This window comes from Kryptolebias marmoratus, linkage group LG4, assembly GCF_001649575.2.
Source record: "Kryptolebias marmoratus isolate JLee-2015 linkage group LG4, ASM164957v2, whole genome shotgun sequence".
NCBI lineage: Eukaryota > Metazoa > Chordata > Actinopteri > Cyprinodontiformes > Rivulidae > Kryptolebias > Kryptolebias marmoratus.
In genome coordinates, this window is record NC_051433.1 from 7,025,410 (window position 1) to 7,096,462 (window position 71,053).

Genomic DNA, 71,053 nt, shown 5'->3' on the forward strand with positions numbered 1-71,053 from the left:
ACTTTAAAAATCTGTGTAGTTAATGACTTCTAACTCTTAATAAACCAAGCAATGAAAATAAAGGTGTTTTTCCAAACTGGTTTTGGTCTCAGGTCTTGTGGTTCAGTAATGTGGGACTTGCATCTTCAACATAGTCAGTGAGCTCATATTACACAGATTTACAGTGTGATGTTTACTTTGTGAGAAAATGAGGACTGAGTGTGAAGCTGTTGTGATGTTGCAGATAATATACAGTAGTGTGACTGTTCTAAAAATACACTTTAGATCATTTGTTCGGGTGCTGATTTTTGTTGATTCACATAGTTCTTACTTTGATTTTGTATTTCCCATACATTTAGTCTCAATTAGTCTCAATCAGTTAACTGAAGCTTAAAAAAAGTGTCACACTGTGATTGACAGCCTATTAGCGAGTTGCTAGAGTGTGTGCAGGTGGGACTTTGGTATTGAGGACACAGCTCTGTGTTCCAAGTGTGCGTAAGCCGGCTCCAAAAATACCTGGCAACACTTTAAATAAAAATAATAAATACATTTTTTAAAGAATGGAAAACTGACATTTTGGAACCAGTTTTGGACAATGTCAGTGGCTTCAAATGATGAAATGAGCTTAACGTACATATAGTTTCACCTCAACACTGGAACACGATTTGAACTCCTGTTTGGTTCATTTTTATGCACAGTTGCAACATGGGTAGTTAAAAGGCCATTTTCTTCTGCCACTAACCAGCCTGAAGGTCGGGTACGGCAGTCTTGGGCATGTTTGTCCAGTGAATAACAAACACTGTGCAAATTTTTGTTGTGCAAGCTTCTCTGTGTTCTCTCATGCATGGCCTCCTTTGAATGCCCAGCCACAGGCAGGCTGACAGGACCGCAGTGCATGATGACATTCACACAGAGCTTATGTTTATAATGATAAGATAACGGCGGCAGGCCAATGAGTTGATGTGGCCATGGGGGGTACACTGTGTCTTAGGGGTCAAAACTGAAGCTTCCCTTCAAAGCTCAGGTCAAAGTGTGTAGGAGTATCAATCAACATGTTGATTTGAACATGACAACAACAATTATCTAACACATTTACATAAAAATACTGGCAGTTTTGAGTTTTTTATTGCTTTTATTTGTTGATTTTTATGAGGCAAACCTTAATGGTGAATATCGCCTGCAATAAAAAGTTTTTCTTTCACAGAGATTCTGATCAATTTTCTTTTTTTCCTCATGATTTAGATGTAAAACTTCGCTGAATGGGTCATTATGTTAAAAAAGATTTGACGCAAAGCCTCACCAGTAATAAACATGACATTGTTTCATAGTAAACATTGACCCAGTCAAATACTGGTTGCACTCTAACTGTTACAATTACACCGGTTAACCTATTGGGTCAGTGTGCGCAAAAAAAGTAGGTCAGCACATACTGTATGAGTGTCTTCAGCCGTCTCTTAGATCACTCTGCCTCCTGTATCTCTTTGTACTCTTAAGGCACTTTATCCAGCTGAAGAAATTCATTAGGAGCAATCAGACAACGATAAAGCTGGTCTCAGCCTGTTTATGACACACTTACCTTTTCAAACGATCTCTCATGCATCCCGATGAGCAAGGGAAGGAACAAAAACACATTTCAAGTTGATAAAGTCTGTTAGTTACAACTTTAAAAAAAAATAAAAGAACTAAATGTTGAAAATAGAAATAAAAGCCCTCACTTATCTTTGTGCTTTTATCTAAAGAATTCTTTTAGTTCAATACGTCTCTCTGTCAGGTCAGAAAGTATTTGAACTTTTTCTTGGATTTACAACAAGTTACTTTCTTGGCTCTTCTGTCTTTTGGGGCATGCTGCAGCAGTGGCTCTGTAGTCCAGAAAAGACGGTAATGTCTATTTTTAGAGGCCTGTTTAACAGTGAAATGGATTTGTTACACTACTTAAAGGAAAAGTGAACCAAAGGACTTTTCGTTGCTTAAAAGTTCTAAAAAAGCTTTTAATTTTTTGGTTATCTGTTGTAATCATAATAAGTTTATATAAGAATCATATATTTTGTAACCCTTTCAAAGAATAAACTTTTCATACATTTGTCGTTTGTTTATAAATGTAACGTTTTTTTTTATTTCAGTCTTGCATTTTGTCAAAGACCTTTGAAAGACACAAAGCAGTCTGTTGCAATCAGTATTTGTCATTTTGTGATCACCCTGTTGATTTAATTATAATAGAGTAAATTTGCAAAGATTAGGATGCAAATACCAACGCATTAGGATCGTCAATGTAAGGAAACGCATCCATTTTCACAAAGGCCTTGCCTTAAATCATTTTTATAAAGAACTTGAACAATTTATTATGTTTGATGAGTGGATTTATGTATTATGAGAAAACCTTTATTAATGAGAATACAACTCTGATGAGGAAATGGAGAGGGAATAAAAGATAAATACCAAAATGAAAAAGTAAATGAAAGGTTAAGGCTGTTTAAACTTGTTTTTACCCTTACAGAAAAATCACATCAACTTCACATGTGCAAACTATATGTTTTCACATAGTGACTCATGTCAAACACGTGTTATACGAATTTAATCACATAAACTTTCCTTTGTGAAAACATTAAATTAACATGCGAAACAATTTTCTTTCTGAATTTAGAACATTTTCAAGATAGTCATGTGACCATGTGAAAAAATTATAAGTTTATGTTTTTTTCTATAAGGATAAGTAAATTATTTCATCTTATTGTTGGCTTTATATTACTTTTACAGCAGAAAATACAATGTATAGGATGATCCAAGGGATACGTCTTACGAATTGGCATTGTGTTAATAAATATTTTATAATTTCTTTGTATTTCTTATAAGGAAAACCAACAGGAAGACTGCTTGCTCTCCTTTTCTATACATGGGATTTTCCAGGAACTCCGGCTTCCTCCCATTGTCAAAAAATATCACACACGCTAGGTTAATTGGTAATTCTACATCGATCTTTGGAGGAGTAAGCGTAGTTGTTTGCCTTGCTTGTCCTTATGATGTTTGTCCCCTGGTGACCTGTCCAGGCGGTGTATCCCGCCACTCACCCATTGAGAAAAAACAGATAAAGAAAATAAAACAGTGTGTAAAATGATTTTAAAAAGCAATAAAACCGGAAGGCACAATGTGACCTGGGTTTGGATCATAAAAATAACATACAAAAAAAGCAAAATGAGGAAAATAATGTTTTTTTCCACAAATGTGTTTACTTCATACATGATGACAGCATGTTTGAAAAATGTGAGGCATGTTTACCATTGTGTTGCATGACCTCCTCCTTTATCAACACTCTGTATGTATTCGGGAACTGACGAGAGCTAATGACGTAGTTTTGAAAGCCAAGTGGTTAACCATTCTTGTTTGATAAGGATTTCAGCTGATCAACAACGTGCAGCATCCTCTGTTACACGTTCAGCCCCTGACAGATCTGGACTCTAACCATGAAGTTGATGTCATATGTAAAGAATGCGGTGTGGCAATGCCTTGATGATATGATCTTTCTTGAATAAAACAAAGAAAAGGCAACATGCCTCATCATGCCTCCAGTAAGGCTGAAAAATACTAACAGCACACTAAATACCTCTTTTGTTTTTACTCTAAAAACAACCTCAGGTCAGTTTAGACGAGCCCAGGCCAAGAGAGGCAGTGATTTTTCTGAGTTTAGTGTGTTTTTATGGTGGTGCTTTAACTTACTTTAATGTACTACTTTAACTTTAACATAGATCAGAGAATATGACAAAAACGATTCTCTGACATTGTTTAAAGAAGTGGGAGGTTTTGAGTCCATGCCGTAACAAAACTCAGTCAAAGGCAAAGCAATAGAGTTTTCATTTGTATTTAGCATTAGCAAAATATATCATGGATCACAAAACAACTTAACTTCTGGAGTCAACCCAGTTCAAGATGGCCACACATCTTCTAAGTGGTAACAGATCACGCAAGACGATTGTACATAGTTTTATTTTCAAGGTTTGGCCAAAACAGCTGCGACTCCATCATTTTTCAACATTAGATTATCTTCATTTGAAACTGGCGTGAAAGGGGGTGGGTGATATGCAATTTTCAAAGGATATTAGGTTTTTCATTTTGAACAGCAGTTCCATGATATTATATGAAATGCTTATCTGTGAGTGTAGTGTTTGGATTCTGAGAAACTTCTTTCTTTCTTCTTAAGAAACTTCTGCCTGTCTTTACTTCCTGTGGATTCATCCTTTCGAGAAGACTTCATCACGTAATTAACTTCTTTAGAATTAGTCAAATTAGTAGCGAGACATTCCACAAGTTGTGATGAGTAAATTTCCCAGAATATTGTCGCCTTTGTCCCACTTTTAAAACTTTTACTGTTGTTGACATCAAATACAAAGTGAGCATGCATTTTTTAAAAGTTTCCTACTTTTATCATGTGTTGTTTTTGCACACATTTTCAGTTAAGTATGTGGTTTAAATGATTTGCACTCTGTTTTTATTGACATTTTTAAAAGCGCCCAAACTTATTTTGAAACTTTTGGAAACAATCCTATTTTACTGTGGACTGTTTTCCCGGAACATTTTGTTCTTTGGATCAAAGAGCTCTGACAAGGGTATGCTCTCAGTGACCTCTGCATCTCCGAATCCCCCGCAGAAATTCAGCTTAGTCACCTCTGCTGCAACAGATCCTCATCAAAAAGGATTGATATGATTACAGACAAACGCAAACAAACCAGGCTTTTAAACCACATGTGGGAAACGTTTTACATTTTTTGATTTTTTTTTTGTTGTTGTTGTTGTTATTCACTAATATTTGATGAGCAAACCTCATTTTTGGCTTAATTCTCCCCCAGTTTGATTTAATAATTTTGCTTAATTCTGTCAGAAATGACAGACATGGGCATCCAAGACAATCCTGACAAAGATTAAAAGCTTGGCTCATACTCCACAGGGTTGAACATCAACAGCAGCCTCGGTCTATAGGAGGAGGTCAACAGGTTCATGGAAATCTCCTTTCTTGCAATCTCCTTCCATGCAGCTCCAGTCTGTTAACAAAATGACCTACTTTTCTACTCAGAGCCGATAACCCATTCTCTTTTTTGATGAAAGCCAATTTTACCAGTGATCATCGATTTAAAACGTACTGGCTTAAGATACATTAGAATCTGTGAAGTGAAAGGCACTATGAGAAAGAGGTGTTTAAATCTGAGAACAGCTGTCTTCGTGCTCTGTTTCAAAACACGTGAGAGTTTCATTCCTTCACAGCCAGTCAGTGTAGCACAGGGCACAGAGGGAGGAGAATATAGTGGTGAGGGGGGGATACAGCTTGAATTATTTCACCGTTGCTCTGTGAAAAACATTTTCAATCTTAGTGGAAGGGTGGGCTTTGAGAAGGGGCCGCCTCACATTCTAGGTCAGTGGCGTTACGTGACAGCTCAGTCCACTGTAACTGTACATTGTGTTTACATCTACACAATGGATCCCGGCTAATCTCCTCTTTTGTGGCCTCTGTATTATTTTGTTCTGGGAACACAGAGGTCCTGTGCGGCGCACATGAATATGTGTTTGCGTTTTCGTCAGTGAATGTACATCTTTGTGTTGCATGCATGACTGTGTTTTTCCTTTGCTTGTGCCTGGACCCCTGCGAACAGAGGAGCCTCAGCTTTAAACCCAATCACTGAACTCACTGACCTGTCAGTCAGTGTGGAAACGAACAGCTCTGAGTCATAAGATTTGCCTGCCCTGCATGTTGACGAGTCCACGGTTGCTTGGGGAACATTTTGTCTCGGCTCGTCACTTATCTCACTGCCTGCTGATGTTCTGAATACCAAGCCTTCAGTTATTTCACTGTAAGAAAGAGTTCAAATTGACTCTCACTTTAATCAATATGATATCTGAAAAAAACTGAGTGGTCAGTGGGTACAAATCAAGATTACAATAGGAGGTTCACAATACATTCATGATTCTACCAGTAACCAAAAGAACGCAATATTGGAAAGACCACATGTCACTCGATGCGATTGACTTGAAATTTGACAGAAAAATACATCACAATTTGTTTTGCAAAAAGCACCACCATAATAAATGTGCTATTTATTTTATTTGTATAAATAGTGAATATGATACACAGCCTTATGTAAACCATTTTGAGTGCTGAACATGGTATGCACAAGGTTGTGTACAAATGTACTGTACCATCAGCACTTCCTACACTGATTTACAGCCTCGTGGAATAAAACAAAACATGAGTTAAATTAAATAATAAAAGAAAAAACAGAAAAAAAATTAAATCAATATTCACATCAGATTTAAATACCAAAGATGTTTAAATATCAAATCAGATTACTATAATTATTAAAATAACTGGAATATGTACTGTGTGTTTTAAACTATATGAAAATTAAACTACTAGCATTCCTTGAAGAAATGCATATTACCTACTACCTTTAATGCTAAAGTTTTAAACAAACATCTCCCATAATATGTTAGCATTAATAGTATGTGTTGTGGATTACTCTGATCTACTAACACAACAGTTTTTACCTCAACGTCTGTAAAAACTAAGTTATCATCATTTTTGTGTTGGCTTTCAATTAGCTGTGGCAGCCATCTTATTATAAATTAATCAGTTGTATATGCCTGTCTAATGTTTACTTTCTGAGAGTTTCATTAAAATGGTGGTGGTTCTTGAGATATTTTGCTAAATGAACAGGCAGAGAATTACATTATCAACCATCTTTCATGACAGCAGGCTGGCTGAAGTATATGGAAGCCTTCCACCTCCAGTCAATTAAGGCCCCACAGTTCCAGCTGTCTTCTGCAGCTCTTTTTTAGTACGAGAATTGCAAAACAATTGCTTAAAAACTGTAGAAAAAAACTTGTCCAAATTATTGCAGTAGGTGTACAAGTTGTTAGAGATTATGGGAAGTAAGATACCTATAAATGGATGGATTGGTGGAGAGATATAATTTGAATCAAGTTTGAAGCAAGTTTGATTTTGGATTATGTTTTGTTGTGTGTCATTTATCTGCAGTACATCTGCATGATTAATTGGCATACAGCCAGTCCTGGGAGGAGCATGCAGCCCACCTCCTGCAGGTGCTGAATTGAACCAGAAGCTGGACATTAACTCTAAACAGCATGCTATAGCCTGCAGAAGTGAAGTACTTGAACTTTATTAAGATGGATGCTACTGATCCAAGAGATTGAGTGACTTCACTGTCCTGCATACCCCAGAGAAGTCCAATGTGCCAGCTGACAGTTTGCATGGGTATCAGAAGATTTCAGTAATGTTCATGTAGAACATGCTGATGTCATCCAGGACATGTTAAATCCAAAAAGGGTTAAAAACAAAAAATAACTGGTCTTCTAGTCTGTAGCTGAAGACATTTTGCTTCTCATCTGAGGAACTTTATCAATTCAAAAAGCAGAGAGTGTGGAGTTCAAGCTTTTTCTTTTACATCCCAGCTTTAAAAGCTTGAAAAAATATTTTTGAGGTGATCATTCTCATTTATCATAACAGTTGATATTTTCTGCAATACTATAACTTAAATATAATATTGATATTGTTTAAATTTAAAAAGCGGATGTTAACTGTAAAAGTATTTTATATGTATGTATGCAGTGTCCACATACTCACTTCTTTTACAGCCAGGGTGGAAATTTACCCCAGGCTACAAACTCAAACTAGGAATATCGATTTCAAACATGAACTAGCTTGTTTTGCTGACTTCTGAAATTGCTGTGTGTTTTGTATCTAAACCTTAAAAAAAATTTACTCACAATACACGCCTAATGCTTTTCAAATATTGGGTGGGATGGTGGTGTTACCATTCTGTATAAGTCATTAGTCCAATGCAGGGCGAATGCTGAGAAACACAATACAAACATCCATGCACTCACACTTGAGTGCACGATACACTTGAGGTCAATTTATAATCTTTAATTAACTTAAGTTGCAGGTTTTTGAACTGTGGGAGGAAACTGAGGTACTCAAAAGAAAAAAAAAACCTGGCGTAAATAAGGAGAACATGCCAATTCCACAGAGAAAGGCTGTTTTTCATGTACTTTATGTATTTCCATACAAATTTTGCATGAAAATAAATCATACTAATTATAGAGTGTTGGCTAGGCTTAGCTTCAAGCCTGAAGCTGGTCTAGAATGGAGAAGTATATCATCTCCTTACCTCCACTGGCCTGGGTGGACACCTTGGACACACCCGTTCTCCCTAGGCCAAACATACGGCCTCAGTGACCTCTCCAGCAACTGGCAGTATTCCTGTAAGTCAATGTGGCTGCAGCTCTGGTAGAAGCCATTACTGTTTACCAACTCAGCACCATTAATCCATCTATCCATCTATCCATTTTTTTTTTACCTGCCTCTCCTTTCTGGGTCGCGGGGAGCTGGTGCCTGTCTCCACCTATCACTGTGAGAGAGATGGGGACACCCTGGACAGGTCGCAAGTCCATCACAGGGCCACAAAGAGACAAACCTCTCACTCACACCTCGGGCCAATTTTAGAGTTACCAATTAACCTAACATGCAAGTTTTTGGTCGGTGGGAGAAAACTGGTGTACCTGAAATAAACCTATAAGTTGCAGGCGATCCTGCAACCTTCTTGCTGGGAGGTGACAGCTCTAATCACTGCGCCGCAAATTCAGAGAGTACTTGCAAATGGACACTTTTATGCCATTTATTGTTGTCATTCTCAGGCACATCCTCAGAATAATACAAGATGACATGTTATAAAAAAAATCTTAAAGTATGTTAAAACACTGGTTAAGCTTTCAGAACTGTGGCTCTTTCATGGCTGTCAAACAGCTTTTCAATATTTTTCTTTAAAGGATATTAGGACAGGTCCATGACTTTAAGACAAAAAAAAGATACAACCCACTCCCAACAAACTAAAACATGTATTTTAATGTATTTTTGTATGTAATGTATTTTATAGGACTACAGTGCATTGAACTCAAATTAGCCAATGATGCAAAATTGCTGTATATATCACAACTAGCCAACTGTTCTGCCTTCAGAGTAATACGTCTTACCTGAATGCATACATCTATAGACCTTGCACTATTTATTGAAACTACAGAGTAAGACTGACATAAAAACAGATTAATTCCTGGTGGACTGCAGAGTCAAGTTACACATCTTTTATTGTTAGGATTGAATAATCTTACTGAAGAAGTGCATTGTAAATTCATTTTGATAAAGAGCTGCATTGCAGATGTTAAAAGGCTGCATGTTTAAAAGGAATTCATACTTTTCACATCTGTGCAACAGTGAGGCCTGCATGGCATAAATCCTGTCGTCACTACTAGTTTGCGAGGATCCCCCAGGATCCCTCTGAGGCACAAACAAACATTTGTGGACACTGTGCTTCCTGAGTAGTCTGAGCCTGAAACAGTCTACCATTTAGTGAAAACACACCAAACTAAGCATGCAATGAACAGAAGAACTACATGGAGGCTGTAATTGTGTACTCATTTATGGTACTTCAAAAATATTTGGTACATTCACTCGTCATCACCCTCTGATTTTTTTAATGGGCAAAAGGTGAAGTACAACCTGGACACTATTATGGGACAAACACAGAGTCAACTAGATAATCAACAAGACATATTTCCACTCACACACCCAAGGGTTATTTAGAAACTCTAATTAACCTAACTTGCCTGTTTTTGTACTGTGAGAAGTAATCAAAGTACAGTACTCAGGGAAAACTCATGCTAGCACAGAGTTTTGACCTAAAATTATAATGTCTGTTGTACGAGCATTAGCAATGTCTCAGTTACAAAAGTCATGTTGCCAAACATGATCTGAATTTGTCATTTAAAGGGGTTACTATTGTAAGAGGATAGATTTTTTACCTGGCAGTTTTACAAACTTTGGTTTCAGGTAGTTAGGATTACTGGACAAACACTACAATATCTTATAGCTTTTCATTGTACTTAAGTAAGTTCCAGGGCAGTAATGTGATCAAAATATCCAATACCTACAGTGTTCATTTGAGGTTTCACATGAGTTGTATGACCTTTATATGATCTTAATTTGTATTCCTGCCACCATCTTGACACAAACTCCCTCCAAAAAGAGATCCTTTATCTCAATGGGACCTTTCTTGGGAAATAAAGGTTGAATATAAAATGTAGCATTGGTCAGATATTTTTAATATGCAGCTGCTACTTGAAGAGCTCTTTTCTAAGAGGCCCACATTGTCCATACCTATCCTTTCAAAGGACTTCAATGACTAGCAAAAAAGGTAAAAAGATATTTAAAGATATGCAGAAGTTCTTTAACAAGAAAACCGGCAATCACTTCTAAAAAGCACATCAGTCGCTGATATTTAATGTTTTGATACTGCAGGAATCAAACTCTCAACAGGTCTCCATATTCAGTTTGAACCATGACCATGGATGGCACCACTGTTTTGACAACTGTGTTGATAAAAGATTGTGACTGTCTTCTCAGAGTGACAGTTTATATATTCACTCTCCATCATCAGGCAATAGTGTTTATTTTTGTTTAATATTAAATACAAGGCCTTGTGATGGATTGGTGATCAGTGACCATGAGAGATAGGCACCAGCTCCCTGTCACCCTGTCTCATTTACTGACACAACAGATTGCAGAAAGAATGAATAAAGTCGTATAAAGCTTAATTTGCAAACTGGTATCCTAAATTTCTTTCCTGATAGCAGCAAGTCAAACTCTGCATTGAGAACATGTCTCGTATCACTCAAATTTTATCTGCCTCCCTACCTTTCATATGAAAACTAAAAGTAGCTATGTTACACTGAGAGGTGTGGTGTGGAAGAAAAACTCCTCAAAGTTGGCTGTAGCATAAACAAAGGTGGTTTATTAGGCCTCCTTCAGCACAGCATGGTTCACAGACAAGACAAAATGACATCTCAAGCTTTCTCCTCTCCCCCTTGGCTCAGCCAGCAGTCCTCTTATATACTGTTGTCCCCACCTTCTCAATTAACTGCCCAGCCAATCAAAGTCCGGCAAACATGGGCCTTTCTATAAAAGAGCTGGGTTTGAGGCGGGCCTCCTCTTTGGTAGGTTCCAAGATGGCCGCTACAAGGACACACCCAAAAGGTAACAAACATTTCACAAACAAAAGGATCACATACACACATTCTAGAACTGAAATGTTACAGAAAATATTATTGCTTCTTAACAGTTCTGTCTCACCATAATTTTCAAAAGTATAAATCAATTTACAAGATTTTAACCATATTCAAATTTTATTTACCAAACACAAAGCAATATAAACATAAAAAGTACACTCACTCATGTATTAGCCTCTCCCAGAACCTTTAAATGGTGTTCTGTACACTGGGGACACATTTGGCAGCACACCTTGGAGAAGAGAAGGCAGGTGAGTATGCAGGTGACAAGTAAGCACACCACTAACATTCATTTTGACACTGTTACACTCATTGCACTATCAGAAGTTACACAAACAACATTTGCAAACCAGACAGTGGACTTTTGTTTCCACAATGTAACTTTTTTTTGTTCCTTTCCACAGCCAGCTACCAATCAATCCAATGTGGAGCAGCTGCGCGGGGTCTGGATAGCCAAGGTACATGCTAATTTTTACAAAGTTCAATAAATTTTCAATAAATAATTAAGACATCTTGTGTGCAGATGTGCATTCGTTTTTGTGCAGATCTATGCATACCTTTTAAAGCGCAGAGTGCCAGTTAAAGTGCAAAGGTGCTCAGATACAGTGCTGTACAGATTGATAGATTTTCTGTAATGAAAGCCTCTTTGTTACGAGAAATGCATGAAAAGATTGATCACATTTATCTGTCTGTAATGGAAACTGAACCTATATGCTTAGCTCAGAACAAAAACAGAAAATGGGTGGAAAACGGCGTGCAGAGCTCTGTCTAACACAAAAAATAGGATCTGTGTGTCAATCTTTTTATAAAAACTTTAAAACTTAAAAAAAAGAAAGAATGTGCAGTGTCTAGTCAAAATATGTTTATCATGTCTTTTTACTCCAACAGTAGTGGGTGTATGCCGTTTTTAAATGTAATTTTTTTTTTCACTTGAATCTCAAACTCCAAAGTGAAGTGAAAAAAAAGCTTTGATGAATGATGGGTTTGAATATGTAATGAAGATAAGAGGGTGACAATACTGAAATAAACCATTATTGTGACATTAAAATTAGCACTGCCAGGGTTTCATAATGGTGTTTTGCACATTTTGAGGCATTTCATGCTGAACTAATGCCAACTGTATTCTTTCCTGCTGAAGCTAAAAGCTTGTTGTTAGCGGGGGTTTATCTGTGTGTAAGGGGAGTTAAGTAATTGTCAGTAATTGATATCTTTTGACAGACGCAGGCTGTTTCCCCCTTGTTTTCCAGTCTAGCTGTTTTTTTGTTTTGCGTTTTTCTTTTCCCTTCTCTAAGAGTACTATTGATCTTCTCATCACAGTGCATTTCCCAACGTTCTGAACAAGTTTGCTTGCGATCCAGGCAGTGACTAATTTGTGCATAATGTTGGAACACAAAAGGAAATGAGAGATGAATTGCTGAAGCTGCCTTAAAACTGTGTAGTACGATAACCAGCAGCATGCTTGCAGTCTGAGAGGAAAAGAACACTGTGTGCATTTGTAGATGCGTGGGTGGTTTTGTTTTTTCCCCTCCTCTCTCTTGTTCTTTGGGAGGGTGTATGGGGAGTAAATGTGTGCTCGCTCACCCAAAAAGCTAAAAAACAGAGTTCCAAGCTTGTTCTGATGCCTCCTGAGTGTGTGAACACACACTTTTACAGGGTAGCAGCATGAAGCTCCCAGCATGAAGTGGTATTTGTATTGTGTTTGTGGGTGCAGTTGTGTTTAATGAGGACTGATTAGATTTCTTGAAAGTGAGAACAATTAGTGTGATCCTCACTTTGAGACATGTTGACAACGATCTGTTTTAGGGATAAAACAGGATTTTAAAGTCCAGATTGGGATCAAGTTACTGCTTGGATTAAAAAAAAAAAACTCATGGAAGAGTGGTGGTTTCTCATAAGGTTTTTCAGAATAAAATGTAGCTTATCAAACAACAGAAAATCACAATTTATTTTATGTAGATGGCAGATTTTGAAGTTGAATCAGTTTTTTCTTGTCAAAAAGTTGCAAAACCTCTAATTTGTCTTAATTTTATCACCAATATTTTTGGACAAAAGTCTGATCTGGAAACCTGGATTTAAAAGGAAACTTCTCTGATAAAAGCAAAGGTTTTAGAACAGAAATTGTCCCAGAATAACAACTTAGAGCTCTCTCTTTAATTGGAATAAATTTGCAAAGTGTGAAGCTGTGTTTTAAGATGCTCCTCTCCCTTCACCCCCTTCCCAAAGTAAATTATCAATAAAGCAAACACGCAAGCAGCAATCAGTCAAATATTTGTCCGGTGCACAAGTGTGGCAGTCGTGTTTGCTTTGCCAAAGTTTCGGTTAATCGCAGGTCGCTGTGAAACACGGTTCAAGCGAACCGCGTCACCTCCGCTGTGACTCGTGTGTTTATTTTCAAAGGGAGGGGCGGTGAGGGCATTTCCACGGTCTATCAGGGGTCATACGATCCTCTCAACGTGGATCCATAAATGAATGGTGGGCTCGACAGCCACACCATGAAGGACCGGTCCCTGATTGGTTCGGTGCTGGCAGGAATAAACACTCTCAGGGTATATAATGCAGTAAAGTGTGACAGTTCCAAGAAACAAGAGCACTCTCTTAGAAAAAAAAATACAAACTCCCAAAACTAATAAAGAGCCGCTGTTAAACATTAGGTTTTTACTTCAAAGAGCCAGAGCTGAGGATGAGGGCGCAGATCCAAAAAGTGCCTCAGATCGTTGAGCTGCTGAAGAAGAAGACGGTGGGGCTGCAGCACTTCAAGCCAACATCCTCTGTGTGCGTCCTGGAGCAAAAGGATGCTGTGGAGGCTGCGCCGTGCCCCCACGCCGCCTCTAGGGCGCACAGTTTGGACTCGATGCCGGGACCCACCAACTGGCCCCTGGTCGGCAGTCTGGTTGAGCTCCTGCGCAAAGGAGGGCTGACGAGACAACACGAAGCACTGGTAGGGCGCTTAGGACTCGTTTCACGCAGAAATGCTTTATTTTTCAATGTGATTCGTCGTGAACGGAACATTTTTGACGATTTCTTCCTTTTTTTCAGGTTGATTATCACAAGAAATTCGGCAAGATTTTCCGGATGAAGCTGGGTTCTTTTGAGTCGGTGCACATTGGCGCTCCTTGCTTGCTGGAGGCGCTCTACAGGAAGGAGAGCAATTACCCCCAGAGGCTAGAGATCAAACCCTGGAAAGCATACAGAGACCTGAGGAACGAGGCGTACGGACTCCTCATTCTGTGAGTAGGCTTTCCATCTCTCCTCTGCGGTTTCCTGAAAGTGTCCAGACTAACCAGGACGCCGCTTGGGGCGCAAACAGAAAAGTTTTTGGTAAAAAAAAAAAAGCGTCTGAATGTGAATTTAACGCTGTTTGCAGGGAGGGGAAAGACTGGCAGAGAGTCAGGAGCGCGTTTCAGCAGAAACTCATGAAGCCAACAGAAGTGGTGAAGCTTGATGGTAAAATAAATCAGGTGAGGGTCTGAGACCTGCAGAACATATGTTACTCCTTTTCAGCGTCGTTTCCGAGCAGAGACTGACTCTTGTCGGTTTCTGAACACAGGTCCTGGTGGACATGGTGGACAGAATTGGGAAAGTAAATGTTGATGGGAAGATTGATGATCTGTACTTCGAGCTGAATAAATGGTCGTTTGAGAGTGAGTACAGCCATCCTTTTTGTTCCACTTTCAGACTTTTGCTTTCTAATAATTGTTTAATCGTTTGGTCAAGAAGAACAGCAGATGGAAAATTAAACTTCTGATTAATCCATTTTTATAGTTTTGTTTTAGTCTAAATTTCCCATTTTATGTGAGCTGATATGAAATTAGAAAACTGAAAATCCTCAACAATGAGAATCTGACTTTACAGTAATTATTTTCCTCTAAAATGACTGACAATCTTTAGTTTCTTGTTTTTTTTATCAGGTTTAATAATCTGCAGTGATGCTTATTTTGTGATTGTTTTTGACCTAGAATGTAAATCTATCCTGCTAAATTCACGATAATCAAAACTCTGTCCAAATTAAATGTCTTAAGTTCAAATATATGTATAAAGTGCTAAATCCTTGCTCCTTTTTTTTGTCCCTCAGCCATTTGTCTCGTACTGTATGGCAAGAGGTTCGGTCTGCTGCAGGAGAAAGTCAACGAGGAAGCCATGAGCTTCATCACAGCTGTGAAAACAGTGAGTGTCATTCTTCTGTGTGAAGTCTGAAAATAAGATACTCGCGATGATCTGTGAGAAATCAAAGCTGATTTTCTCCTGGGGAGTCGTTAAACATCCCAGTTCATCAGGTTCACACTAGTCAGCTGAAGAAGTCCAGTGGCTAACTAAAAAAATAATAATAAATATTGTTTTAAGGAATATCTAAAGGGATAAGGGTTGAATTTTAACTTTGTGAGGGTGACTGTAAGTCTAACTCCTGGATCTGTGCATTTAATTGTTTTCTGCAGATGATGAGCACATTTGGTATGATGATGGTCACTCCAGTGGAGCTCCACAAGAGATTCAACACCAAAACATGGCAGGACCACACTGCAGCATGGGATCGCATTTTCAGCACAGGTACAAACACACAACAATTTTTTTGTTTGCTTTGTGACGTAAATAAGCCCACACAACCCCTACCATCGTTTCGCAAGGCTCTGGTACAGTTTTTCTCTACTCTTCCGTGACGCGCAAACCAGTTTGAGGTCACTTCCAGTCAGATGATAGATAGGAAAATAAGAGCGTGGGTGGGGAGTTCAATTTGAACCGGCTGCCTTCATGTTTTGTGGACTTGGCACTCGGGGTAAATAATAGTTCAGAGTTGTAGTAAACTGCCTGACCCGAGGTGGAGAAATATGCCAACGATTTCTACTAGTAGGAGTTTAAGGGACAAAGGTACTGAGGAAGATGATGCTGAATACAACCGCTCAAAAAGATGCAGAAACAGACTTTTGTTTTTTTGCCGTTTTTTAAAAAAAAGACAAATATTTGGAGCAAACATATGAACCAAAATAAACAAGGATATTTTTTTTCTTTTAAATGAATTTCATATTCCATCAATTGAGACTTGTTTGTGTAATGTGATTTAAATGCTTCCTAACCCTTCACCTGGCTGAGATCAGACGGGTGTGGAAGGACAATTTGGACGTATTACTAGTATTTGGCAGTCTTTACAGACAGACTTGTGTATTTAAATTATGTCCATCACACTGAATGATGAAGAAATAGATGGAAAATTTTACAAAATGTCTTGAATTTTTCCACTCTAATAAGAAAATCTTGTTTTTAGACTAAAACTAAGCTTATGATTTCAATTTATTCTGTTTTCTAATGATGTGAACCCAAAAAAGCAGCACACTGCTACAGCAATTACCCAGAATTTGCCTTTAATTTGTGCCAATTTCAGTCAGCATGAGACTTAACAGAGCTCCGGTACCAAATAATCTTTGTTGTATCACAGAAACTTGGCGTATGTATTTCTGTATCCATCCATTCACTGTCCCAGTAAAGTGGAACGGTGATTATGAGCTTCTGATGACTGAAAGAAGGTTCAACATGTTGGCTACTATTGCGTGTGTAAACAGAGATATGCAAATCTGTCTGTTCACACATTGACTGCTTTGTCTTCCCTCAGCCAAAGTCTACATTGACAAGAAGCTGAAGAGGAATGCCATCAGAGATCCTGATGATTTAATCGGCGAAATCCTTCACCAGAGCTCCCTCTCGAAAAAGGAGTTGTACGCAGCCATCACCGAGCTGCAGATCGGAGGAGTTGAGACGGTGAGTCAGTTTGTATTGATACACACACCTGTACATTCATTATTACTCAGGAGTCTGGGTTTTTAGGTTTTACATTGTCCATAACCAGTTTAGTATAAATATGAAACAAGTATGGAGTCATTCAGAACGTCCCAAAATGATACACATATTTCAAAAACAATACAGCCACACTGCATAACTTAGTTATTTAATTTACACTTCTTCCCACCACTACTTGGCACAGCTTAGCTAAGTGACAAAAAGGCTAACTTTGTCCAAAGTGAACCCAGGAACCCTAAAATGAGTTTGATAATGTCCTCTGACTATAACTGCTTTATTTATTTTTGGAGGTTTATGCTGTTATTAGCAGCAGGTTTTGCACAGACAGTTCAGATGTATCCATCCACAAAAGCAAAGAGAAAATACTGGAATTGTCGTTTAAACATTGTTTTTAACCCAGCCTTTTGCTCATTTAACTATTTCCAAAATAGAAATCATTAGTTGCAGTGTTTAACTTTATTATTAGGAGCTTTAGGTGAGGGGTTTTAACTTTTCACCCATTTTTTTTTTCAAAGTGATCAAAGGAAAAAAACAGCTGTTGTTGTTACTGTACTTTAAAAGTGGAAAACAAATGTGTGTATGTAACCAAGGAGCCATTGAGAAAGCCCAAACATTCCTCAGCTCCTCTCAGGAACCCCCCTGAGGAATGCACTTGGAGTAGCTGCCTCACTAAGTGACGTCTCCGCTCTGCCTCCCTGCTTATGTTTTTGTTTTGTTTTGTTTTTTCCCCCCGTCTTGCCGTGTGCGCAGACCGCCAACAGCATGCTGTGGGTTATTTTCAACTTGTCTCGTAACCCTGGTGCTCAGAAGAAGCTGCTGCAGGAAATCAGAGAGGTGGTGCCTTCCGGCCAGAACCCCTGCGGAGAGCACATCAAGAACATGCCCTACCTCAAGGCCTGCCTCAAGGAGTCCATGAGGTACAGTACAACACCGGCATGAACAGTTATGAGCAAGGGTGAGATTACGAAACATAAACCAGATGGATGGAAAATCCCAGTGGATAAAAAAAAACAGAAAATGTTCATACATCATTGCTGCTTCACACGTACCCCACATGCCACTCTGCTGTAAAGATAATGGCTGCAGAAAGTCATGTAAGCTAAAAAAACTGAGCAGAAATAATACAACACTAAGGGTTTTTTTCAGTAAGAGAGGCAGGAATGACATTCTTTAGCATCTTGAATGTATAAGACGCACAAACTACTTTTCTAATAATCAGTTTGAAAATGATCACAGCTGTACATGAGACACAGGTGTATCAGAGCTGAGTCAAACATCATGATTCCCACCAGCAGTGCAGACATTAAGAGGGGGAAAACACATACATGTGACTGCCTGGAAAACAAGCTTCAGACAATATGATGGCATGACTTCAAACATGCAGTGGTCCCAGCTTAAAATTCCCCGTGTGGTCACGTTTGAATTGCTTCCTTGCCCCTGTCTGGTACGCTTTCTCCCATCCTCTCGTGCAGTCATGAGAGCCACCATGCATGTTATTTAAGGCAAGCACCACATCACAGGGAATGTAACGGACTTCTGACTGGAGATTATCTCACCACCTCTCAGCGCTGTGCATGTCTGGCTCCTGTTAAACAGCTTAGACATCTTTGATATGCTGCAAGTCATATTCTCATGCATGTTTTCTTTTTTTTTGTGATTCGTACAGATTGTCACCGTCAGTTCCATTCACCAGCAGAACTCTGGACAAAGACACTGTGTTGGGAGATTATACCATTCCCAAAGGGGTAAGTGGCTTACTTCTTAGTACACCTGACATTAGGAGATTAAGTTCTTGTGTAAATTTACATTTGACTGATGTCTGAAACGTGCCAAAGTCCTGCTCAGACACTGTACATTATCCGAACGTGGCGACACTAATAGCATGAGTCAGTCTAGTAAAGGTCTTTACTGGACTTTAAACTCATAAACTGCAGCGTTTTATTCTCAACATATTGACAATACTGCTTCTAAAATAAATAAACAAAAACACTTTTTTTTTTTTTTTTTTTCCCATTTACAGACGGTGTTAATGATCAACAGCCATGCACTGGGATCCAATGAGGAGTATTTTGATGACGGGAAACATTTCAGACCCGAGCGCTGGCTGCGGGAGAACAGCACCATCAATCCCTTCGCCCACGTTCCGTTTGGTATTGGGAAGAGAATGTGCATCGGCCGGCGGCTGGCAGAGCTGCAGCTGCAGCTGGCCATGTGCTGGGTACGATCTCCATCGATCACATAAATCCACGAAGGGTTAGTTTATTCAGATTTTGAGGCATCATGTGAAGCTCATTTTTTTTTGTTTTTCCTTTCTTGCAGTTGGTCCGAGACTATGAAATTGTGGCCACCGATAATGAACCGCTTGATGTGATTCATTCAGGGCTTTTGGTTCCCAGCAGAGAACTGCCAGTAGCTTTCATCAGAAGATGAGGTAAGAAGATGGATTTTTGTTGCTCTCTGCCTGCAAAAAAAATGTAATATATTTGGCTTAATGGTAAATATGAAGCATTTTGAAGTAGCCAGTTAGCTTAGCCAAGCATAAAGACTAGAAGTTATAGAAAAACATTTGTTTTTGTGATGTCATTAAATGGAAAAGATAAAAAATGGAGGTGGTCATCAGTTCTGAAACTTGAAGTCAGCAAGGTGGTGCAATACTTCTAATGACCACTAGATGGCTTCAAAACATCCCTGGCTCCATTTTGGCCTCTTTATCTAAATATAGTAACTTGAAGCTTCAAAAAGTCAACTTATCTGTGCTTCAAAACCTTTTTCTTCATGTTTCTATGCATTTGTTTTGCAAAGGAGTAATCTATACATGATAGGTTAGATAATAAGGTGTGGGTAGTTAAATTGTTTTTTTTTTTTTTTTTGTATGTATCAAAAGGGACAACTTTCAGTCTTATTCAAATATTTCAGAAACATCCAAACATTTTATTGTACTGAATTGTGTTTTTATCCTCTGTCAGAAGAACATAAGCTGTGTGCAAAGACTTTAATTTTTGTTTTTTTAATTTTCCTTCCCTGCAGGGCTTCATATTCAACACTTGTGGACGTAGAGACAGAACTATCATACCTCTGTTGCCACGGTCCCGGTGGTCCAGTGACTCCCTGAATTGCTGCTCTGTACATAAGACTGAAAGACTGAAATAATTATAATTGTGCCTTAAATACCTCACACTTATTTAAAACTAATATGTATACCTGTTGATGACTGAACAAAACCCCAGTTGTTATGTACAAATTGAATGTTGTACCAAGGCAGCTGCACTAAAATTTATATAATGTCATGTAGATTTAAATATTGATTACCTTATGTTGTTTCATGTTTGTGTAAATAAGTGAGTCTAGCATAATGTATGTGTATTTTTTCATTGTGTATATAAAGTATTAATATAACTGTTAATGTACATTGTATTGTGAAGATAAATATTTTATCCACTTAAATAAATTAATAAATGTATAAAAACTTTATATTTCTTGAACTTTTTATTTGGTCTTGAGGATTTTGATCATACTTTTCCAATCCTTGCACACAAGAAACAATATTAGATTAAAATAATTAATCAATTTAGGATTAAAAGTTCTTTTAAAAAACTCATTAGAACAAAGATATTCTAAATTAAATGTTTGTTCAAACAACAAGAGCAGCCAATATCATTTCCAAGCCTTTTTAGATGTGATGAATATGAATTTAAAATAAAGACCTGATTTTTGTATCTGCATGTGTTGAAAGCTCACAGTATGTGAAATTTAGTTTAATCTAAAGGGCATAGGAGCATCAAAACACAACATATTAAATGAGTTTTTAATTGTTTGGGTTTTTTATATGAAGTAATGCTCATTTAAAAGAACTACATTTTTTAAAAAAGAGCAATTTAAGACTGATTTGGTCTCTAACTGTGATCTAAATGATTATCAGAACACTGCAAAGGGGTTTCTTAGCCACACTGTGGTAAGATTAAAACTTTATTTTTATGAATTTGTTTAGTTTTTTAAGGCAGAACTTCTCACTGTATCTGAATTTCCTCCTGTCTTAAACCTTAAAGTGCTTGGCTATATAGAGTCAGTCTAAATGAGCTCACCTAATCGTTAAATCTCATAAACATGTTAAACAATCTGATCTGCTGTTACTGAACCTCTGAGTTAAAAGGTGTCCGTGTGTTGAGAAAGTGAGCTGTTAGTTCAGGAGCTTAAACATCATGGTTATTAGATCTGAAAAGCTCAGCTAAATGATAAAAACAACAATGAAAGGGGAAAAAAAAGAAACAAAGAGTGAACAAGAATGCAGATAAGCCTTGGATTTTAAAGGTTAAGCACTCAAATAATGTTAAGAATTAGGAAATAAAAAACAAGTACGCTCAAGCAAAGCACAGCCGCCAAACACGTGAGGGTCACAAAGTCCTGAAGGAGAAAAATAACATTTATTTATAATCACCGGCTTCACTCACGAATAACATGTCACAATCCTAACTAAAGCAAGATAATAGTAAAGAATATATTCTGCTCTGCAACTTCTTATATTTAACATTTAATTTGTCAAAACTTAGAGTATAATGTCTTTCTTTAAATCAGTACTTATTTTGTTAGCATTTTGCAAAAACCTACATATAAAAGGGAATAAATCATAGTCTTGGCTTGTAGATTTTATGCTAAAATTTTGGATTTTTGGTTCTTTCGTTTTGTTTTCTGCCTCCTTTACACTCCTGCATCAAACCAGCACCATTTCAGCTGTTTCTTCAAATGTTTATGACTTTTCTCACCAAATTTCAGGCAGGGTATCATTCAAATGACTATGTGGGTGTCAAACAAATAAAGTTTTTAAAAGTTTTCACAAATACGCTTAAATAAAAAGGCCATAAAATAAATATGAAACCATTACATCACATTTAACCTACTTGGCTTAATTTTGGTAATATCACTGCTGTATTTTAACACTGGATCTCTCTTTAGCATTGACCTATATACGGTGTATGTATGATAACCTAAATAAAAAATGTTGTCTTCTATTTAGACTCGGTGGTCAAGTTTAATCTGCAGGATAAGTGATCCTCTTGTAAACATAGTTAAAAACCAGTGTTGGTGGATGGACCTGATTATCTTACAGTTATCAGAATTTTTCTGGGGGGCAACAGTAGCACACAAGTTCACACCTTTATCAATAGAACTGAGTGGACTCGCTTGACTCCCATGTGATGCTCTCACACATGACCTCCAGGTTAAACAGCAGTCAAGTTCAAGAGGCCTCAGAGGGCACAAGGACCGATAAAAGAGAAAATATTTACAATATGAATAAGCAAAGATGACAGCAGACAGCATGAAGACATGAGATTTTAGGGTTTTCCAGGTCAGCCGGGTTGCATGTCGTAATCTGCTGCAGGCCTGGAAAAAAACTTGAGAAGGTGAAGCTCTTCTCACCTAGCTTGGAGTGTCTTGGAGGCCTGCATCTACTTAGGAAATAAAACACAGTTGACAACAGAATACTTGATTTACTGTGAAACATTAGGCTGCATTCATGAATGTAAGTCCTAACGCTTGGCGAGGATTTTCCTGAAAGTCTTCCTGAGTGCTAATATCAGCTGTTGAAGAATGAAAGCTGGTGCAGTGCCCTCTGAGCCATCGGGGATTTCAGGTGCCCAGATTCAGCTTTTGGCCTCGCTCTTTAGGCAAAGAAATTCCTCAAATCCTTTAATCGTGTTACACAGAGTTTGAACTTTTCTTTGAACATGTTTTAAAACTTTTTTATTGTTTTCCGTAATGCATTTGTTAATGAGCAAAAAAAAAAATTCTTTGGCTAGTTTTTCTCCTCAAACTCTTTTGTTGATATTAATGGTGATGTTGCAACAAGTCCAGTCATGTGCAGTAAGTGTAAACAGCATACTTTAATGGTTTCAATTTACTTTGCCTTTTTTAATATTTTTAATAGACAAAGTCTCTTATCTGCTTAGCTAAAAAGCCACATATTTTCTTAAGAAAAGAAATCTGTTTTAAAAAGGGAAATTATTTATTTTGTCATGATTTTTCTTACAAAATATAGATGAAACATTATTTAAAAAATATATTAAACTTGAAAAATAGATGTGTGGACTGTGTTACCACAATGTTAGTTCAGGTTCTGCATGCATGGTAGAAAGTAAAATTGATTCAAATCCGTAAAATAGTCTTAAAGCAGCGAAACCCACTGATCTCTGCAGCTGTGCAATACTGCCACCCAGTGGGCAAAAGCTGCAAGCATTAAGATTTCATCTTTGAAACAGGTTTTTCTTTTCTTTTTTTTTTTTTTTTTGTTTAACTCAACTTTCTCAAACTTTAAGCAGCGGCTCACCTTTTAGTGTTTTAAATGCAACTTTAAAAACAGAAATATGTGTAAAATAGTTCTCGTGAAAGTATTTCCTTCAGTTGTATTTATATGTTTTTAAAAAAGCATTATGCAGCTGAACACAAGAAGAGATCGGGCCTGTTTGCACGCGCGCATACCATCCCACCCACACACACACTTGCGCGCAAACAGGCAGGTCCGCACCTTCAGTCTTGTCATCATCATCATCATCATCATCATCGTCCCCGCTGACAGGAAGCGCTCGCTCTTTCTCAGCAGATGCTTTATCTAAGCGGCCGCTTTGTGTTTTATTCGAGTTGATCGCGGCTGTAACTCGGTCCCTTTGGTTTGGTTCCGTTCGTTGCGCACAACTTTATCAAAGTGCGCGACCTGGGAAGATTCACGGAGCTCTTCTGCTCGGGGGCAAGTCGGAACAGTGAGAGTCAGAGATGAGTTCTGGAGGTCTGGGCCTCACCGAGGGGCTGGGGCAGGACATCAGCCAGCAGGAGTTGGACTTCACCGACCTGTTTTTAGATCCAGGTGAGCGCGCGCGCACACACACACACACACACACACACAACATGGTTTTATTTTAATATCTTTAAAATAACATAGCCTTGGATGTTTTTTTTTTTTTCATGAAGCTTCGTAAGCCAACAATATGGCAGTATATAGTCTTTTTATGATTGTTCCTTCATACATTTATTATTGAAATTATTACTTAAATATAGCCAAAGTGGTCTCCTTTATTAGTTAAGAGTTAAAGTTTTGTTGCGCAAAACACTTAATTTCGGAGTAAAACTTCGTCAAGACTTGTTTTAAATGAAAAAAATGTAATGATTTAGGAAGCACAGATCTGGAGATACATTTTTTTTATCATAACAGCCAAACATTAGCTGTTGGTTTAACATGTCAGTTATAAATCATTTTTTCTCCCATATCTCAGACATGATGATTGACAAATGAATCTAATTCTGATTCAGATACTTTTACATCTGTGGGATGTGGATACGTGGTATTTATACTGAGAAAATGCAATATATGAATATATGTGTGTGTGTGTGGTCGTGTGTGCCTGTCTTGGATGTCTTGTTTTAAATGATTTCTTTCTTTGCTACTAGATGATGCAGGTGTCCTTCTTCCCAGCGACAGCCATCCTCCTCTGCTGGTGGTGGATCATCACTCTGCTTACATCTCCACCTCAGGCCAGCCAGCATCCAGCCAAGACACCTTGGTTCACAGCCTCTCCACAGAACCAACAGGAGCTGTGTTTGACTGCCAGGTGCTGACCTCAGGAGCAGGTAACATACCCGCTCCCAGCCCCAGGATTGAGATCACGCCATCAGGTGATTCTTTTAGCTCTCGGACTCTGGAGCTGAGCCCCGGCACCAAAGCTCTAGGAGCCTACAGGGAGTGTGTCAGCCCTGCCAGCAGTAACTCCTCCACAGGCTGGCCAGCCGAGGCCTGCTCTCCCCTGACCTCACCCTGTGTCTCACCGCCAAATGGAGGCAACTATGGCAACTCCTTGCCTGGGTTGGACCTGTGCCCGGGCCTGCAGAGCATCCACACTTCTTCCGCCCACTCCACTCCAGGACCCTCGCCTCGCAACAGCATCACCGACGAGACCTTCCTCCAGCCTCATCATCAACGCTCCACCTCACCACTTCCCCACCAGCGTTCCCGCTCCACCTCACCGCAAGGAAAGCGCTCTTTTGACCAGGCCCAGTCTTGTCAGGGCGGCACTCCGGTCAAGCAGCGCTCCCGGAGCCCCAGCCCCATTCCATCACCCCACGAGCAGCAGAGGTCCTGCTGCCTTCACCAGAACCAGGCTCAAGCTGAGTTTCAGCCCCAAACTCAGACGACACAACAGGGTCTGGCGGAGATGCTGAGCGGCCTCAGCTCCAACCTCTCTGGAACAGTCCACCCAGCAGTGGTGAGAGGCACACTTGCTCAGGCTCAGAGGCAGGACTGTGCATATAGAGACGAGTATGACTGGGCTGCTGTTGAGCATGAGAGGTTGAACAGGTCTGGACCTGAGGTCAAATCTGAGACCTTTTACATTGTCCCAAATGTGGCCAACTGGCCTCCCACTCAACCAGTTCATCATACTGGAAGGGCCACACTCAGGTGCTTTGTTTGTCTTATCTCCTCGCTTATAAAATCACACAAATAATGAGCTTAACTACACACATAAACGACCTATGTTGCAAGATTAGCAAACTATTATCATTTCATTCAATTTCTGTTTCCACCTTTCTCTTAGTGGTCTCTCTGTAACTCCACTTCCCTCCTTGGAGTGGGCATTGTCTAGTCAGTGCGGCCAGTATGAGCTACTGATCCAGCAACAGCCCAGGTCCCATCACAGAGCTCACTACGAGACCGAGGGCAGCCGAGGAGCTGTCAAGACACCTAATGGAGGGCATCCAGAAGTCCAGGTGTGTCAAAATATATGTAAATACAAGACAAGAAAGAAAAATAAACTAAATCAAACTGCAAAGGGTCCCAGGGGAGAAATAAAAGAATCAAAAAGGAGAGCATGAGGTTGTAAATGTAGGGTGATATTTCCTGGTTGATGTTGTGGTGATGTAACATCCATGCAAATGAAGCAAGAGCCTCGTACTGTAGCAGTATCATCACAATGTCACCCAGCAGCAATAACAATTAGGCCATTTGTTGTGCTGTAATAAATATAGTATAGTGTACATCAAGAATGCCAACCTAACATACAAATGTTGACAAATGGTCATCTTTATTTACTGCTTTAGAGTTACAAATGAATACCTTACTGTTGTTTTTTATTACAGTGCTACACAAATGAAATATGCAAATTAGGATTCTTGTTCTGCCAGTTTGATAAGTTGTGAAACCATCACCTCGGAGATTTAACGTGCCTCGAACATTAGTCCTCAAAACCAGTCTTGCAGAGTGAAAACATGCATGTTAAGAGTTTTGTTGCCTTCCATAGCTTCTTGGGTACCAAGGCACGGCTCCACTGGGGCTGCAGGTCTTCATCGGGACGGCAGACGAGAGGCTCCTGAAACCCCACGCCTTCTACCAGGTCCACCGCATCACCGGGAAGACTGTCACCACACCCAGCATGGAGAGGATGATCAATGGGACGAAAGTGTTGGAGATCCCTCTGGAGCCAAAGAACCACATGAGGGTTGTGTGAGTAAAACCATGAGACACTTTTATAAAAAAAAAAAAATCTGAAATGCTCAACAAGAGGTGTGCACGCATCAGTGCAAGTTTGTTTGGCTGTGACCTCATTCTTACTAGGCAAATCTGCAAACACCCATCTGTGCTGTTTTTGCAGTTCTCCGAGTCACAGATGAACAGATATGATAACCTGAGTGGTCCAATCTGTTTTTTTGTTTAATCTTCTTACTATATTTTAAAAATGTGATATTTTTGAGTTCAGCCAGGGGACCATGGCTGCCTATGAGGACCCCCAATTTTTTTTTAACTTTCAACTCCCAAAAGGCTGCAGTTACTGCTGACGGAAACATGAAATGCATCATTTCCTGTGTTGGAGAGGGTTTTTTTTTTTTTTTTCCAAGAAATACCTATCAGACTCTGTGTGTTTACAGCAGCAGAAACGTTTGATGAGTCACTAACAAAAAAAGTAATTTATTGACGTGAACCTTTTGACTGAACAAAACTAGGTCAAAAACATCTTTAATATCCCCCGGGGGTAAATGATAGCAGCGGACTAACAAGTTTAAAAGGTGGCACTAAAATTAAATAAAACCATTAAAAATAATTATGAGAAAAATTTATGGCGGCTAACATGTGACAGAGTGGGATTCTGTATGATCAGAAAGGGAAAAAAAATGATTTGGATCATTTGGGACACCAGAACCCTTTTTTAATGGATGTTTATTTTCCATCACTGCGCAGAATTGACTCCGTTGGAATCCTGAAGCTGAGAAATGCAGACATCGAACTGAGGAATGGGGAGACGGACATTGGACGCAAAAACACGCGTGTCCGTTTGGTGTTTCGTGTCCACATTCCTGAGCCTGGAGGTCATCTGGTGTCACTCCAAGTGGCCTCTCATCCCATTGAATGCTGTAAGAAATGAGTTAACAATTCTTTAAACAGAGTCATGCTTACATTTAGTGTCACTTGCATTGCTTAAATGGTATAATATCTTGTTGACACTAAATGTTCGGCTGAACAAGCTTTAGATACACATTGCTGTAAAGCTAGTTTTACTGAGTCCGCTTTCAAGAAATCAAAGTCTTTTCTTGATTTATTTTTACAATTTTAAAGAAAATGATCTGCATCTTAATCCAAAATTTGAAGGGTTTTGTTTGGCTTCGCCCCACCTCCTAATTAAGTCTCACAGAATATGAATGGGCAGTGTTTGCATAATTTTGCAGAGAGACAGACTAAGAAAAATACTCTAATGTGTATCCATAATTTACCTGCACAAAGGTTCTTCCCCTGCTAGAGACAGAAACGCAGCAATCCAAATGCTCGAAACACGTTGCCAGTAGATGGATCACTTGGATTGCTTGTACAGATGTGTTTTCATGTTTCCACAGCTCAGCGCTCAGCTCAGGAGCTGCCTGCAGTCGAGAGGCAGGACCTGGACCGATGCTCTGTGCTTGGCGGTCAGCAGATGGTCCTGACTGGACAGAATTTCACATCAGACTCCAAGGTGATATTCTCAGAGAAGACACAAGGTGAGAACTGCTTAAAGTCTGTAAAAGTTCCTACTTCTGTTTAACTCCAGGGGTCCTGATGATGAGCAACAACACATGATAAGATTTAGCATTAAAGAAGTGTTTGATGTATTTTAGACAAATCAGTTGATCCATCTTGATTTCAAACAGATTTCTACAGGAATAAAAAAGAAAAAAACAAACCTGCTGATTGTCAAATGGCTGTTAAAGATAATTTCCAAAGTTTTTACTTTATCCCCGTAGATCAGCTCCCAACCTTTTAGTCAAATTAAGCAAGTTTGCACCTCAGTCCTCTTTTTGTTCGCGCTGCTTATTTACTCAGTCACAATGGCTGGGTGGGACTGGATTTTAATATCATTTGCAAATTTTGAATTCCAAATCCCAAAATGACCATGTTTGAACAACTATTTAATTATCTTCTTCTAGAATTCTACAAAAGCATGAACCTTTCGTGTGCGTTTTGTAATTACCCGTGACTTTTGTGTAGATAAATTTAGATAATTTTTTTTTGCTGTGGTTGAAATATTCTAATAATAATTTGTGGCCTTCCATTTGCTTGCTGGAAGGTGCCCACTAACACCTTTGGTAGTTTTTATTTTTAGATTATTTGCATATCACCTGGGAAACATCAACTAAGTGACGCACATCTTCCTGCAGCCCACACTTTCAGCTTTGACAAAACAAACCACAATTTTAACTATTACCTTTTTGCTGGAAGTGACAACTTTTATTTATTTCTAAGTGGAAATGTCTCACCTCGTTGGGGCTCTTTCTGCCCACGCGAAGCTGTTGGATTAGTTAGTTGGGTAGCTATAGCTGGTAGCTCGTAAAGCCTCTCTGTTGCTCGGCGTGGGGTTATGTGCAACAGGATGTGGTTAGACAGACTGATAAAGATTCAAACCTAAAGCAGCGACTTTGTTGTTTTTTTTTAATTCATTGCGTGGGCTGAACAGAGCAGCAGCGGGTTAAAACTGAGATGGGAGTGTGCTAAAACAGACATAAAAGCAACTGCTTTCCACTGTGAAAAAATGTGCTCATGTACTGTCTATTCTGATGTGATGCTGCTTAAAATCCACCTTTTCTTACTCAAAAGACCTTCTTTGTTGAGATTACTTTTTCTTTTTTTAGAAATGTTACATGAGTGCAGTTTGCAGCTGTTAGCTTATCTTACTTCAAGATTGTAAACAAATATAAATGGCTAAACTCTGGAACAAAAAGGGCGGGAACAAAATTTATCAAACTTGTACCTTAAAAAGAAAGGAAATGGTTTGCCATATGTCCACATCATGTTCCTAATTAAAAAGAAAACCAGTACTAACATGTTATTATTAATATTTAGACATTTTAAGTAGGTCTTTTTTTACAAAGATAAGCTGTTACTCATGCTAAGCTACAGCAACATTATTCTTGCACATCTCTGGGAATTTAAATGATGTGTCCATAGAATTAAAAAAAATGCTGATGAATTTGTTTTCCATTTTGAAATGCTTTTAAAATAGTTTGGAACTTTTCCACCAACCTGTGTTCACTGTGTCCTCCCTGCTTTTAGATGGTCAGCAAATCTGGGAGGTCGAGGCCAGCGTGGACAGAGACAAAACCCAAGCTGTAAGTCACATTCACCCGGATTGTTTTGATGTTTGTAAGTGCATCTATCCCATGTTATATCTTTTCATGTATTTGTATGTTTTAAACTAATGCCCTGTGTAAACCGTGTAGAGTAAACTATGGCGTCACCATTCTCGAAACAGAAAGTAAAACTTGGGTCACAGGTTTGCTGACACAGTCTTTTAAATGAAATGTGAATTTTACTCTGTGACAACGTAAAGGTAAGAAGTTAATAGTCTTTTTTTATTATTCTGTGCCGCTAGAATATGCTGTTTGTTGAAGTCCCTCCTTATCGAGACCGAAACATTTGCCAACCGGCTAAAGTCAACTTCTACGTCATCAATGGGAAGAAGAAACGCAGCCAGCCTCAGCATTTTATCTACACTCCTGTGATAGGTGTGTATCTATTGGTGTTTTTAGTTCTCACATTACTAGGAAAACAGCTTTACTTGAATGTTTGACAAATGGGAAGATGTGCAGAAAGCCAACCTTAGCCAATCCGTAGTCACAGGAAGGGTCATTGGTGCGAAGGTGCCCTCACAAAGCTCTGTATGCATTTCTTGTATCAGGGATTTTGATGTCTCGTTTTCAGCCTAAAATACAAGCAGAAATCAACACAAAGCTAACCATAACACGGTTTTGATGTTGCTTAAAAAGAGGCAAATACAGGAAATTGCAACAATTTAGACTGATTAAATCTGTTTGCACAAGTTTTCCACCCCATAGTAGATTAACGCAGATAACATATAGAAGCTTCTTGCTCCATGTTCTAATTAGTGAACAGCTTTTAGCTGCAAACAACAGCCATAACACAAGTTTTGTTTTGAGAACAAGTATCCTGTGTTAATTTCTCTCTATATAAGGGAAAATAAATTATTGTTTTTATTATTGTTCTCAACACCCACGTGTAGTACTCATATCCAGTATACCTGCATACTCCAGCACAGTCCTAAGCATCACACTAAATAAGAAATAATATAGGTTTGTATCTGTTTTCATATAGGTAGATTAAAGAAAATGTTATGACTAACTGAATTCTCTTAATATTAGCAAGATCTTGAAAGAGTTAGCCATTGAGATCTATCAAAATTTATATGCATTCAGTGAGATAGTTTATCATCTTCTGAATAATTTGGCTCCTAGTTTAGTTCTTTTCAATCTATTTATTGCATATTTTGCAAACTGTACTTGTTATCTTCATACAAATAGAAACAAGCCAACATGAGCATTTTACATAAATCACATTTCTTAACTTGCTGCTTTAAGTTTTGCATCTTGGGATAAAATTATATTTGTGCAAGTCCTGTCAGAGTCTGAAGATGTAATGCCAGTATGACCAAGATATTTGGACATTTTTACATTTGCTGTTAGGGAATGAAGAGTAAAGTTATTATGGAGGTTACTGAGACATAGTGACTAAAGCCATTACTGTATAACCACTTATTTTTGCAGTGTACTTGGACTTCTGGTGGCCCTTTAAGCAACCACAGATTTTAAAATTCACCACAGTTTTCGTCAACACTGACTTTAGTTTCCCCCTAGATGTTGCATTATGCAAACATGAGCAAAGCCCACTGTGGTTAATGTGTTATCACAGCTATAGTCTCTTAGTCATGTCATCAGTACTTTGATGACAGCAATATATTGTTTTCACTCTTTCTAAAGTGTTCAAAAATCTCTGTTTCTCTAGCCATTAAAGCGGAGCCTTTGGATGATTATCAGTTGAATTTGTACGGTTGCTCAGATAATCAGCCCCTATCTGGCATGTCAATGAAGTCCCTTTACCATCACCTGGAGCAGGAGATCAACCCTCAAGCCTTGAATGTTTCACCAGCACTGTACCATCTGACAACTGTAGACTCCCGAGGCCACATGTTAACCCCTGAATCTTTCGAAGAGCCAGCCTATTACCAGTCCAGAGCTGGAGCTCTGATCAACAGCCCGATGATGTACCACTCTGCCAATCAGCTTTACAGCAACTCCAGCGCCGCCCTGCTGTCCCATTCTGCCCCCACTCCCAGCCAGTGTGTAAATGCCAGAACCCTCATGGCCAAACTGGGTGAAGGTCCACAGGTTGGCGATTCTTTTGAGGCCTGTTTGATGTCAAGGCATCAGGCTTTGGTGCAGACATCACTGCCTCTGGGAAGATCGCCACCTTCAAGATACATCCAAATGAAGACAGGAAGTCAGATGGAGCCATGTGGGCAACCTCTTCCCCAAATGGGATCCGTTAAAGGAAACCACGAAGAAAAAGGTCCAGAGGGGATAACAGTCAAGCAAGAGAACCTCAGCTACACCTACCTGGAGGATGGTGAGTATTAATCAGTACTTTTACTGTATATCACTGTCTTCCAGCCACACTTTCTGCCTCCATTCCTCCTCAATCCATTTAAATAAGTCACAATTTTGAAGGAACCAGAGAACAGGGATCTTCCTACTGGAAAATAAATATTTATTTGTGTCACAAAGGTTACACAAAGATGCAATATTGCGCTAAAAACTTAATATATACTCACTGGATTCTTCACAGTTACACAGATTTGTTACGTTGATTTCAGCATGAGAGAAAGTTTCCATTTTCAGAATACTGAAACTGAATAATACGTCTCTAATCACCACAAGGAAGTCACAAACTGGTGGAAAGTTATAAATGTATGAGAGAGAAGCGTGTTTGAGATTACTTGGATTGCACTGGAGTGTTTTGTTTTTTGCCTGCCAACAAATAAGTTCATGACATCGGGGGCGAGCGTGGCCCAGCTGTAGAGTGATCATCCTTCATTTAGCTTCCAACGGGAAGATGGTTGGTCTGCAGCCATGTGGACAGATATGTTCTGCAAAAACAAGCGGTGTGTGTTTCAGTAAGACAGTAACAAACAGTTTTATTAGTTTATTTTTCAATGTACTGTCTTCTTTCACTGCGATCCACAATGGTTACACTCTCTCAGCTTTTATTTTTTGTTTGTTTAAAAAAGCCAACAAGCTGGGTGTTAAAACAGAGTTAGCAAAAAAAATTATAATACTATAGCAAAGACAAACCTGGCTGCTGCTAAAAGGTGCATTGCACCTGTCAAAATCCTTAAGCAGCCATTTAATGACCAGGTTGTTGAGGTTGTGGACAAACAGAAATATTTTGGCATCTCTGACAATAAACTCAGAGATTTGATTTTATTACTGATGCTCCCTTCAAGAAAGCTTTCCAGCACATGTTTTTATTTCAAGCTTTTGGTTTTATATCAGCCTGATGTTTATGAGAACATTTTACTGTTGTTTTTATCAAATCAGACTTCACTGTTTCATTTGCCAAAAGATGAGCCGGCTCAGAGGACGGCGTTTGTGAGGGGGTCTCCAGAACGTCTCGCAACATTCATGAGCGTTCTCAGGTTTCTTGCTTCAGTCTCAGAGGCGTGTAGTCTTCGTGTTTGAGTTTTGAACATGTTCAAAGGTTTTCTCTCAAAACAGCCACTGAGTGGGCGCGGGTGTCTTGAACACTTCTTGATTTTGTCGTGGGCGCCCCCAAACCATCTCCATTTTGTAAGAGCGGCCTTTTAGCTCACCTCTGACAGGAAACATGCCCAGCTCTAAAAAAACAACACACCAATGAAAAAACTGGTCCAGATCTGCTTGTCTTCATTGCTAAAGTGTACTTCAGTGGATAAAATCATAATTGTGGGGACAGCAGCCGAGGTGGATACGATGTGAGCAGAGGAGGTGAATGAGACAATGTGCGCGGCTTAGAATACAGTTCTGCAAGCTCCACACGCAAAAAAAAAAAGGGATTTTTAAATATTGGCCACAGAAAATGGGGCTACAAGGCTCATTAGTCATTTGTAGCAACCACTAAGAAGTCAGTGAGACTGCAACAGAAAATGTACGTGTTTCCTTGCAAGTTTGAGACACGTTTGACTCTCCAACTTACCTCCGACTGTTTCAGCCCCATGAGATGTTACCTTATCTGTGAAATAAATTGCTGGCATGTCTTCTAATGATCAGCCAAATCTTTAAAATCTGAGATTCTTAATTAAGGGGACGCTTGCCCTTGGCTGACCCCAGGGCATCCATTAAGCCTTAGATTCTTAAGGCTAAAATGGAAAATTATAAAATCTCAGAACATATGCCCTTCCTGTCATCAGGCTTTTAAACAACTCGAGATGGATTTGTAAATTCCTTTGTTCATTGTTTTATTTTATTGTTTGTTGATACTGGTGTGGATTGTTTTAGACTATCACTGCCAATAAATTCATATAAGATAGGCAAAATGTATTAAATTAGGACTTTTTTCTTTGTAAAGAGTAAAGAGCGACATTTATTTTAAATTGACGACGCTAACAGTGGGTCTAACATCAGTAACTCAGAATCTTCCAGTGGATTTCTAAACTAGTCATAGACAATATTAATTAGGTTACAAATAAAGAAAAAAAAAGAGAAACCATGCTGCTAAAATAAATTAAATTAAATTTTAAAAAACTGCGTATCTGAAAAGAAACTCTGCCGTCTGGGGGATGGGTGTTTGTGGTCCAGTTTGCAAAGCACATTGCAACTGTATGCTTGCAAATCCTGCCTTGTGGTTTTCTGGTGGGCCTTTCTATCCACTTTCCTGTCTGTTTCGGTCTCACTCTCACTCTTTCTCAGACACACACACTTTCTGACGCTTTATGAGTGCAGCCAGTGCTCGCTGAGGTAAATCTAATACAGTTCGCCTGAAACTTCTGATGAGAAAGCCTCACCATGAAAAAAAAACACCACCATGAAGTGAGAAAACAAATGATTCACCGTTTTCGCTGTGAGAGAAAGTTTCTGTTTACACCTCTGTAATGGTGGAAAGAAACAGGAAGTGAAGTGGATAGGCAAATATATTCAGATACACGTGTAGTTTAAAAAAAAAAACTTTATTCTGGTCTCATAAAAAGCATGGGTGATAACAAAGTAATAAAAAAATACTGATGAGTATCATAAACAAGCAAGGGTAAATATACTACTGTACTGGACGTTCTGTGTCCTTATCTGTAAAGTTTAGTGGATGTTACAGAGTTCATATTTCAGAAACAACAGAAAATACTTTTTAATGGTAAACTACAATTATCTGATGGATGTTTTTGTAACTTCAGATCATTTTCGGCGGGATTTCTGTTTGAAGTTAGATCGTTATGGCGGACGGGGGGCAGGTCCTGGTAACAGAGGTCATAAAGGCAAAACCACAAACCTCAACATCCCCTGTTCAGGTCTAGTGTTGGACCTTTGTTTCATTCCCCACCTTTCTCCCGTCATTTCCTACCATGTTGATGCCTTTCAGCCTTTAAATAGAATCAAAACATGCCTGGACTTGGGCGTCTCCTGCTGGTTGTGTCAAGTAAATCATTCTCGTCTGATCGAATAGTTTGTTTGTTATTTACACCAAGAAACTGTGACATAAATCATATTAAACATTTAAAGATGTTATCTTTGTTAATCCTTCTATGAAATATGCTTCTCTTTTTGCTTGAGAGGTTGTTTTTTTTGTATAAATTAAAATGTTTTATCTATTTCCTCAATGTTTTTCAGTGAATGACATCATAAGAAGAGACATGAGAGGCCACAACGAAAACTGATCCTGCAGCAGGACTGAGGACCGACACTTTAAAATGTTAAGCAGTGAGTTTATTCTGAAAACAAGAAGCATGATGGCTGACATTTAAGGCAATCATTAGAAGCTGGTTTATTATGGACTTATACTCACTTTATTTCAAGAAGGTACTGTGTTTCTGTCGGACTGTGGGGAGGATGGTAGCTCACTGACCTGAGATGTGTCGTTTTAAATAAGAATTTAAAAAATGTATCAGCTTTCGGATGGCTTTACATACAGTCAAGCATTTTTAAACTTTACAAAGATAGTTTGTCATATCCTATGCTCTCTCTATCGTTTATGTCTTTAATTATTTTGGCTTTTTTGGGTTTTTTTTTTGTTTGTTTATATATAACTGTACAATCGCTCCTATCAGCATGTAGAAAAATATTTTTTTTAATCAAATAAATTCTGTTTATAATATTCTGAGTGTGAGCTGTGAGTATGTAAAGTTGGACTGAAGAAAAAATCCTTTTTTAACACATTTTTGAGGACGAAATCTGCTCTGGCATTAGGCATTTCATATTTAGGAAAACAGCAAAACATTTAAGCTGCAGTGGAAACTGTTTCCTTCAGGGATAAATAAAGCATCCATTATTCATTAATTAATTTTACACTGTGTTCAATTATATTCAAGCAGGTATGGCACTTTTTATTCAGGACAAATGAGCAATAGATGATCCCATTCAGGGTTCGAGGGATCGACACAGAGACAAGATAAACAACCATGCATCCTCGATTTTGTGTTAAATTAAAATCACCAATAAACTTGAGAAAACAGCATAACATAAGGCTCATTTTCTGTTACTTGTGTGTAATCAAAAAGTGATTAAAGGAATCGTATATTGTTTTGCTAGAATTATTTCATAGTTACGGGAATACGAATGTTTGAGATACACTCACCTATTTTTTGTTAAACATTCAAAATTGAAGTTGATATTTATCTTTGGCAAAGCACAATTTAATGTATTTAATTTATAATTAAAAACAGAGTTTCAAGCATCATTCTATTTAATAAAACTATATCTAAAATAAATATATTTTCCTCTAAAATTTGATGTAATAATAAATCTGAACTCTTGATTGGTGTTTATTATACTTCAGAATAATGTTAAATCCTTCCTCCCAGCAGCTGTTATAGTCAATAATCATCAACGCTCCCAACAAACTTAATGTTTACTTTTCTGCTGTCACTTGCAAAATTTTTACATTTCTTGCAAATAGTGTGTTGCTTTTTTTTCTTGCGAAATAGACATGCACGTTTTTCTTTACTATACAGTCTCTTATTCATATTTTGTTTTCAGTTTCTATATTTTTTATTTTTGTGTGACTTTGCATTCCTTGATTTGCCTGTCACTTTGCTGCCAGATGGGCAGTAAAGGTTATTTCTATTTTTATTTCCACATTTTGGTAGCTTGGTGAAGCTAATTTTCTGTGTTCATTCTCTTTGAGACAAACAGATGGATTTAAAAAGAAAAACTCGGTTTCATAATTCTTTCAGTAGTTGGAGTTATTGTCCTAAAAAAGTAAATTCTTGCTAGTTCAATGGTGAGCGCTAGGGGGCGACATTTTCGAACCAATCTTCACCCGGACCGGAAGTAGATCACACGACTCTGGAGCTACTTCCGGTTAAATGTATTTTGTTTTTTGTTTTTTTCCCCGTTTGTGAACTAAACAAGTATTACACCCGTTTGTTTGTGATTTTTACCCCTTTGGTTTTGACGACAGAAACGACCGAAGCTGCTTCTCCTCTTCTGGTGAGTTTTGCGACCGTAAATTAGATTTAAAAGGTTCATCTCGGTAGATCTGCCCCGTGGCTACATCATTATTCTGGCTATAAATGTCTCTGTAGCTCCACTACATAAGATGTGTAGTCATAAATGTACGATAAATGTCGCGTTTTCTTATTATCTGGGTTGCCTAAAAGAAGAACAGGTCGTCAAATCCCCGGATATTTTGGTGTTAGTTGTCTGTAATGTTGCTTTTTGTTGCACAGGAAGTCCGCTGAGGGAACAGACCAAACAAAGCAGCAGCATCATGTCTGCAGAGCTGGACCTGTCTCCACCTGAAGTCCCCGAGCCCACCTTACTGGAGAGCATACTGAAATACGGTTTGTTTCTTGGCGCCATTTTCCAGCTCATCTGCATCCTGGCTATCATCTTCCCCACATCTAAGAGCCACGAACAGGTATGTGGGAAACACGAGGAGGAAGAGGAGCAGGGTTACTTTTGAACAGTCAGAAAATGTCTACTTCCTGTCATCTTACCATAAACTCCTCCTTGGACCTTTTGGAAAAAAATTACATGGTAATAAAAAATGTAAATGTTTTTGGAGAAGACCACCAAGCCCCAAAATCATTCACTTAAGGTAATTTATTTAAAGCTTTGTAAGCAAAAGAAAGCAATTATTTCACCCGACCACATGTGTTATGTCTATCTGCTTTCTTTTCTGTTCATTATTAAAAATAGATTCAGATAAATCATTAAAAATAATACTTTCTATTTGATGCATTTCTAATTTAATGATAGATAAATGGTACAGATATAGATAAACTGTACATATGTAGCATCTTTCCAGCCAACAAGTGCTTTCCAACCCAATCTGTGCCCTTATGTACTCATCCTCACCCATTCATACAACACTTTACTACATCTCTATAAAGCTGTTCTGAATATATCATTATGTAGAGTCATTTCAGTGCTTTAGATTGCATTTATACACTGATTGGGCACATCAGAGGAAATTAGGCGTTCAGTGTTTTGCCCAGGGGCACATTGGTGGAATCAAACTTCCAGCTATCTCGTTGGAGGACGACTACTCTAACCACTGATCAACTTCTGCATGATCCCATTGTTTTTCAATAAAAGTTGACCAAGGTGCTTCACAATCCAGTCAAATGAAAAAGTGTGACAACAAGACAAGAACAAATAAATTCAGAAAAGCTCAAATACAATACAGAAACATTTTAAAATCTTCAGACCTATTCAGATCTCAAACGCCAAGGAGTAAAGATGGGTCTTGAGCACAGATTTAAAAGATTCAATAGTCTCAGTGGTTCATATATGAGGATGTAGACTGTTCCACAGTTTTAGAGCAGTAACTGCAAAAACCCGATCACCTCTGGATGTTAATTTGGATCTTGGATTATCTTAGAGAAACCGTTTGGTTTCTCTCCTATAAACCACACCAAAATATAGATCTTGCTTTAATGCGAATCAATGCTGTGCTTCACAAATAACATTTGAGCTGCACAAAATAATGAGGAGAAGTTAAGTTGATATCGTCTAATATTTCTGATAGTCGTGTCTTGAGTTTCCTCAGGGTGCTCGTGTAAACCATTAGGACTCACGTTATCAGTTGAAGCTGTCAAAACATTTGATGAATGGTTGAAAAGAGTCGGGCAACACAAAGCAGTTTACAATTCTGTCAGCCAGACGCTCAGCTGTGGTAATTACGAGCCTGGGTGTATTCAAAGAAAACGTCAGTTTGTTTCTAAAATATCTTAGAGGTTTTTATGAAGTGGGCTTGATTGATGCTCAGTTATTGTTGTTATTTTTGCGATATGAGGTCGAGTTGTACGTTTGGAAAACTGCCAAAGGAAAAACACGCAGGAGGGGATTCTAATCAGACGCATCAACCTCTTCGTCTGCTTCTTTTGGATCCTGAAGGAGGGAAAACTTTTTCCCTGAGGACTCTTTGTTTTGTCAGATACTCATCTGTCATAATGCTTGTCAATGTTTTTTTTAATTAATTTGTCAATATGAGACTGTTTTATATTAAAATATGTAGATTTAATAGAAACACAGTTTAGGTAAGTAAATATAAAGCTACTAAAACAGAGTTAAACAGTCTTACTGTTATAGTTTAACCATACTGACACTGTCAGAGACCTAAGAGCAATAAATCCTCTAATTCAATGATTCCCAAAGTTGGGGTCGGGACCCCAATCTGGGTCACCCAACATCAAGTAGGGGGCCTTAGATAATCTCCAGATATCAAGTTACAATTAAAAGCCTGGTTATTGTGATATATTTCCACCATAATTGTTACAGAGAATTGAAATACAAGTCATTTAATGATTTAAAAAAAATAGCAAAATGGATTTAAAGACTGTCTGTGTTGTCATTATGTCTTTATTTTTTAGGACCATTAGCACTTTTGGATATTTAAACAGCCAACAGATGGGGTCACACACCTTTGTCATTGTTATTTTATGGTTGGAAGCTGAAACGTTTGGGAACTACTGCTCTAATTAATCTGTTTTTAGGTTATCAGATTCCCTGATTACTTCCCGCACAACGTTGCTAGTTTATTTTTTACACAGCTTGCAGTAACTCACAGTAATAGTGCTGACAGGAAGAAACATGACAGTTTGTTTTGTTTTTTTGGTGCATGTGGGGTATTTCATTCACCTATTTGATAAAAATAAACTCACGCAGACACCAGGAAAACTGATGACGTTTATTATTTACCACAAACAACAGTTTGTACTTCGTGTGCATCAGAAATCTGTTTGATGAAGTTATTCCTGTAACAGGACCTTATTCAGCAGATGAGTTGTCTTCGAATGGTCCTCATGTGCTCATGCTTTGCAATGATTTATTTTCACACAACAAGTCGATAACTGCAGATTTCCTGTTGAGTTGGAGAACTTGAATGTTTCTGGCGTTTGGTCCACAGGAGGAGAAGGAGACCACCGAAGGCAGGACCGCCGAACTGATGAAGAAACCCAAAGGATCAGCGCCTCAGATTCGTCAGAAACCAAAGAAGGAGAGCAAAAAGAAGCGATAGAGGCGTCATCATTTCAGCATTAAAAACATTTCAGTCACAACTACAGGTGAAGAAACGTTATTCCAACACTACATTTGTCTAACTTCAGTGTGTCCCTCAGCTGCGTTACGTTCATCCAAATAATAATAACACATATTTGATTGTTTTTCACTAATTTTCTTTTATAATTAAATGCTGTTAATTGAAATGTGTGGATTTCAACAGAAAAATAAAAAGTGTTATCCATCTTGGCAAGTTTTATTTATGACTATAAATGTGAAGAGTCAGAATTCATTTTGTCTTATTTTCAAAGCCAGTTTTCATTCAGCTGAGGTTTAATTAACAAATATTTTTACTTATAAATACTTTCCTGTTTGTTTGTTTGTTCTAAAGACTACATTTTTGGTTTAGATTTTGAGTTTTGCATTTTCGTAAAGGTGTCAGAAATGTTGAGGATGTCAAAGAGACTTGATGACTGAAATGCTCTGTATTAACATTCAGAAAAGGGGAAAATTAAAAACAGGTTAATTCTGCTAAAGTTGACTTTTTTAGTAGGGGGAACAGATTATTTCAGGCAGCTAAAATATTTTGTTTCCCCCTCCTAACTTTGGCAAATAAAGAGCAAATGTTATCAAAATCACAGGATTTATTGTTGATGATGAAAGGATTAAACACAGTTAAAGACTTGCAGGTAAATTAATTTGTTTCCATTTTATGTAGGGGGAACAGATTATTTCAGGCAGCTGAAATATCCATTCTCTTCTCTCCTCCCCCCCCCCATAACTTTGGCAAATAAAAAGCAACTGTTTCCAAATTCAGAAACATTATGTGTGATAGCATACTAGACATTTCCTTCATCCAGTAATCTGTCATATTTTACATTAGACCTGGATTTGCCAAAAAAGTCTACACTCTGATCTTTTCAGGAAGTCTTTTTTTTGTGCCCTGCTATCAGCTAACTTCGCTCCTCTTGTATCAGAAATGAAAAATTACAAATGCACACTACGTGTTGGGAACCTGTGTTTGTTGACTGACTTTAATTTGTCAGGCTTAAGAGACAAAAGTTGAAAAAAGATCGATTCTCTTCGCGTTTAAAAAAACACAAAACAGCGTAAAAAGACCTCCACACAAGACCTCGTTTATTTATTTATTTTATTTTGATAGCTGCCGATTAAACTTAAAGTTACAACATTGACATGGTTATATGAGTAGTTTTTACCGAGAAATCGATCAGAAGCGCCGTGAAAATGCTCAGATCCGCCGGATCCACCTCTCTGGCTGCAATGCGCGCTCCCGACACAGGGGGAACAGAATTTCACGGGGAAACAGAATTTCGCACAAGACCAGGACGGTTTAATGTGAACGCACCGCTCACTGTACAAAAAAAAGTGTGTTGCTAAGCAACCGATTGACTTTAGCGGCGTTCAAGCTCACCGCATTCTCGGTGAAAGCGAAGATTCAACTGCTGAACTTGTGCGTCCTGTACTACAGTTTAAATATAAATATATATTATTATAATTGTTTTGGGAAATAAAAACTATTCTGAGTTGTGCAGAATCAACTATCGGCCGCTCAGCTCTGCGGTTTTATTTTATCAACAGAGTCGAGTTGCGCAGTTTGTCGCGAATTCTCCCGGCGGTATCGCTGCGTCCTAAAGATCGTAAATCCTTTTTTTTTTTTTNGGCTCGTTGTCTCGTCATTCCTCCGCTCCTGCCCGGTCTGCGCTGCGCTGCGGTCGGCTCCCCCAGCTGAGCAGTCAGGCGCTCGGCCGGCCCACCGCACCGGCAGCTGTGCCGCCTTCCTCCCGAAAAGCCAGTGCCCGTTATGACCTCCTCCTCCTCCTTCTCCTCCTCCTCCTCCTCTTCCTCCTCCTTCCGTGATTCTGCTGAAATTCGCTAAATGGGATTCGTGGCTGGCCCGAGGTTTCCACAGCAACTGCCCGTCGGCTTCCATTATTTTTCTAATGAGGACAGCCATCTGAGGACGCATCTGACTGGGCTCCTCGCTGCGCGTCTCAGATCCTCGGGTTGAATCACAAGACGCGTCAAAGGTGAGTTGATCGCAGCTGGTAGCACTGTTTGGGCATTTTTATCACACTGATATATGTATTTATTAGCCAGCAACCATCCTTTAACGCTGCTCGAGCTGTGATACCCCCCACACAGACGCTTTCATTGTTGTGGTGGGGGGGCTACAACATATGGCCGGTGCCATTCAGTCCGCGCCGGGGGCTCGGTCCTGCACGACTTACTACGCCCCGCAGAAAAGCAAAGAGCTTCGCCACGACGGCAGCCGCCCGGAGACGCTCCAGCAGAGCCACTTTGCGCAGGAAAACGAAGCCAACAACCCCGTCGAAATCCAAAATGGAGCTGTAAGCAGCACCTGTTTTGATTCATCAGATCAGGCCACAAACGGGCTGCTGTCACCGGAGCGCCTTGTTGTTGTTTTTGTTGTTGTTTTTTCTAATCCATTCACGAATCCAGCATTACGCACCCGATTTGGATCCGTCTGACGCAGACTGGTTGTGGATGTTTTTATTCGTTTATTTATTTATTTTGAATTTCTCCCCCAGCTAAGGTCCCTGTTTGACAGCTGCTCCTCCCGAGGGCAGCACCCACCCCACCCCGTGTTTCTTTGAAAGCAGCTCTGCTGACAACTGGTGTTTAATCCCGTGGAAGCAGAATTTTAATTATGTGGCTAATTTGTTTACAGTTACCTTTATTTATTTATTTATTTATTTATTTATTTATTTATTTGTGATTTTTTTGGCTGTTTAGTTCCAGCTAATTTTCCGGAAGAAAATGGTTTCTGGCTTCCTGTGAATACTTGAATCCTCTGAAAGCTCAATAAATTGGACTTTATTAGTTGCCAGTATGCCTGTGTGCTCTGACAAACCTTTAAGCATCAAAAAATGGTCACAATAATCATTTAAAAGGTGTTTTACAAACAGAAAGAGTGCAGAATGTGGATCAAAACACCATACTGTGCCAGGGGTCATTAAAAATTATGTTAATTGGCTCCAATAAGATTAGTTTTTCATTTTTATTAATCAATCAGCTGTTTTCTTATTTGATGATGTGGTCAGTAAATACTGAAAACAGTACATATTCCTGAAGTTTAAAGCTGCTTTTTAGTTTCCTTTTTATGTTTTGTCCAAATAGTCTGAAATCCAAACATTTTCTAAACAGAAAAAAAGAAGAAATGAAAAGTTAGATTTGCCCCCATTAAGAAAATTTATTGCAAAATATTGAATGAAACATAAAAAAAGGATATCCTGATCCATGAAGCGGTGCAGTCTGAAAAAGTTTACTGCAGGAGTTTCTCAGATCCATTGAAATGCGGGTCCGCACCATGTAAATAAATCACTCGGCAGAATCCACCAAAAACACGTGGAAGCTTGAGCTGTGTGATTCGACCGACGTACGGCTGGCAATAATCTGTGTAGGTAAACAAATATGGTGGAGTCGGGCGTTTAGGTGGAGTTATAGGAGCGGATGTGCTGCTAAACCTGAAGGAAAAAAGAAAGAACTCTGGGATGAAGCAGGGTGGCAAGAAACGTGGAGCTTGGCAATCAAACACAACCGACTTTTGCAAAACCTCTGCTAGTCCGATAGGTTTATCGTTTCAACCTAACCTATCTTTTTATGCTTTACTCAAAAGATCTGGGTGTAAATATGTGCCAATGAACCAGAATTGTCGGACGTCGCCATCCCAAACGGCTTTTCTCTGATCGTCACCATCGTTGATCTCCTTTCAGTCACTTCGGCTGTTTCCGTCAGTAAACAAACGCACGGTAGTCGGGATCCGACCACAAATTTTGAATTTAAGGACACATGAGCCATAGATTTAAGAAAAAATATTGAGCAGATTGTGTTCATATTGTACTTCCCCGTTCATCAGACTTAACTGTTTGATTTTAATTCCTAAATGTTCCAATAATTGTCAAACAAGCTTCTTTCCTCTCTTATCTACCAGGACGTAGGCAAGTTGGCTTTTTATTTTTAACAACAAGAACAAATATACATAAACACACCCTTTTATTAAGTAGGTAATGTCAATCTCAGCCCATGAATGTGGGGGATATTGATGATATTACAGTGAGAATATGTAAATGACCTGCAGCACCGCTGACATGAAACGGCCATCATGTTCTGTAAAATTAATCATGCTGAAGCAGCCGTTCCTCATGGCCTGGATCACTGGCTGCCAGAGCTTTCAGTCAGGGATGGGCGGAAGTATGTTTTATTTTTTTATCAGCTGAGTGCCCCAGTCTTTCCCTCTTCCTCCTTCACTTTATCCTCTTGTCTTTCCTGTGTGTGTGTGTGTGTGTGTGTGTGTGTGTGTGTGTCAGCAGAGAGATGAGAGGCCTGAAAACATCCAGGCTCGCAGTCTCCAAACCACATTGGGTCAATAATGTAAAGGCCTAGAAGGAAAGACAAAGTGTGATTCTGGCAGCCATTGAGCTAAAATGGGATTAGACTTGATGGGCATGTTAATGGATGTTGTTTTTGTCCCACTTGGGCTACAGATGCGTTGTTTTCTGCGTGTATGTGGATGGCATCATCTCATGTCATTGTGCATCTTAAAGCAGCACAGGACAGAGATTCTAATGTGCACATTTCCTCTCGTTTTGATCTTTGGGAGCCATCATTGACCCCTCCCCGCCTCCTCTTCCTAGCCTCCATTCCCAGAGGGCAGACTGTAATTTCCCCCATTGAACTGAAACATTAGCTGGAGCTCCTTCTGTCTCTGCAGCTCAGTGGCAACTGGTACCGTCTGCCGTGACTCACTGAGGTTTGTCGTGGCCAAATGTGCAGATACTGTTGGATCGGACAGAATGTTGTGTTTCTGTAACTTATGGAAGGTCAGAGGGAACCTTACTGAAAAACTGTCGTCAAATATAAGTTGCACCTAAAATCTGCAGTCTGTGAAGTTTGGAGACTTGTTGGTGGAAATGAAACAAAATGCTGAGATGATGCTCAGATTAGAGATTAATTTAAATTTGCAGTCATCTCCTGCATATTTTCTCTTTCTGCACATTTTACCACCATGTCACCAAATGAACTTGCAGTAGCTGGGTTTTTATTCAATCCATATATAAGTTTATAGCAAACTTATAAAACGTCACATCACATAAAAAAACATATTAGCCTAGTTTCCTAGCCTAGTCATTAGTTGGAAAGCCAACTAATGACTCAGAGGAGCAAATATGTTTCCTGAAACCACTGTTTTTATTCCACACTTTGGAGGGGAAAGTGCATTGTGGGTATTCACTTGATTGCAATTTGCACTTTATGTCTAGATGCCAATAAATTATATGCTTCAGACTTTTATACCTGCAGAACTTTGAAAAATAAACCATCACCTCTCTGGTATGATCCAGTTTAGACATATTGTTATCTTACGATAACATTAAACGATCGTTATTGTTTTGCTTCTCCAGTCTCTTGTTGTGAATAGGTTTGTTCCTGCAGCCCTAAACTCAGATAAACCTTCAGCAATCTTTTCTCTAATAAATCAGGAATCTTCCCAACTAATTTCAGTTCCTTCATTGCCTTTCACTTTGTTGTGTTTCCTGCTCATAGCTCCTTTTTCTTCTCATTTGAACCTCACAGTGACCACCATAGTACCGCGTTACTTTAGGACTATAAATATCTGCAGGAAGTGCATGATAATCACTTTAAAGGGACTCGAGCAGTTGCCCTGCTCTTTTACACTGGAATCATATTAGGACATTTAGACAAGAGGAAGAGGTATGGGGATTTTTTTTAAACTTTATTGTACATGCCATTATTTAAATATTTTTAAATCAGCTTTTATAAAATCTAAAAGTCAGTTCATGTACAAACGCCAGGAGTCACTGGTTTGATGTCTTTATCCACCTTCTCTACTTAATGTGTTGCAACTTGTCTGCTTCCTTAGCCTGCATTCCTTTCGAGGATCTGGGCTCTCTTCTTTGACTTTCTTCACCACATTATTACTCTTCTTCACGCTCAGTATTCAGTTCACGTGCAGAAGTGGGTCATAAAGTTCATAAGACCCTGTAAGCTTTGAGCCAGTGAGGAAGGCACGGGGCACTGATCAGTGTACAGTCAAGGGCTGTGGAACTCCACTATGGTTCTGCCATGAAAACAGAAGATCATATTTTAATTTAAAGAAGTAAATTAATCAAAGATATAACATTCAGGAGAAGGCACTTTAATTTGCATGCGTGCATTAAGTAGGAATATGTTCAGTGAGCTTTACATTTTAGTCAGAAGATGTAAGAGGAAAGGTTTGAGGCAAGCAAAGCAACAGGAGTTTGTGCTGTAAAGAGGTTTTATATTGTATCCACGTTTGTTACCGTGCGCGCACACCATGCTCCTTTTTCATCTCCCTCCTTGCTTCCTTCCTCCCATCCTGCCCTCCTGCTGCTCAGGTGCCTGTTCTTCTAGCAGCCCAATCAGAGCGACACAGTCTGGTTCTCCCATGGTCCTCTGCACTCCGGTTATATATGGAAAAACTCACAAACCTTTCCTCACTATTTGTTCTTTATTATTTTTGCCATCTTTTTTCATTTGTTTTAGGCTTTTTTGTGTAACGTTACATGGTCTTGTGTTTTGTTTTGTTGGGTTTTTTTTTTGTTGTTTTTTGCTGCTGTTTTACCCGTTTACTGGTTTTTATCTCCAAGTCATTTTCGTCACACTCCTCCATTTTTCTCACTGCAATGTTAGAACAAGTGACACATTTATTGTTATCAAGTAGGGCTGCACAATATAAAAAAACTTGCGATGGGCGATGTTATTGTTTAATATTGCGACAATGATATCGATTTTCATGAACCCACATTTCCCTCACTCCTCACTTTCTCTTCAGACATCACTATGCTCTAAGGCCAGTGTGTTGGATTGACCAAAAACATTTGCATTCAGACCATAAAGGCACTGTTCTTGAAATAAAATGGCCAGTGAGGAAAAATCATGATTTATTGCAATCTGTCAAGCACTGCAATTTTAATATTAATATTGTGCTCACTAATCTTGCATTGATGGTGAATATGAGTTATATCGTGCAGCTTTATTATCAAGCCTTTCCAGCACCTTATTAGGAAACGATGTGAGTCTCTCCTACAGAGACAGCTCTGTTGTTTAGACATGCAGACTGTGAGACCAACAACCGCACTCTGATGATTGTAGGAGAGAATCAGAGTAACGCTCTGTGCTCCGTGCACCGCCTTCTGAGGTCCTTTACTTCTGCTCATCAGGGTGAAAATAATACTAATAACACTGCCATGGCAGCATTTAACCTCAATGTTCTGATTTTAAAACCTCTCTCACATGCGCGTCATACTTTATTACTCAGAAAAGAAACGTATCCAAATTCATTGCAGCATTTTTTGATTGCTTCCAGCCAGATACTCTTTAAAGACTGATAGAGCATCAAAACATCACTGAAAATGCCATTTTCTTCTTAAATGATCATTTGAATGCTCATGGTGTTGTTTTGCCCCCCATTATAGATAAAAGGAGTCGCAGTCATGTGGCCAGGAGAAGTGATAATACCATTTAGACAAAGTGTACAGGATGAAATATTGGTGCAGACTGCAGTTTACAGTTAAATATTTGTCTACATGTTTTATCCATTACCTAAAACAAAGCAATCAGTAAAGTGGAACATATTTATAAGTTTTAATTTAATGAACAGTGTCCTTACTAACTTCTGTCACCTTCTGTACCTTTCATCTCTCTGTGGTTTTCTTTGATTTTTGTTGTTTTCTGGAAGAAAATCTTCAAAAATATATGCTTGCTTGTTTCCAGCTTTGACTCGTTCAGTACATCTGCATCCAGTCTCCAGTATGCTCTCTGTAATAATTAAACGGGAGTTTTTGGGTTGTTATTTTTTTTTTTTTAAACGGTGACTCATATTTTATGTTGGCTGCGCAGAGGCTTTTAAAAGCAAGTCATTTATTTCAAAGCTGAGATTTGTTTATAGTTTTGATTATTAAAAAGTTTCCTTACAGCCTAGTGGAAGGTCTTGTTGGCTGTTATGTACAAATGTAAACAGTGTCTTAAGTCTGTCTAGCGATCCGTTAGATGTGAGTTATCATGCATTTCTTTGCAGAGAATGTACCTGTTTCCTATATTCTTTAATATTATTTTCTTGTATTCAGGACATTTTCAGGATCCAGCCTTTTGGCAGAGAGACACCAGCCATAGGTGTAAGAACTAAGTAACCTAGTATTAAGTCCAAATCAGTCTTTTTCTACTTTCTCAGCTCTCCACATGGGGTCTTTATATTTCCCTGTGTGCATATTTCCCTGACATGTCCTAAAGAGGATTCTGTGCTTGGATTGACCTCCTAGGTGTGCCGTAAGTGCCTCTATTACAGTTAAAATTCATCCAAGATTTTAATGCCTAGAAGAACTTTAATCATGGTTCACTTTAGGTCATTCACATGGACACATTAACCTAAAATGTACCAATTACTTTCTGGGAAACGTTGAATCAAAGCTTACACGACTGTATGTGCGCTCAGAAATTGCCAATTCCCGTGCACATTCACGCACTCTCAGATGCTTATTCGCCCACTTGTCCTCACAGTGGGATCCTGCCATGTCTTCGAGAATTCCCATACCTGTGTAATTATGTTATGCTCACACATCACACTTTAAACACCCACTAAGCCTCAGCTGTCCGGGCAGCACATAACAACCACCTACACGTTCTTTTTTAAGCCACAGCCGGTTCCTTCCTCCATGTCTGTTAATAACCCTGCTCTGTCCTGTCTGTCAGACACTGTGTGTTGGAAACACTCACAGGGCTGCATGCATGTGTTGGAAAAAGGATGTGAAACACAACTGCGTTCGGGTGTTAGTGTGCAGTTGAGCCTTGATTCCCAGAGGCCAGGGAACAACTGCTAATACACATGATCACACACACGCACACACACCGATGCACGCACACACACACACCTACACACCCGCACACAGTCTGTCTGGAACTGAGAGTGCTCCTATTCACAAAGGAACAAGGTTATTCCATGTGTATGTGACTGTCTTGTTTCAGCTGGCCTGAAATAGCTGGTCTCACTGTGAGTCACTCCAGAGGGCCTGAAGGGGAGGAACAGACTTGGTGTGTGAACAAGGCACTCCAACTTTCTGTGGGTGCACTTGACTGCATGAGCTTGTTTGTCTTTGTACTCTTGATGACAGCACCCTCTTGACTGGTTGCATTTATCAGGACGTAACAGATGTATTTGACACGTTCACGCCCTTGCCAGCTTTAATTCTCTGCCTCGGTACAAAAACCCGTTGCTCTTTTTGTTTACAGCTTTGTTTACCTGGTTGATGCGTATTGATTCAGACCAGATTTAATCAGAATGGAATAACCTTGAATTCTGTGTATGTGTCCTGCTGTAAATGTCCTCATGCTAACCGGTTCTAAATGAATCAAATACAGCTCCAGGGACACTCTATGCTGATTAGAGGAGATAGAAAAAAAAATTATAATCAATGTGTATACAAATCTGTCTGGATTTTTTGTTAGAAAAGGATGAAGTCGGTTTATGTTCTTGTATAAATGCCTTTTGAATTTGTGTTTATTTAAATTAGTAGCTGTACAAAACATTCAAGATATTTGAATTTTACTGTTTATAATATTTGGTGCAGGATAGATATAAACTGTAACATCTTTGTAGCAACTTTGGACCTTAAGTGTCACAGTCCTGCTCATCTTTGGCTCTTGTCCCAGGTCTGCACATGGGGGCGGGCAAGAGCAAGCCCAAGGAGCCAGGCCAGCGCTCCATGAGCCTGGATGGTACCATTGGCACAGGCTCAGATAGCGGACACTTCCACCACCTGGGCCCCGCTCAGCAGACCCAAACCCCCAACCGAAGCCCTGCTGTTGGAACAGGCAGGCGGGGGCATCCAGGGCAGCACCATCTCGCCCCAACAAATACACCAGAACTGGCTCTCTTCGGAGGGGTGGACCACACAGGAACTGTCACGTCACCCCAGAGAGGACCACTGTCGGGTAAGAAACAAGACGAAGCCCAGAGAACTGTAAAGCTCAACTAGGTGCAATAAAAAGGAATTACACTATGCTATTTTTAATTTCTTGTGCTTTTCATACCAGGACATCATATTTAGATATCTTAAAAGTTCAGCTGAAGTCAGACTGTGCAGTAATCAAACAAATTAAAAAAAGAGAGTTGCATCCCATTATCTGCATGCCTCAGTTAGTTTGATAAATGCTGAAGTTTTTGACAATAAAATTAGAAAAAGACTAAACAAGGATAACTTATTCAGAAGGCTTTTCAAAGTAAAGTGTCTTATCTGTAACGAAAGAACATGACGCTATGGCATAGGTTTGTAAAGTTTTGTCTGTACAAACCACAGAATTATGCTTTGGATGGTGAAGCTCACAGTGGGGATGTTTGGTCATGATGCACAGCTTCATGTTTGGACGAAGTAAAGTACAACGTGTCAGAACAAACACCCCGTATCAAACTGGGAAGCGCACTGAAGGACGGGTGATAAATTGGACTTGCTCTGCAACCAAAGTATCTGAGCACACAGAAAGCATTTTGTCACCAAAGTATACTGAAGTATTCTCAAGGGAAATGTGAGGCAGTTTGTCTAACAGCTGAATCTCAGCTCAGACTGGGACGTGCAACAGGACCGCTCCGAAACTATCAAATTTACAACAGAAGGGCTGAAAAAAAGAAAAGAACAAAGGCGTCTGAACAGCTGAGACAAAGTCAGGATCTCAGCCTGATTGAAATACTGTGGTGGAGCAAGAAGAGAGCTGTGCATAAACAAATATTTGTTAACCTCCACGAAGTGAAGTAACACTGCAACGACCTGTGTACTAATACTCCTTGAATTACGTGAGACACTGAAAAACTGTTAAGCTCATACGAAGAGAATCGATTGGTTATTGCAGATGAAGGTCACTGACCACTGACCTGTGGTTGTTTACCCAGATTTTAAGATCATGCAACGACAAGTTTATTTCTTTTTGTCTTGATAGGAAAGCTCATAGAACTGAGAGAGGGTATGCTTAGTTTTTAACTGTGTCAGTTTATAAGTAACATCCAGATAAAAACTACCACCTGCTATAATTAGTGAGCAGGCAGTTTCTTTCCTACCAAATGCAATGTATGGAACTACTAGTGTTAAAAAAAAAGCTGATAAACTGAATTTTTAAGCTCTGCTGACCGATTTTGACTCAATAGTCTGCTTATAGGCTTGTTTTCTGTTTAAGGTCACAAATGTTACGAGAAAAAAATAAATAGCAATTCACAGTTAGGCAGGATTACGCAGGAGAAAAAGGAAAAAGCTGTTTCTTCATCAAATACTCAGGCTTAACACGTTCTTTTTTGACACTGTCGCCCAGTGTGCAGCAGTGTCCACGTTGTATTGGATGTTTAAGCTGTCTAGACAAGCCAGATGGTTGGGTTAATGTTGCTCCGTGCAGGGAGCAGAACATTTCTCCTAACTGCTACCTCCTGTCATGCATTTAATGAGCCAATCAGTTATTGGCTTGGGAGTTCCCTGGTTTGGATAACAACTTTGTTAAAACGAAGAAATCTACAAAGAAAAAAGGAAAAACCACTGAAGTGACGACTGGTCAAAGGTCGTTTGAATGTCAGTGTATTTCATTAGGTTCTGAACAATGCATTCAAGTCTATGCTATGGAAGTTAGAAGGAAGCACCTTTAATTTGTTTGCAGCGTCTGTAATTACGGTTATGACTAAATGGATGTCTATCTCTGTGTGTTTTTCTTGCAGTAGGTGTCACTACATTTGTGGCGCTGTATGACTATGAGTCACGGACAGCATCTGATCTGACTTTTAGGAAAGGTGACCGGCTGCAGATTGTGAACAACACGTAAGAATTATTCATCATCGATCTATTTCCTTTCTATCTTTTTTTTTTTAACTGATGCAACAAATTTGCAAATGACCAAATAATCAGATGTCCTCATGGCTAAAGGTTATATGCCCATTTCCAATTCAGCTCAAGTCAGTTTATGTATATAGCACCAATTCACAACAATCGTCATCTCAGGTTTATATACAAAAGAAAACAGTGATTTCATTTCTTATTATAATGTAATAAATTCACCTACAGTACATTATGAAATGCCAATCTATCCAACAAAGCCAGCAGATTGTGTTGAATCTTCACTTTGTCACAATCCCCCCATCCTGTCCAAGCACAAGTTAACATGATTTTCTAGACTTAAATAAAAGTCTGGGATATGTTTCAGTCAGAATACAACAAGATTAAAATACCAAAGCCGTATCATTTAGCTTGTCTTTATACTATTCTTGTCTTTATCTAATTTCAGGGGGCGTAGTGAGACAGTTGACGCATCTCCCTTTCTTTCGCAGATTTCAAAGATTTTATTTTTGTCTGTATACACACAAATTCTACTAACCTAATATTAAAAACTGACAGTAATAAGTCCAGCGGTCTAGTCTAGATAGAAAAGACTTGACACAATACTGACAGAGCTTTATTAGCTAATTTCTCTTTCAAGTTAGGTGACATTTTAGCTTCTCTGATCATTTTCAGTTAATAAAAATATAAAAGCAACATCAAAAAAATGTTTAAACTTGCCTTTTTGAAGTACAATGAATATTTTTTTATTCAAAACTGGAAGATTAAAAAAAATGAGAAGGCTGAATTTCTTTAACTCTGAGCTTCATAGGTGACATACCGCACTTTAACTCTGTGAATTTCAACTTCTCACTTGATTAAAAACAAATTTAAACTTACAAAGGTACAGAGAAAGTGACAGATGTGTTCATTCAGAGCTTTTATGAAGTGATTTCAGACACCCAAATATACACTATCAAGCACAGAGCGTGTGCATTTTTTAAGCCCACGTAATTAACATTTATTTTTGAATGAACACAAACAAACAGTGAGAGTTTGGCACTCGTAACTGTTTAGCAGTCCCTCCCATCTGTTTACTAAACCAGAGGAGAACAGCACTTTGCTAATGCATTCTGCTTCCTTTTGGGCAGCTGCCATCAGAAGCTTTAATACATTTCAAAAGAACAAATCGCACTGACGTGTAGGCTTGCTTTATTGTTTTTTCTAAACACAGATAACACTCAAGAAAATGTGTTTTTCTGCACGTATTGAAGACTGTCTGAGTTGATGTGACATTTATATCGAATGAGAAGAGCTCACGTTAAAGTTTAGAGAGGAAAAAAAGTCACATGCAGGTGTTAAAATTGAGATCTATGATGTTTACTTTATTTTTTTCCTTGTGTACTCTTTCCATAACTTCCTGCCATAAGTCTGCTCTGCTGTTTTATTGTCTGGCACTGCATAGCGGGGCTGTAAAAATGAAAAAGAAACGCTTCACTATGTGTGCAGTCAGGGTGTAACAGCATCCCAAACTACTGCTCTGTGCATTAACCATCTCTATACATTTTAAATAATGGCTCTAAAGCCATTAAGACTATTTTCCAGAACATTTGTTGACATTTTAGTTATTTATTTGAAGGAAATACCTGCTCTTCTGCTCTGCACAGGTATTTTTGTCCTTGGATGACATTAAACAGCCCCAGTGTTCAGTCCCACAGCATATCCAGCTCGTCTGCTCTGTCTGTGCTGTGCTGCTCGCCTTGTTGTGTCTCCTTGCCGTGTTTTGATGTGTCTGCTGTGTCTGTTATCTCTCCCTTTCTCTTCCTTTCTCATGCTTCATGGTTTCTCCTAGGAAAAAGTACAGCTTCAGGTCAGTAATATTTAATGCCATATAAAACCCCATGCAACCCTTTGTTCTGTCCCTTTGCTGATGCATGGATTTATCTGACCAAGCTCAAAGGGAAACTGCAAAAACAGTTTAGATCAAATTCATTTAGAATAATTTGGTGCTTTTCACTTAGTAAATGATGTATGCCTTGTTTAAAAATAGAAAGTGAGGCAGTGCAGGCAGAATAAAAGGTGACTTCTATCTGTTCTTTCTGCTATGTTGGGGTTTTTTTCTCAATAAGTTGATTTGTTCTCTTTTCCTTGTTTGAGGCCATTATGGATTGGAGTTGCACTTGCTGTTTTACTTCAGAAATGAATCTGATTAATATTCTGGTTATTTTCTTTTTATTGAGGCCTAAATCTATGGAAGAACCAAAAGCAGCATAAACAGTTTGTACGCTACCAAAGAAAAAAAAAAAGACAAAATATTACTTTTAACACATGCATGATGTTTTGCTGTTCCTTAAAATAATGATAAATAACATCTATATCTGTAAATGGTTCTGCTTCTTTTGCAAAAAACTATTTTAGAGTCCACTTGGGGAGAGTAAATCCTGATTAATTTTACGTAAAAGGAACACCTGGAATGCAGATTAAAGACTTATATTACAGTTGATTGTTTCCGAATGATTTACATGCTGTGACTATCACTCACATGTCACTACATTACACAGTTTTCAGTAGAAGACAGTGATAAAATTACTCAAGTTATTGCCTAATCAGGACTGGTGCTAAAAAAAAAAAATGTCAAAATGGTTTGAACATGTTGCATGCTTTGGTATGACAGTTCTACCCATGATCTCTAACTCTAAACTGCATGAATGGATAAAAAAAGAAAAGGAAGTCACACACACACACACCCATGCACACAATGAGAAATATGTCAACATTTTATACACTCACTAAGAAAAATGTGTTTTTGTTTTAAAGAGTTAAGGTTTGAAGTGTTCATACAATCCCAGTTAAAGTTACTTTTCTGCTGTAGCAGAGAGGTGGAAGGAAACAGATTCCTAAATGTTTGTAAAATACTTTATATTAATCACAGATCGGGTGTTATTAACTGGTGTTTACGCAGGCAAACAGCAGGCTTCTATAAAATAAAAAAATTTGTAGTGGGTTAATAAGGGACAAAAAATTACTGTAGTAGGAGTCATTTTTAAAGGAATATTTTATTTTAATGCTTCTCTAAAGTGTTTATTTAAAATCAAATACGATATTTTTACTTAGCTGACTGGTTTATTCTTTTCTGGTTTAGTTATCCCTTATGTTAACTTTCTGGCTCTGTGTTTTGTCTCCTTCCTTCACAGAGAGGGGGACTGGTGGCTCGCTCGCTCGCTAACAACGGGAGAAAGTGGTTACATCCCCAGCAACTACGTGGCTCCGTCCGACTCCATCCAAGCAGAAGAGTATATTATCCTTTTTCCATATTCCTGTGAATCTCAGGGGTTTTTCTGTGCCGAGCCTGAGTGTAGCTCTTCTGTTCTGTATGCGTTCTGACACGTGCTCATTGTTAAAAAGCAGGGATTACTGACTGACTGCTTCTTTTATACATACACATTTTTAGCTTCTGCTTTTTTTTTTAGCAGCTCAGCTGGAGTTTGTCTCTGATCTTCCTCTCTGTCGCCCACTTCTGCAGGTGGTATTTCGGGAAGATCACTCGTCGTGACTCGGAAAGGCTCCTTCTGAATCTGCAGAACAGGCGAGGAACCTTCCTGGTGAGGGAGAGTGAGACCACAAAAGGTGAGAAAACAGGCGTACTTTATGTATTCTTTCAAAAGGCTGCAGTCCTTATTAGGAGCTGTCATCAGGGCCTTTTTCTTCTGTTCCTGTTCATGCTGGTATATAAAATTAGCAGCTTTTTAAATATTCTATCCATTTCAGGTCGACCAAGTACTGCCAAAAGTGCAATAATTGAATTCATTATATTTTGAGATCTCACAAGATAAAAGCTGACTATCAAATATAAACCTGCAGCAATTAAATTACTCTTTTACCAGCTGTTATAATTATTGAATTATTTCTTTTTCCAACTAAGCATTACTTGTTCTTGATTCAACCTTCTTAATGTAATAAGCTGCCCATTGTTCAGGTTATAGATGGTAGCACAGTATATGGATTATAATAAGGTTTTATAAGGTTTTGTGTCATCAGTTTCATTAAATTAAAGACCTGTAAGGAGTTTTAGGCTTTGAGAATTTAATGTAATTATTTCATTGACTTAAAGCCCTTTTCACACATGTCCAGCAGTTCTGAACTGTTTAAGATTTTATTGAGCTTGTGTGTAAATCTTCCAGTTCCTGCTTTATACTCGACACAGAAACACTCATCAGGCATTTCATGCATTTTTTTTTTTGCATCTGGTCCTGAATCCTTGTTGCTCCTGACACACGCTTCCCTGCAGCTCCTTCCTGGTAGTTCACGCTGTGAGAGCGCATCTGCAGCAGAAAGTCCCCCGCTGTTAAGTGCATGTGTAAACAGCAAGTGTAGGGGGGGAAAAAAAAGTACCGCCCAAATAGTTCTCACATTCTCCTGAACATCTAAAGTGTGTATGTTTAAACAGCACAGTTAACCCTCTCGGGCTCAAATTAAGTTTTAGTAACAGGAAAAATCAGTATGTTGTTGCAACGCCTGCCTTGAGAGGGTTAAACAAAAAATGATATATATGTGTGTGTTTGCTGATAAATTGATAATAAGGACACTTTAAATTTTTTAGCTGTAATCTAGTTTTAAGGTATAATCCCCACTTATAGGTACTTGGCAGCAGACATTTATCATGTTTTCCAGGAAGTGCATGTTGTTGTAAATTGTACCAATTGCCTTAAAGTATTCTAGGTAAAACAGTTAATTAAAACTGAGATTCCTTTCTTTTGTTTTTATGCATTAAAAGTGTAAAAAAGGCAGGGAATGTCTCTGTGTCCCTGGAGTCCTCACACTGCTGTAGATGTGATTTATGTTTTAATGGGTGAATCTTAAGGGACGTCATTTAAACGAGGAAGAAGCTTGTAATTAGGTTGTTTGTTAGTTTTTACACTACAAATGTGCTTTCTGAGCTTGTTGCAGAGTTCACCCTCTCCTGGAAGTGTGCAGTCACATTGAGTCTTTGTGATGTAGGTGGACTCTTTAAGGGGCTGTTTTCGAGGAGTGGGATGGACTTGTGAATGGATCGGGGTGAATCACTCACCCAGAACTAGGTCAGCCTTGGAGGATGCTGGTTCTCCCCTCTGGCTAGAAGTCTCAGAAACACACACACACACACACACGCACACACAAGAAGAGTTGCAGAAAAGCATGAAGGGATGGAAGAATTGTGAAGGGGCAAATCAAAGAAAAGAAAGAGAGGGGTCGGATCAGAGAGAAGGAGGAGCTCTGGCAGGAGAAATCTTGCCTCCGGGTGCGTTCTGTATTAGCTGTCAAATGTTGGGTTAACAGTGTGTCATAGATGAGCAGGAGCATGCTGCTTACATGTTGAGGCAGTTCTGGAAATCAGATCTCTGACCTACCTCAACCGTTCAAGCTTTTGTTCAGGGTTTTTGGACTGATTCCCCTCCTACGTGATCAGAAAGATAATGAGCTGGCCTAAATGTTGCAGTTGTATTCACGATGACCCCAGGAAAGACTTTATTTGAAGCACTTTTGGGCCTGAACTAAGCTGGTGTAGCTTTCCTGCTCCAGATTTTTTTTTCTAACACTGAAGGTAGAATGAGCATCAGTCTACAAACCTTCAGATCAATAACTATAGATTTTTCTTTCACTCTTTAAAGGCCTCCCTGTAGAGCTTAGATTTGGTAATACAGTTCAGTCATTTAAATCGCTTCCTAAAACCCTTATTTAGGACTTTGATTCTTGTCTTATTTGTAAGATTTTAAAGTCTTTCAGGTCTTATGAGAGCAGAATTCCTGTAAATTTAATGTAAATTAACAGAAATTGATGGATATAGCTGGAGGTCCAGGTCATAGGTGAAGAGAGTGCCTGGATGATGGTCCTCATCTCAGTGTAGATTGGTTTGTGTAAAATAATGTCACTGGGGAGTAAATGTGAGTTTGAGCTGCAGAGATTGACCACCTGGATAAATGTAGACTTAAAAGATCCCTAGTGAAGTTCATTTTGTTTTTTTCAGCTTATGACCATCTTTTATTTCTTGTTAACCTAATATTTATTGCATTATTCACACCTGATTACTTTTATACAGCTGTACTTTATGTAATTATTGTAGATAAACATGAGGACTGGAAGGTTAAAGTGAGCATATTACATAAATGTGGCATTTTCTTTTTCCTTTCTTTTAAGTAACCAGCCTTAGTAACACCAAACCAAATTAGGCGGGCAGTGTAATGGTCTTTTTGTGGACAGGCGTCACATCTTAGAGTAACTGTGGTCGGGTTCTTGTGTTGTTGCAGCTGTTTTTCCAAATGCATACAAATTCCTTCTCACCATATTGTTTTTCTTTGACCTGATGACTTTTTTTTCCATAGAGGTTAAAAAAATGTGGTCATGAATACAAATCAGGTCATTTTTTAAAAAATTAAGCAAAATCTTTCCACTCCATTCGATGCACTTATAATGTGTTATCAATTGTGATTTGTGTGGACTTGTCTTAGATCTTAGATCACATGAAATGAATAAAACTCCACATTTATCCCTCAGTCATTAAAGTATTGTGTGTTATGATTTTATATTCATTTTTCCTGTTTTCCAAAAAGCTGCTTTTTGGAACAAGTTGACAGAACTAAAATCAAACTGGACAGCAGACAAGAGGCTGGATAGTTGAAGATCCAAGGCGCAGCTGCGAGTAAAGTCCACAGAACAGCTGCCACAGTGGCTCAGAGACACTAAAGTATCTAAAATATCTTCATCTGTTGTTTTGTCTCCCCCACAGGGGCATACTGCCTGTCAGTGCTGGATTATGATAACACCAAAGGCCTCAATGTTAAACATTACAAGATCAGGAAGCTGGATAGTGGCGGTTTCTACATCACCTCTCGCACCCAGTTCACCAGCCTACAACAACTAGTCTTCCACTACCGCAGTGAGTAGTCAGGTGGTGCTGATGGTTTTACCCTTTAAAAATGCTGCCGTCCTTAAAAATGCTCTCTGTCTTTTTCAGAGCACTCCGATGGGCTGTGCCATGCACTAACAGATGTGTGTCCAGTGGCCAAACCTCAGACACAGGGGCTGGCCAGAGACGCCTGGGAGATTCCTCGAGAATCCCTTCGCTTGGATGTTAAACTGGGACAGGGCTGCTTTGGAGAAGTCTGGATGGGTAAGAGTTTCTCACCCTTCACATTTTGGTTTCTGAGTCTTTTTTTTTTTTAAATAAAGTGCGTTTTAGCCTAAAATCTTGTACAGACTTAACCACTTTATTTAAAATTTGTATTTTTTGGTGATAGGTTGTACTCAAATGAGCAGATAGGCTCATTGTGCACATTCAATAAACTACTCCAATCTTGTTTCTGTCTGGTTTATGACAGGCACATGGAACAGTACAACACGGGTAGCCATCAAAACCTTAAAGCCTGGCACCATGTCTCCAGAGGCCTTTCTTCAGGAAGCACAAGTCATGAAAAAACTGAGGCACGAGAAGCTGGTCCAGTTGTACGCTGTTGTGTCTGAGGAGCCCATCTACATTGTGACTGAGTATATGAGCCAAGGTAAAAAACATTGTGCTAGAAGTGGATTCATAACTGGATTTACTTAGTCTTAGAAGAATCTTAGAATTGAACATTTGAAATAATATGAAATGAGGATGAGATCAGTCAGTGATATGATATGCGTGAGTTCAGGTTTTATAAATACAGTCTTGTTACCCTCCATTCACAGGTAGTTTACTGGACTTCCTTAAAGGAGAGGCAGGAAAGATGCTTCGTCTGCCACAGCTGGTAGACATGGCTGCTCAGGTAAACTTCTGTAATGTGTTCTTGCTTGTGTCCTCGACTGTGTTTATAATTAACCTTCAAAGTCCATGTCCTGTCTCTGGTCAGATTGCAGCAGGGATGGCCTACGTGGAGAGGATGAACTACGTCCACAGAGACCTGCGTGCTGCCAACATCCTGGTAGGAGACAACCTAGTGTGTAAGGTGGCGGACTTCGGTCTGGCAAGACTGATTGAAGACAACGAGTACACCGCAAGACAGGGTAAGTCGTCACTCAGCAGATGTGATATTGGCACCATAGCTCTTAAATTAGCCAATAAAAGGATGTGTTATACACAGATTTTTTTTTTTATTTTCCTTTTGTAGGAGCCAAGTTCCCAATCAAATGGACGGCACCGGAAGCAGCGCTGTACGGTCGTTTCACTATCAAATCAGATGTCTGGTCCTTTGGTGTGCTACTTACTGAGCTTGCAACTAAAGGAAGAGTCCCCTATCCGGGTAAAGCTCCACTTAACAACAACAAAAATGTCTTTTTCAAACACAAAGCAATTATTTTAGATTATAAAACAGCAACTGAACTGACTGTGATTCAGCAGAATGGTTTATTTACATATAAGTGTGTTAAACATCTCTCTTAGATGTCAGTAATGCAAATTAGCAAATTGAATCCATATCAGATTTACTGTAGAAGGAAGGGTACGTGCGTTTTGTCAAATCTGACTTCCTGTTTCTCTCGGCAGGTATGGTTAACCGCGAGGTGCTCGACCAGGTGGAGCGCGGCTACAGGATGCCCTGCCCGGCAGAGTGCCCCTCTTCCTTGCATGAGCTCATGCTTTCCTGCTGGAGGAAGGATCCAGAAGAGAGGCCTACATTTGAGTATCTGCAGGGCTTCCTAGAGGACTACTTCACCTCCACAGAACCTCAGTATCAGCCTGGGGAGAACCTATAGGACTGCACGCTGAACCAAACCTGAATTGAAAACGGGGCCTCTACACTGAATGATCTGCACTAACCGACCTCAGACGGAGAATCTGAGCCTGTGAAACTTTTCTGTGAGGAACTTCTTTAGTGGAAGCAAAACCGAGAAAGAAACCTGCAGACATCCTCCTGTGTGCTATAAGAGAACTGCTACAGAAGAACATGGAGAACATTTGTTCTGCAAGTACTCAAAGTTTACCTAAGATCTCCTGCACAAAAGAGGTTATTAACTGTAAAAGGAGAACTGTCGCTGGACAAGCTTTGGCTCAGACTGGACTGAGTGACAAAACTTGCAGGTAGATGTTTTTTTTTTAGGTGAAACTGATGTGGAGAAGATTCAAATCAGGATGTACAGAGTGAGGGCTTAAAAAAAACTCTCCTGTAGCGGAGAAAAGGGTTAGGAAAGATATTTTAGTTGCTCATGAGCTGTGTTTAGTGAAATCTTTTTTCTTCCGCTGTTGCGTCTCTCTACCCTCGTCTGGTGTCTTTTCCACCCACAGAAGAGCACTGCCACTGTGGCTCAGGTGCCAAAAACAAATCTGTCTCACTTCCTGCTCTTTTTCCATCAACTCTAATTCTACTCCTCTTTTTTTTTTTTTTTTCTACACTGACTTTCAGTATCTCTCTTCAGTTTGTTTTTTTTTTAGCGCTGCTTCTTCAAAGTGTCTCCAAATAACTCGACTCTGGAAGTGTACTTTGCATCTTCATGTTTACTTGGACTATATATGTCCTGTGGTTTAAAGTTTGGTTCAGGAGCAGACAAAGTTTTAGCTTTTGCTTTTGCTTTTTATTTTATTTTTTTTTTTTTTAGGATTTTTCAGTAGATCGTGTTATAAAAGTCACTATTACTGCAGTGCCAGGATATTGTATTAAATGGGCTTGGGATGCTGAAAATTAGGTAATTTCAACTAACATTTGAGGCCTTTCTCTCTTGTTGAACCACGTTGGATCCAACCTCCATTGAAAACAATTTTGATGCAGGTAGGGTCTGAATCCTTGTTGCTTTGATTGGTTCAACTTGAGAATTGCATTGAATTGATCAGCACTGATGCAGTTGCACTAAAGGGCGGTTTTAATGCATTTTAGCTCGAGTATCACAGCAGCATAAATTAGGTAGTTTCCATCAAACATCCACCATATGTGAGGCTGATATGGCCGCCAAGCCAATTATATTACTGGTAAATATCTTAACTCAACACGGGGAACAGAATCCTTCTTCTGTGCCAAACACTGTTCATTTCCCTACTCCTGTCCGTGTATATACTGCTTTACTCTCATCACTTGAATCTCCCCAATAATCTACACATTAGAGATTAAAGAAGACGGTTAGATCTTTCATTATTCTCTAATTACACCGGCAGTTCTTAACTCTTAACGCATATAAAATATGCAAAAAGGCAGCCCTATTGAAAATGTAAACCTCTGATCAGGTAACCCTAATAAAACTGTGTTTGACTTTATCATGAGTTGATTTTGAAGCTGATTAGCATGCTTTTTGTGCCGTTCTTCTGTTGACCTTTTGACTGGATTTTGCTGATGCTGTGTTTTAGGTCAATATGTGTGTGTTTACTCCAGGTTGAGGTGAGGCACGGGAATCATATACAGACTTCTCAACATGAGTGCCATCAAATTCAGATTATTTTCTTCTTCTTCTTCTTCTTCTTCTTCTTCCTCAGTGTCCTGATGTACATACTGTAGCTCGTTTTTTTTAATACCAGGTCTGCCACATTCAAAAAGCAGGTATGTTTGTTGGGTTTCGCACATTTCTCAGTGGTTTGGTTCATCTTGTAATTGTTACAGAAGGTTTTAAAGTTCTGTAACTGTTTATCAGATCATGAGCCACGCAGCAATAAGAGATGACAGTCCATCGTGCCCAACAACATCACAAAATTCTCTCGATGGTGGGACATTTTAATAAAACGGCAGGTTGGGGAACCGCAGTGAAGGAGTCTGGGTGGTGATGTTACAGTATGACGTGAAGAATGAGGTCAAAGATGTAAATAGTATCTTAAACGAATGACTGTGACGATCATGTAATTTTGTTTTTGTACAGTTTTTGTTTCATTGCACCTCCATTTTGAGGTTTTTACAGTGACGCACGCCTGTTTCCTTGATGTTAAATTGATAATGAGTCATTTCTGTAAACAGGGCTGAAAAAGTGCTTTGTTTTGATTTTTAACTATATTAAACTGCATTTGAAACCTCTATATCTGCAACAGACAATTCAGAATTGGGCTTGAGATAAATATATATAAATATCCGTGTGACAACATTATTTTCATCTGTACATTTCCTTTTTTTAGAATGGGAATTACCCTGTTTGAGTGGACACACTGAGCCACCTGTAAGTCACTGGGAAATTCTGGAAATCGGCAGGCTTGTGACAAGCATGAGTCATTCTGAAGTCAGATTGGATTTTATGTGCCATACTAAGGAGGGGGTTTGTTTTTAAGTTAGTTTCTTTAATAATCTATGCAGTCTCAGTCTTGCATTCCTGCAGCGTTATGGCCATTTTGTTCTAAAGTCAAAAACAACGATCATAAACAGAAGGCGTGAGCATTTTGTAAGGACTTCTTTCATCTTTTTATTTTTAATATGTAACAGGATTGAAATAGGTATTGTGCCACTTTCTGTTGATCTTTAAATGTGCAATAAATTATATTTTAAATGTGTTTTTAAGAGGTGGCATGTGCTGGTGTGTGTGCTTTCTGAAACTCTGACATTTCCTGAGGATGACGAGTCGTCTCAAAGGTCAAACGTTTAGAGAAGTGAGCATGGCATGTGACAAACATTCATTCATCATCAGCTGAAGTCTAACCAATGAAACCAGTTGGATTCAACGGTGTATGAGCAACCAAACCTATGGGAGCTGGGAAACCTGAATTTTGTTTTTTTTATTTTTAGGTTGTTTAAATGTGAGGAACAGAGACCTGAAGGCGTCAGCTGAAGCGTGAAAACTCAAAAGACGTTAGTGAGCAGGTGATCGTCAGTGTGATGTGGTGGGATTTCCTGGGAAAATACCTTGTAGTGCTATCATCAAGGTTCGTTTCATTAAGAGAAGCCTCCCAAGTTTGAAACACTGATTTTTATTATTATAATTTTTTTTTAGGATGCTAAAGAGGAGAGTTTAGCATCTGGTTGCAAATCATTCTGAGGACTGCCCTGTAATTCAGCTGATCTACAACAACAGGTACAAGCAGCTTATTAATGACCAAAACAGATTTTCCCAGAAGTATTGGTAATTAAAGTAAAACCTTCCGCACAGATGTAACTTGTTTTCTGTAGCTTCATAAGTCATAGCATCATGAGCCTGATTACATGTTCATCAAGATGGGGGGGCGGGGGACCTACATTGATAAATTAACTTTTGTGTTCGTCAACACATGATAGGACTTCCTCTTTAGTTAGAGATATTTAATTTTATAACTCTACTTTTTTTTTTCCAAGAAGTGAATAATGTCTTAAATAAAAATGATCTGCGCTGTCACAAGTGGAGACGAGTCAAAAGCCAAAAAAAAAGAAAAAGAAATCTTTTGGGTTTTTCAGTGCAGCTGACCATCTGTAAGCAGTTATAATTCCAGGTGTAACTCGGTGCCTTCGTGCATCCTTTGGACACAGGTACTGAACAAAGATTATTCAATTAATTTGCATGCGTTTGTTATACTCTCCTACCAATACACTGTGTTCTGAAAGGAAAACTGACAAAAATACAAACACAACAAACCAATCACAGAGATCACCGTCTTTAACTTTTATGTACTGATTTCATATTCTGCCTGAATACCAGATACATTCATTTCACAAATCATTTTGCAAGTCTCTAAGTGATGAATTAGAGCTTAAACAGCTTCTGCAAATTCTTTACTTTTTTTTTAAGTTTTATGTTAGGCTAGGACTACATTTAATATTTTTAGTGATTTTATTTGAGCCTCACTTAGGATTTGGGTGAAATGAATTAATTTCGGTCATATGATTTGGTTTTCTGTTTGTTTTGTATTTTTGCCAAAGTCACAAACTGTATCTGCATCCTGTTAACCAACCAAATGAAACCAGCAGGATTTTCCTGTTAATTTGTTGTCTGATCAGGTCTTATCCTGGACCTGTTTGCATGAGAGGACATGAGAGGCTGAGGCTGAGGTCAAGCAGCCCATGTTCCACTCAGATCAACTTTAGCCACATGGGGGCAGCAGTTACTCAAACTATTACAGACCAAGGAGCAGCAGGCCTCATTCAGGCAGGAGCAGCTGCAGACCATGGGGAGAATCTCCTCTGGAAACTTGTGATCTACATCTATGGGGTGTTAGGTAAGGGGTTACGACAGGGCTCTGCAACTTTTACAATCAAATGAACCATTTCTGTTCTTTTTAAACCACTAAATAAAATTTGCCCAGGACCACAGAACCTACTTGAGGATTGACAGAGAAATAGAACTCAGTGAATTATGGAGGCCTTTGTGAGTCCTTACTATATTTGAGGAAAAGTATTGGGAATCTTGCATAATCCCAATAAATTATATGAGTGAACATAAACAGCACAGTTTGTTTCATATTTAACCTACTGAATATCTTCTCATAAAGACAGATACCCTCATTTATTTAAACTTGTATGTTTTGTTATCAAAGGCAGGTCTTTATTTCAAATTCTCATCAGAATGACTTGCCATAGTTTTGCAGAAAACTTTATTTTAATGCCTTGCAACACAGTGATACAAATATAAAAGTGGAATTTGTGTTTTGCCTTCAGCAACTTCCTTAAATGTGTTAAAATGTTTAATTTTCGAATGATCTTTCGTGAAAACTCACATTTAATAGCTGAAAGTTAAATTAATGAAGAGGCAAACAAGCTAACAAACAATAGTGCAAACTGTTTTTTCCTAATTGTTTCTTTCTGTTACAGAAATTTGATTTACACATTGCAGGAAACTGGACAGGAGAATTGGTAAATCTAGCTGCAGTTATAAATTTTTAATGTCAAAGTGGCAAAGCCCCACTGCCCAGAGCCACCCCGGGGCTGCAGGCTGCAGAGCCCTGGGTTAGGGTTTCTGGTGTAGATTCTGTCCATGGGCTGAACTTAGACCCATTTCATTCAGGAGCAGATTGTGACCCACCTGCTTGGTAGCCTCCACTCAACAATACCAAAACTCTAATTTATCTTTGGACAATTTCATAAATTACAGCAAGCATTCCTGCATATTTCTCAGAAAAATGACTGATGGTACTGTTCTGAATTTTTAAAATCAGCACACGTGGGAAAACATCAGCAAAGCGCGCACTTTGTATCTTGTTTGCTTTATGTCAAAACCCGCAGATGGTAACTGATCAAAGCTGAATTTTTGGTGCACGGCTTGAATCCGGAGCCACGTTGAGCCAAAAGGCAGCAGACATTTCACCACCAATAAGTAGTTTCTCTTCTCTTTTCTGTTCTGCTGTGATTGGGAGCAAACTGTTGATAAAGTATTTTATTTCTAACAGCTTACAATCTGTTTCAGTGCAGAAGGTGCTGAACTACAGCAGCGTCTGAGCCAAAATAAAAAGAAATTAACACACAAAAAAAACCAGTTGATAACTTTTGCTTATACTGCGGGTGTATATTTAGCTTTTTTCTCAGTCGTGCATGTCTGTGACCACAAATGCGCAGGCATGCACGTGCACGTACAGTATATCTGTGAGTATGAACTTTACTGGCTGTTGCTTTTCCCATCTGCTGAGCTGCACTGAGACTCATTTATCTCAGTTATCCAGACACTGTCAGAGCTCCATCTGTGAAAACTGTAAACAGACTGACTCACACTCTCTAAGTGACTGCCATTGATACGAGACAAGAGAGCACAGCACAATATAGAGTGCCTACACGGACACACACACACACACACACACACACACACACACACACAGGGCTACAGTTACTGTTTGTTTTCATCTCATTAGAGAGACAGAAGCATGACAACTCCTGAAAGGAGCTGGATAATAGTTGTGTTTTGTCATGTTTTTGTCCCACTAATGGTCCAGGTTGGCTTTTTTACATCGAGCCAGTCTGTGTGTAGATGAAGATATCAGAGCTGCTTGCTGTTAGATGAGCCTCTGCAGAGCAGTAATACCTCAGTGTCTGTTTTGTTATTTCAAGTGTTTTCACTAACAGACACTTAAAAGACCTTTAACACTCACTTAAATCTCTGAACCGAGCATCCCGGACAGTGAATAAATTTGATTTAGATAAATGAAAGTTAGGATCCAGTTTGAATCAATTTTGAAATCAAAGGGAAGGTGCATACCACAGAGCTTACATAAAGCTTGCGAAGCCTTTCTGAAAGAAATTTTTGTTTCATCACTTTGACAGATCTTTTGTTTGACTTCTGATAAGGTATCCAAGTTGTGTCAGTTTCATTTCATTCTGTTTAACTGTTTAAAAAATGATATACTTTACTTTCTTGCACAATGTGGTTATCAGTAAGGTACACCTAATTCTCCTGCTTAAAGAGCACAAAATGAAATGCAGGCTTTGAGAGGGCTTCGGATATGTCAGGGCTGCATAGAAATACTAGTTTTTTCGGATGGATTAATGCAAGAGGGAGGATGATCATCAGGTATGTGTGGGCTCAGTCATAAAGATTTTGTGCTTATAAGTCAGAGTTTGCAGATATGAATCAACCTTTGACACCTTGTGGATTAAAGTGCCTGGGTAAGACAGGTTTGAACATGTGTTGAAAAGGAAAAAAAGGTGGAACCACACAAACAGAAACAGAAGTGTTTTTTGTGAAAATTTGTTTTAAAATAGAAAGCACAACTCTCCATATAAAACTTGGCACTCAGAGTTCTGTGCAAGTGCAGATTAATTTATTTATGTGTATAGAAATAATTGATCTGATAACTTTACCCACCTGCATCATCAGACAGGTTCTATGGATTTTTCTGTAAAAGCACACAAGGAAAAAAAAGGTGCCAGTTTGTCCCACAGATGTGAAGGAAGTGAGTCATCTGATTGACCTGATATGACCACAAATGTGTCATTTTGATTAGTTTAAAAAAAAATCATCTGTTTTTACTGCTAGATTTTTTTCCCCTGCTAAAACTCACTTATTCTTTCTTCTTGTTCATCTTCCTTTACACTGTCAATATTCCCTGTGTGACGGTATAAGACCTTTTCCAGGGGGAAGGCACATGTTCTCCATCATCAACTGACTTCAAACACCAGGTAGATCACTCAGCTACATGTACGAACATTCCCCTGAGTTTCCTTTGTGCCATTAATGACTCCCTCAGACTCTGCAGGATATGCACTGTCCGGCTCGTGAACGGTAACATGAGATCCTTCTTGATATCAGAGGATGAACAGGTGTGCAGATGGCCTCAAACTTTAATCAGTCTTTCTTTGTTGCCATGCACCACAATGTGTTGACAGAGCTGTATCGAGCCTAACCTGCATTACAACCTTAAACGTTGCCTGCCAAGGTGCCACAGGTTGTGGAGCTCTTTGTGCCATAAAGTTGCCTGTAGCTGTTACTGATAAAAATCTACTTGGCAGGAGAAGTTTTTATTTTTTTTTCCCTCAAGCTCTGGCGTGCCAGTGAGAGACACATTGGGATAGTTGTGATATGCATGAAAACATGTGCACACATCTCCAAGAGACCCTAAACTATGTCTCAGGTTTTGCTGTGTTATAATGATGAAGTGAGCAGAGGATTTAATCTCTCTTCAGTATGGACTCAAAAGGTGTTTTTGTGTTATCTCACTCTGTTTCATGGGTTTGGTTATTGATGTTTGGGGTGCAGGACGAACAAAAAAACAGTTTTCTTGTTTAAAATATTCTGTTTGCAGGGTTGCCAGGGAAATGCTTTTTTCTGTTGATGCTATTTTTTCCAGCATGGTTGTGGTATTACAGCAGACAGTTGGTGGATCTTATGTGCACATGCCATAGTGAATATGTGCTAGATGTATCATCCTTTTACTACTCCCCCACTAGCTCTTTTTATGTCCATTTTCTGTACACACTAAAAACTGCTGGGTTATTTTTGTTGGGCTAAAGCTGTTGGATCAGGGATGAGCTGTGTCATTCTCCGCAGTCTGCCATTTTAGCCAGAAGTTGACAAACTTCCAGACTGGACCACCACATTAGGATGCAATAAATAAAGATAAGATGGTAAAAACAACTAGTGAGATGATATTTAACCTGGTTGGGTTTGTTAAAAACTTTATTTTGCACTATAGATAATGAATTTAGTTCCTTAAACTAACTCTAATGAACTCTAATTCAACAAATTAATCATTTTAAGCACATTTTTAGGTAGAAAATTTAACCTAGTATGCTCGATCAGACTGATAACCCAACCCTTCTTAGGTAAAACTATCCATGGTTAGCTCAGTCCAAATTTGACCCAGCACTGGTCACACTCGGTTACAAATTGGGTTGTTTTTAACCCAGCAGTTTTTAGTGTGTAGACATCTTCATGGTTTCAGAAAAAAAAGCCATGATGTTTATTTAGCTGGTAGCTTCTCTCTTAATGTCTAGCTGGCCAAAATTCCAATTTTACTCTTTACATCATAGCTCTTTCACAGCTGCATACCCAGCAAGAATGTGTACAAAATCCATTGCCGAACCCTTCAAAGGACCCACACCAACCACACCAGACCTGGAGGAGGAAGAAGACAAGCCCTGTGGGACAGTGTTGGACAGGGAGGGAACAAAAGACGTGGCACAAGTGATGGTTTGTCCCCAAGAACTCTGTATAAGGGTCTTCTGCTGCAATAAATTTTTGGGTGCAATGTTTAAATTGAACTATTCCTGTTTTATTATTTTTAGTGGACTCATTTTTATCTTTTTATTATTAGCCTAGGAGCTCCTTTTTAGTGTCATAGCAGAAACAAACTGTTAAAATCTCATTGTGGTTGTGGCACCTGTTGTATTAAGTCTTGTGTACTGTGTCAAACTTTCTGATCGTTGTATTCAGTATGAATAATCTGAAAGCCCAGAAATGTTGGTTGTTGCTCCCAAAGGTTAAGTCATCTGCTAAGCTCTTTGGTTCCCATAGTGATCACAGACTAACTTTAACCAGCTAGGTCAACAAAGTCAAACTAAACTCTTACAGAATGCTAATCAAACCTAACCCCAGCCTGGAAATGCCTGGGTGAGATGTTGATTATTTAGAAGTAACTGTGTCCAGGACAGGAACACATATCTTCAGTGTGAGCACAATATCCTTCAGTCTCACAGAATCACTGGCATAGAAGCAGACTTTTAATTTATTTCTGTCTTTTCTCTTCTTTGGTTTCTTTACATTGTCAGTCCACTTTTCTTCCTGCTCATAAATCCTCCCTGCTTTTGTCACTGCTCCTCCCCTCGCTAACACTTTGTCACATCAATCTTTCCCACACACTCCTTTTTTAATCCTCACTTATCACTGCAGACAGACACGCTCTTCCTCTAACCTGTCTCCTCCATCTTTCTTTATCTCCCTCCCTCTCGCTTCACCCCGGTAATAACTTTCTGCTCACATGTTCATATTTTGGGCCTCAGTGAGACTGCTATGATCTGCTCCCTCCTCTGTTGTTCATCATCCTGTATTGGTGCATTCATCAAACAGTCACGATGAGATTGGTTCATTCATCAAACGGCCATAAGTCGTGCAGCTGCAGGCAACAACCAGTAAAGTCCGAGGAATGCAAAGACTCAAAGTTTCCTCTCTAATGTTGCATGGCATTTCAAACATGCATTAAAAACTGTAATATTTTTCCCAAAAGCCACATTTCTTTTGAAGAGGACCATTATTATGTGTTCAATCTTCAGTGATGACGCTCCATAGAGTGTAATAGTTCAGATAGTGGAGCATCTGTTTTCTTGATTTGACTTTAATAGGAGCTTGATGCACTTGTGGCTGATTAGCTTGTCAGACACGAACAAGTGATACTGGGTAGTATGAAATTACTTGTATTCATGTCTTAGTATGCTGAAAATTACTGTGATTAGCAGCCAAGAATCTGAAGTCAGAATGGGAAACTTCTCAAATGCTACATGCTATGAAATCCAACTTAAAAGGTAAAAGCTTTAAGTTAAAAAGTACAAAAAAGTTATTATTATCTAATACTTTCTTAGCTGAAACCCATTAAGTTTGTTTGTTTTAAACAAGCACATACACGCATAAATACAAGTTTAGTGTATAAAATTATATAAAAATTGAAGAGTTGGAACATTACTTATTAGATCCTTTTATATTATATTGTTTTTATTGAGATGAATTTAATTTTTGGTTCAGTTTTGGTTCAAAGCCCTGTGAATCTTTTTCATCTCCACTTTATCTCCATGTTGCAGCACAGTCTTACTACAAGCCAGAGGAAAAACAAAACACAAGAAGGTCTCCTCTAAAAGAGGTTTTAGGTGTCTGCACAAAGTTTTACTCAGGGCGTCTGATGGAACCATTTACAAAATGAACACATTTCAGGAGCAGACAGGTTTATTTTAGTTTCCTGCTGTCTCTTCAGTTAAAAAACACATATAGAAAGCTATCTAAACCTTTCTGTGTGGACATATGTATATATATATATATATATATATATATATATATATATATATATATATATATATATATATATATAT

General features: G+C 38.9%; 4 protein-coding genes across 8 annotated transcripts; all 4 read left to right on the forward strand.

The window, feature by feature from the left end:
• Positions 1-10,965: 10,965 nt before the first annotated feature.
• Positions 10,966-20,358, forward strand: LOC108231477 (1,25-dihydroxyvitamin D(3) 24-hydroxylase, mitochondrial). The gene is made up of 14 exons (XM_017408545.3): positions 10,966-11,068; positions 11,505-11,558; positions 13,767-14,038; positions 14,137-14,327; positions 14,465-14,558; positions 14,648-14,741; positions 15,173-15,264; positions 15,534-15,645; positions 16,703-16,848; positions 17,638-17,804; positions 18,554-18,632; positions 18,908-19,105; positions 19,207-19,318; positions 19,915-20,358. The coding sequence occupies exons 1-13, from the start codon at positions 10,981-10,983 to the stop codon at positions 19,315-19,317; spliced, it is 1,698 nt and encodes a 565-aa protein (XP_017264034.1). The 5' UTR covers positions 10,966-10,980; the 3' UTR covers position 19,318; positions 19,915-20,358.
• Positions 20,359-23,434: 3,076 nt separating this feature from the next.
• Positions 23,435-35,148, forward strand: LOC108231519 (nuclear factor of activated T-cells, cytoplasmic 2). The gene is made up of 10 exons (XM_017408604.3): positions 23,435-23,743; positions 24,325-25,330; positions 25,467-25,638; positions 26,169-26,371; positions 27,104-27,276; positions 27,754-27,894; positions 29,444-29,499; positions 29,763-29,895; positions 31,190-31,810; positions 35,038-35,148. Exons 1-10 carry the CDS (start codon positions 23,653-23,655, stop codon positions 35,082-35,084), a joined length of 2,643 nt encoding a protein of 880 aa, XP_017264093.1. The 5' UTR covers positions 23,435-23,652; the 3' UTR covers positions 35,085-35,148.
• Positions 35,149-36,684: 1,536 nt separating this feature from the next.
• Positions 36,685-40,119, forward strand: manbal (mannosidase beta like). Of its 2 annotated transcripts, none has more exons than XM_017408652.3 (3): positions 36,685-36,855; positions 37,099-37,285; positions 39,779-40,119. In XM_017408652.3, the coding sequence occupies exons 2-3, from the start codon at positions 37,136-37,138 to the stop codon at positions 39,887-39,889; spliced, it is 261 nt and encodes an 86-aa protein (XP_017264141.1). In that variant the 5' UTR covers positions 36,685-36,855; positions 37,099-37,135; the 3' UTR covers positions 39,890-40,119. The 2 variants fall into 2 exon arrangements, with proteins under 2 accessions (XP_017264141.1, XP_017264140.1); XM_017408651.3 differs by having other exon boundaries at positions 36,687-36,855; positions 37,095-37,285.
• A 1,447-nt stretch (positions 40,120-41,566) lies between these two features.
• On the forward strand, positions 41,567-60,437 carry LOC108231632 (proto-oncogene tyrosine-protein kinase Src). 4 transcript variants are annotated; one of them, XM_037975365.1, is made up of 13 exons: positions 41,567-41,918; positions 49,597-49,878; positions 51,641-51,737; positions 53,584-53,601; positions 54,926-55,024; positions 55,255-55,358; positions 58,495-58,644; positions 58,723-58,878; positions 59,087-59,266; positions 59,436-59,512; positions 59,597-59,750; positions 59,855-59,986; positions 60,229-60,437. In XM_037975365.1, exons 2-13 carry the CDS (start codon positions 49,605-49,607, stop codon positions 60,435-60,437), a joined length of 1,650 nt encoding a protein of 549 aa, XP_037831293.1. In that variant the 5' UTR covers positions 41,567-41,918; positions 49,597-49,604. The 4 variants fall into 4 exon arrangements, with proteins under 4 accessions (XP_037831293.1, XP_017264295.1, XP_017264292.1 ...); XM_017408803.3 differs by having other exon boundaries at positions 41,568-41,918; positions 51,638-51,737; XM_017408806.3 differs by lacking the exon at positions 53,584-53,601.
• Positions 60,438-71,053: the final 10,616 nt, after the last annotated feature.

Bases quoted from the DNA above. Each gene is read 5' to 3' on its own strand.
- LOC108231477 (XM_017408545.3), top strand. From the start codon at position 10,981: ATGGGCCTTTCTATAAAAGAGCTGGGTTTGAGGCGGGCCTCCTCTTTG. The intron at 11,069-11,504 runs GTAACAAACATT...TCCTTTCCACAG, and splicing joins TACAAGGACACACCCAAAAG to CCAGCTACCAATCAATCCAA. The intron at 14,039-14,136 runs GTAGGGCGCTTA...CCTTTTTTTCAG, and splicing joins CGAGACAACACGAAGCACTG to GTTGATTATCACAAGAAATT.
- LOC108231519 (XM_017408604.3), top strand. From the start codon at position 23,653: ATGAGTTCTGGAGGTCTGGGCCTCACCGAGGGGCTGGGGCAGGACATC. The intron at 25,639-26,168 runs GTGTGTCAAAAT...TGCCTTCCATAG, and splicing joins GAGGGCATCCAGAAGTCCAG to CTTCTTGGGTACCAAGGCAC. The intron at 31,811-35,037 runs GTGAGTATTAAT...AATGTTTTTCAG, and splicing joins CTACACCTACCTGGAGGATG to TGAATGACATCATAAGAAGA.
- manbal (XM_017408652.3), top strand. From the start codon at position 37,136: ATGTCTGCAGAGCTGGACCTGTCTCCACCTGAAGTCCCCGAGCCCACC. The intron at 37,286-39,778 runs GTATGTGGGAAA...TTTGGTCCACAG, and splicing joins CATCTAAGAGCCACGAACAG to GAGGAGAAGGAGACCACCGA.
- LOC108231632 (XM_017408803.3), top strand. From the start codon at position 49,605: ATGGGGGCGGGCAAGAGCAAGCCCAAGGAGCCAGGCCAGCGCTCCATG. The intron at 49,879-51,637 runs GTAAGAAACAAG...TTTTTCTTGCAG, and splicing joins CCAGAGAGGACCACTGTCGG to TAGGTGTCACTACATTTGTG. The intron at 58,645-58,722 runs GTGAGTAGTCAG...TGTCTTTTTCAG, and splicing joins ACTAGTCTTCCACTACCGCA to AGCACTCCGATGGGCTGTGC.